General features: G+C 39.3%; 6 protein-coding genes and 1 pseudogene across 7 annotated transcripts; 5 read left to right on the forward strand and 2 right to left on the reverse strand.

The window, feature by feature from the left end:
• The first annotated feature begins 3482 nt into the window (after positions 1–3482).
• On the forward strand, positions 3483–4328 carry LOC120286357 (protein LURP-one-related 11-like). Its single transcript, XM_039310884.1, has 3 exons — positions 3483–3761; positions 3859–4072; positions 4181–4328. The coding sequence occupies exons 1-3, from the start codon at positions 3516–3518 to the stop codon at positions 4312–4314; spliced, it is 594 nt and encodes a 197-aa protein (XP_039166818.1). The 5' UTR covers positions 3483–3515; the 3' UTR covers positions 4315–4328.
• Positions 4329–9320: 4992 nt separating this feature from the next.
• Positions 9321–13612, reverse strand: LOC120292961 (annotated as a pseudogene).
• Positions 13613–32036: 18424 nt separating this feature from the next.
• On the forward strand, positions 32037–32913 carry LOC104441771 (nuclear transcription factor Y subunit C-3). Its single transcript, XM_010054989.3, has one exon. The coding sequence runs from the start codon at positions 32313–32315 to the stop codon at positions 32667–32669; it is 357 nt and encodes a 118-aa protein (XP_010053291.1). The 5' UTR covers positions 32037–32312; the 3' UTR covers positions 32670–32913.
• A 9751-nt stretch (positions 32914–42664) lies between these two features.
• LOC104441773 (uncharacterized protein At3g61260) lies at positions 42665–44674 on the forward strand. Of its 2 annotated transcripts, XM_010054994.3 has the most exons (5): positions 42691–43080; positions 43653–43694; positions 43821–43908; positions 43988–44069; positions 44249–44674. In XM_010054994.3, the coding sequence occupies exons 1-5, from the start codon at positions 42948–42950 to the stop codon at positions 44447–44449; spliced, it is 546 nt and encodes a 181-aa protein (XP_010053296.2). In that variant the 5' UTR covers positions 42691–42947; the 3' UTR covers positions 44450–44674. The 2 variants fall into 2 exon arrangements, with proteins under 2 accessions (XP_010053297.2, XP_010053296.2); XM_010054995.3 differs by lacking the exon at positions 43653–43694 and having other exon boundaries at positions 42665–43080.
• Positions 44675–44824: 150 nt separating this feature from the next.
• Positions 44825–46586, forward strand: LOC104441772 (LIM domain-containing protein WLIM2b). The gene is given in 6 exon segments (XM_039311714.1): positions 44825–45374; positions 45573–45672; positions 45782–45816; positions 45909–45998; positions 46086–46179; positions 46182–46586. Coding segments are annotated over 6 exon segments (657 nt in total). The 5' UTR covers positions 44825–45239; the 3' UTR covers positions 46385–46586.
• Positions 46587–47221: 635 nt separating this feature from the next.
• On the forward strand, positions 47222–53342 carry LOC104441774. The gene is made up of 14 exons (XM_010054996.3): positions 47222–47634; positions 47973–48708; positions 48785–48866; positions 48956–49073; positions 49156–49254; positions 49394–49693; positions 49797–49904; positions 50733–50804; positions 51009–51095; positions 51374–51445; positions 51526–51615; positions 52009–52116; positions 52684–52752; positions 52842–53342. Exons 1-14 carry the CDS (start codon positions 47392–47394, stop codon positions 52914–52916), a joined length of 2259 nt encoding a protein of 752 aa, XP_010053298.1. The 5' UTR covers positions 47222–47391; the 3' UTR covers positions 52917–53342.
• A 13569-nt stretch (positions 53343–66911) lies between these two features.
• LOC104441775 (salutaridine reductase-like) lies at positions 66912–69021 on the reverse strand. The gene is made up of 5 exons (XM_010054997.3): positions 68910–69021; positions 68549–68792; positions 68418–68465; positions 67894–68076; positions 66912–67438 (listed from the first exon to the last, which is right to left on the reverse strand). The coding sequence occupies exons 1-5, from the start codon at positions 68915–68917 to the stop codon at positions 67061–67063; spliced, it is 861 nt and encodes a 286-aa protein (XP_010053299.1). The 5' UTR covers positions 68918–69021; the 3' UTR covers positions 66912–67060.
• Between the last annotated feature and the right edge of the window lie 2137 nt (positions 69022–71158).

The raw sequence follows: 71158 nt of genomic DNA on the forward strand, positions 1-71158 counted from the left end.
CATTGTGATCTTTATAGTTTGGCTTGGAATTAAGTTGGGTTGAGAGTTTTCCTAACCGATAAATTTGCTGCTCGAATAAAGTAAGTGTTAATCGAGAACCCCGAAAATCCCTACTAGCTCCTTGTAAAATGCAACACATGCCTTACAGGCCAAATTATAGTTGCGCCAATGGAAAATCATGAAGAGGAACCCAGATCCGGGCATGTTAGCATACTGATCTAGAGCCACTCAATCTCAGTGAAAAATCTTAGTAAGCCGTACAGATGAGACCCCTTATGAGTACATTAACTCCCGTTATGCTTTACATCTCGCACACGTCACTCTTGCATTCTAACAATCATTCTTATAATCATATGGATAGGCTTGTCCATGAATCATCTGCTGTAAACATGAATTGACGTCGCTGCAGATTAACTATGTATTTGGTTTCTTACCTTGAATTTTTGGTGTTTTAGTCAGGTGGACAAATTCAGTGTTAAACATCTTAAATATGAAAAGATGCGAAACGTGTTTCTTATCTCGACTGCCAGTGATTTATTGTATTTTAAGTTTGATCGAGTCACGACTTGAGCAGCACATATCCAACAGTACATTCTAAAAACAGTGCTGACGTACAGAACAGTGAACCACATGTAGAAAAAGACCAATGAGGTTCAAACGCTGTAGGCCTTTTGATGCCAATAGCGATGAGATCGAACTCAAGCCTCCCCTTATGGTAGTGGTCGGGACTTCATTAATCATTATGTATCGAATCGGAGAGAGAAGAGAGAGAAAGATGGTTATGGAGGGTGGCGTGAGCGGTGGAAAATACATGATCTGTGAGATTAAGGGTCCGTTCGTTTCGCGGAAAATATCATATTTCTGGAAAACATGACTTCTATAGATTAAGGATCCGTTCGTTTAGCGGAAAATATCATGTTTTCGGAAAATATTTTCTAGAAGTCATTTTCCAGGAAAATGACTATTTTTCGTGTTCGACCAAAACCTATTTGAGTGGAAAATATTTTCCACCGTTCGTTAGCTAATTTAATTGTTTATGAAAAATTATAAAAAATTGAATTTAATATTTTTAATTGATCAAAAACTTGGTTTTATTTTTTTATATTTTTAATTATTTGAGCGGTGGAAAATACATGATCTCGTGAGATTAGGATCCGTTCGTTTTGCGGAAAATATCATATTTCCGGAAAACATGACTTCTATAGATTAAGGATCCGTTCGTTTAGCGGAAAATATCATGTTTTGGAAAACATTTTCCTAGAAGTCATTTTCCAAGAAAATGACTATTTTCCGGTGTTCGGCCAAAACCTAAACTTTGAGTGGAAAATATTTTCCACCGTTCGTTAGCTAATTTAATTGTTTAGGAAAAATTATAAAAATTGAATTTTAATATTTTTAATTGATCAAAAACTTGGTTTTATTTTTTTATATTTTTTATTATTTGTATTTAAAAAAATCAAAATTTATTATTTATTATTTTTTCTTTCTTTTTTTCTTTTTCCTTTTTCTTTTTTCCTTTTTCTTTTCCTTCCTCCTCCTCCTTCCTTCGCCACCACATGCCCGACGATGGTCGGGCCGCGGCAGCCGACCAAGACCCTTGGCCGCGTGATCCGGTGAGCTCGAGGCTTGGCCGATCTCGCCCGAGCTCACTAGATCCGGCGGCGAAGCTCAGCTCGCTTAGATCGGAAGCCCGAGCTTCGCCACCGATCCGATGAGCCGTGAGCTCGCTAGAGCCTGGGTGAACCTCGGAGAGCTCGGGTGAGGCCCGAGCTCCGCCCCAGGCCGGTGAGAGCTCCACCTCGCCCGATCTAGCGAGGCTCGAGCTCGACTTCACCAGATCGGGCTAGGCGAAGCCTTGCCGGCCTGGGGCAAGGTTCAAGCTGGCTTGTGGCCATGGCCAGCAACCAGTAGTGAAGAGGAAGCGGGGCACGCCGCGAAGATTGAGCACCGTTGGACAAGGGGACGCTCCGCCACCGCTGATCGTCGGCATCGAAGGAGGAGGAGGATGAGATCGAAACCTAGGGCTTCATGAGGGTGGAGATCTAGCACCGCCGAATGAGGGGATGCTTCGCCGCTTTGATCGTTGATGTCGAAAAAGGAGGAGATGAGATCATAAGGGTTTCGTCAGAAAAAGGGTAGAAATGAGTAAGGAAAGCAGAAGATTGACCGGAAAACATTTTCTTTGACCATTTATTTTTCACCATCGAACACCGGAAATTCGAAAAAATATTTTCCCTGAAGTTGTTTTCCACGAAACGAACGGACCCTAAGGTCAAGCTACTTCCCACTCTTTAACTCAAATTTAGTAAAGTATTCAACTTGTGCGATCAATTTTTTTTCCTAATGCACATCCTTATATTATATTATCTATATATATATATATATATATATATATATATATATATATATATATATATATATATATATATATATATATATATATATATATATATATATAAGGAAAGGAAAGGTTTTGAAAAAATAAATTAATTGAAATACCAAGTTGAAAAATGATAATAACTATTTGTCATGTGTTAAGCCAAAATGATCTACAGACGTTTTGAATATATATAAATTTACTTTTCGAGCTAAAAGCACATGAAGCTCTGGATGTTTAATCCACAATGTTACACTGATAGATAGGTCTCCTCAGATCTCAAACTGACACGAAAGTGCCAAGAATAAAACTCATGTATGAAATTATTAGACAAATGGTTTCCTTTAACAGGTTAATTTTTTAGGAAACGGTCGATTGGGTAAATATAGTATACTTCTTAGTTCTGACTATCTAATGAGTTTGTATCTTGAAGATCAGTTTCAATCCGCTGAACTAAATCACTATAATGAGACTGACAACGGACCATTTTCCGAAGGATAGAAGAATTTTACTACTTGCTTCATTGTCGGTGGCTTAACAAATCAATGGTTCTAAAATAACCGGACAGTCTTGTTCTTAATGCTGAAGAGATAATGCATGGCAGTCATCGACTTAGGAGGCTTATCAGTAAAGTCGATTTGCGTCACATTCGGCCCCTGCTCGCACACTTGAGCGTGGCCAGATTCTCTATCTGGATAAGCCTCCTACTAATTAAACAAGAAAAAGGTCAGATCTGAAAGCAGACAATGCTATAAGACCCAAAGTAAAAAGCACAAAAGTGCTAAAGTAATGTTTTTGTTATGTTTATTATATTGTTCTCCGTCACCAATCTCATCAACAGCCTCTGCATAGTGACAAGTCCAGCTTCATTTTCCGCTGAACTTTTAGACTCCACAGATCCAGAAGGTCAACAATTGGGTAACCATTAGAATACTCTCATGATTGAATAAACAAAAGCGTTGAGCTCCATAATTTATGCATACATACCATAAACGTGAGGCCTCAAGCACGTTCATCACTTTAGTACCGTCTTCTCCAGAGTATTTAAACCCGAAAAGTGCCTCCTCCTCCTATCATTTCTGGAACACTTGAAAGGGTCGTAAGAGTTCTCACAGAAAAACAAAGTTCAGCGGATGAGATGGCCAAGATTCATTCTGTAGTGCCGATTGCTACACCTGATGCTTCTTGTTCTCCATATATGACTCCAGAGAGAGAAGCTTTTACGGTGTGGATGAAGTCACTCATCATGCAAGGAAATGGATGCACCGTCTTCAATCAGAATGGCGAGATCGTTTACCGTATAGATAACTACGAAAAGAAGGGTAACAGAAAAGTTTTTCTCATGGATTTACGTGGAAAAGTTCTCTTCACTATAATTCAAAAGGTATAGGCTATGTTTCTTCTCACTTACAAGTCGATTAGATAACTTCAATTACCATGTGAACTATAGGACTGTGGGCTAATGACGGATGTCAATGCAGAAACTTCGAGTTTTTGGGCGCTGGGAGGGCTACAAATGTGACGAACAAGATGTGAACAATGGAAAACTTTGGTTTCGTGTAAAAAAAGGTTGTTCGATCTTTAAAAGTAGATTGTCCTGCCAGGTTTCTGTGCACTGCGGTGAGGCTCAGACATTCTTTGACATAGAGAGTGTGGCTGGCAAATCAGAGTTCAGAATAGTCGACAGAACAGGAGGTCTGATTGCAGAGGTTAGCTTCTTCAAACGTATGAACATCTTAATCTAAGTCCAGCTGCTTCTTATTCTTTTAGATTTACGCTGTGCCTTTCTTTGGTGATTTTCAGGAAAGAGGAAGCAGTCATCTTCTGGAGTATACCTAGGAGATGATGTTTTGACTTTGGCTGTGGAGCCTGAAGTTGATCATTCCCTTGTCATGGCTCTTGTCGCCGTTTACGGATCAATGCATCGGAGATTGTGATCTAGTTTTGACATAGCAAGATTGGTGAGTCCATCGGACTATGCCTTCCTTTCTTCTTCTTTTTTTCTTTTCTTTTTTTTGGTCCTTTGAGCAGTCTTGTTGCCCAAAATACACGAGCAAGCCAGAGTTTTCTCGTAGAATACTGCACATTTTTTTTTTTTTTGGTAAAGGTACGAATGAATACTGCACATTTTGTTATACACAAGAAGTGGAAAATATGAAGATGAGTCACGCTTCTGATCTCTCAGCAGATACAGTCTCTATTACTTTTAACTTTAGCAAACTCGTAGTAAGATCATCTAATTCATACATCATTGCAGAAAACTCCTGAAGACAAGATATTCTCTTCGTTCGGCAACATTCCCTGCTTAAAAATTGTTTTTTAACTCAAAATGTGCGCATTTTGTGCTGTCTTTTGAAATTTCAAATAGAAACAGGAGAGGCATTCCCTACTTAATTGACCTGTCTGATTTGAACGACAAGAAATTTCAAACTAGTGCTTAACATGACTGTTCTCATTAAGGCGACGACTCTGCAGACTATAAAAACAATAGTTACACCGTAGAGCAGAAAAAAAAAAAAAACAAAAATCATTATTATATTATTATTTTTTATACCGACAAATTCAGCAAAACGTGACCCAACCTGTACAAATTCCACTTGTCTACCTTTATGAATACAAATATTCCGCCTGCAGATATAAATATAAGCACATTACATAATATTATCATGAATATAATTAAGCAACACGAGAGTCATCAAAGATAAGAAATATACAGGGGAAATATTAGCTCGTCAACCATGATCTCCATTCGTTCATTCATTTATTTTTTCTGGGTATTCTCATATAATAGAGAGAAGCAGATCCACGAGTGCTATTCCTTTGTGACAAGTGTAATAATGTTGCAAAGAGATTATCCGAGTAATCTGGCTTTGATATAACAAATGAAACCGAAAAGTCATTTGTTTTAGTTTAGTTGCTTGATTGATTTATATATTTGTTGCTCAATAAGATAGCGGAGCGTGCACGATAATAAATGTTGCTTTAATAAGAGAAACTAAGAAGCTGGCTTTTTATGTCTCTCGGGAATAATTCAATTAGTATAATGAGGAAGAGGGTATTATGTATTCTTATGGGGCATGAGAAGAAAAAAATTGGCATATTTTGTGATTTTTGGATGTGAAAAGCATGTATGTTATCATATTAGGAATGATAAGAGAGATCTGATGGTACTTGAATTGCATGTTATTGCCATTTGATGATTTAGTATCAAAATCATGCTTCTTATTTGTGCGTGGAATTTACGTCAATGATTTGAAACCGATAAGAAGATGAAGATAATGGCATTGGTTTCATTGTGATCTTTATAGTTTGGTTTAGATTTCGATCGAGAGTTTTCCTAATTGATAAGTTTATTATTGGGATCAAGTATTGTCTTAATCGAGAACCTTGAGAGTCCCTACTAGCTACTTGTAAAATGCAATACCTGCCTTCACTTTTTGTTGCCTCCCTCGGATCACACCAACGGAAGACCAGAGAGCCAAATCCGAATCTATTAACATACTCATTCATTTCCCTGTACCACGCCCATGTGTTTCAAGGGGAAAGGCGTCGCGGGGATCTAGGCGGGGTTACCCTGGGAAATCCCGTAAAGGGTTTCCCTTGTGGCCAAGCCCCCCGTGAGGGTTCCATTTTTGTCAAAGGGGAACCCATCCCTCTATCCTGTCTGCTTTCAGGATATCAAAACCTTTTAAGATCATACTTAGGACTAAGATTGCTCAATTTCACTATAGAACTTATTTAGCCGGTAAGACAAGACACTTATGAGTACATTAACTACTCCTCTTTAAGCACTAATTATCATATGTAAACTGGGAAAATTATCGAAAAAATCCTAAACTTATTGTAATTATGTCAGTTTGGTTGTCAACTTTTTTTTTTGTCAACTAAGTCTTAAACATTTTACATTTGTGCCAATTCAATCCATTCAACTAATTTTAGGAGGTCGACATAGACATGTCATCCTATGTGACGTCATTAGCACTAACATGAACAATTTTAAATAATATTATAGTATTTTTTAATTAATTTATTTATTTTCTTTTTTTCTCCTTCCCTTCCCTTTCTTCTTCCTGCAGCCAGTTGTCGGCTCTATTACACTTCACATCTCGCACGTCATTTGTGCACTCCACAAGCATACTTATAATCATATAGATAGGATTCTCCATCAATTATCAACTATAAACATGTGAGTAATATCAACTGCATATTTGGTTTCTACCTTGAATTTTGGTGTTTCTTAATCAGGTGGATATATCTAGTGTTAACATCTAAAAAAGTAGGATGATATGAAACATAACTCTTATCTTATCAGGCGAGTTCTTTAATTGGGGTTGATCAAGTCCCAAACTTGAGCAGCACATATCGGCGTCAAGGAATGATACTAAAAACATTGCTGACCTAGACAACAGTGAACCAAATATAGAAAAAAAAAAACCAACGAGATTCAAACGCTTTTGGCCTTTGCGCTTTGAGATTCCCAAGTGATGAGATCGAACTCAAGCCTCCCATTTGATTAAGTTCTACAAGAGAGAGAAGAATATTTCTGAATATTCACGTAGTCTTGAATATAGTAAATATTCACAGGAAGTTCAAGATGAAAACAAAATGATTTACTTCTGAGGCTTATCGACAAAGTGGATTCGCGTCACATTTGGCCCCGCATGCATACTCAAGCACGAAAAAGATCAGATCTGAAAGCAGACAAATGCATATAAAACTCAAAGCAAAGAGGACAAAAAGTGTTATAGTAATGTTTGCATATTAGTTAGTTGTTCTCTGTCACCAATGTCATCAACCGCCTCTGCCTAATTTAATGACAAGTCCAACCTCATTTTCCTGCTGAACTATTAGACTTCCCAGATCCAGAAGGTCAACAATGGAGTAACCATTATAATACTCTCATATATTGTATAAACAAAGCGTTGAGCTCCATAATTTATGCGTACATACCGTAAAAATGAAGCCTCAACCGCGTTTGTTGCTTGAGAACCGTCTTCTCAAAGAGTATTTAAACCCGAAAAAGTGCCTCTTCCTCCTATCATTTCGGGAACACTCAAAAGGGTGTATAAGTTCTGATAGAAAACAAAGTTCAGCGGATGAGATGACCAAGGTTCATTCTTTAGTGCCAAGTGCCACAGCTGATGCTTCTTGTTCTCCATTTATGACTCCAAAGAGAGAAACCTTCACGGCGTGGATGAAGTCCCTCATCATGCGAGGAAATGGATGCATTGTTTTCAATCAGAATGGCAAGATCGTTTATCGTATAGATAGGAATAATGGCACAACTAATCTTTGAACTTTGGCCATGTGCATTATGGTCCCTAAATTTTTAATATGTCTAATGTGGTTACCAAACTTATCCAAACGTGTAATGTGGTCCTTGAACATTTCATTGATTCGATATGATTTATGAATTTTTTGTACGTGTTCAATTTAGTCCCTGAATATAAAATGTATAATATTGTTCTTTCACTAATTCAAGTTGAGGAATAATATTGAAAAATTCCATATAACTTAGAGATTAAATTTAACATGCATCAAAAGTCTAGGGATATCATCAAATAATCTAAAATTTCAGGGATCACATTGTACATTAAGCCAAAATTCAAAAACCACACTAACAAATTAAGACTTTAGAGACTACATTGCATATAGGGTCAAAATTTATGGATTATTTGTGTCATTTTTCCTTATGGATAACTACAAAAAGAAATGTAGCAGAAAAGTTTTTTCTCATCGATATACGCTGGAAAGCTCTCTCCGCTATAATTCAAAGGGTATAGGCTATGTTTCCTTTCACTTACAAGTCGACTAGATAACTTCACTTACTATATGAACTACAGGACTGAGGCTAATAGCTAATGATAATGCAGAAACTTCGTGTTTTCGGGCATTGGGAGGGCTACAAATGCAGCGAACCGGGTGCAAATGACGGAAAACTTTGGTTTTGCGTCAAAAAGGTTGTTCCATCTTTAAACAGAGATTGTCCTGCCAAGTTCTGTGCACTGCAGTAAGGCTCAGACATTCTTAACACAGAATGTGGCAGGTAAATCAGAGTTCAGAATAGTCGACAGAACAGGAGGTCTGATTGCAGAGGTTAGCCTCTTCATAGTCCAGGTACTTCATATTCTCTTAAACTAATACTGTGCCTCGTTCCATTTTTTTTTTTTTTTTTTTGGGGGGACTAATGAGCAGTCTTTTTCCCTAATAAAACACCAGCAAGGCAGAGTGTTCTTGTAGAATACTGTACATTTCATAACAACACAAGAAGTGGAAAATATGAAAATGAGTCACGCTGGTGATCTCTCAGCATATACACTATCTCTCATACTTTTAACTCAAGCCAACTGGTAATATCATCTAATTTCATACAACATTGCTGATACTCGTGAAGACAAGATATTTTCTTCATTCAGACACTTTAAGCTGTCTTTTTAAAATGCAAATACGAAAATCAGAGGCATTCCCTAATTCCTTGACTTGTCTCCGATCTGAACGACAACAAAATTTCAAAATAATGCTTAACATGACTGTTTTCATTAGGGTGATGACTGCACACCAAAAAATAACAGATGAACTGTAGAGCAGAAACAAACAGGAAAAGCCTCACATAGTTTATGAGTAGATGGGGCATGAAAAGATTCCTACTTCAGTTTTTGCAGCAATCTACTAGCTTAGAATTTAGATATGTCCTCCGTGTTGTGCCATTAGCTTCAACCATAACAATTTATTGTAAAAGATGATAGTCTCAAATTTGCGGTTTAAAAAACCTCTGATACTAATACACATTCAAGACTCCAATTAATATGAACTCTGATTAGTAATTACCACTTTTTTCGCTTCCTGGCAAAGCTTAGAAGGTTTTAATGTAGGGGCTTGTGCAGTTTTTGAGATCAGAACAACAGGAGTGAAGCAGAAATGATACGTGATAGAGTAAAAACAAAAAAAAAAAACATAGATTGATCATTACTTCTCATGAAAAATACAAACAGTACCCCTATAATAAGTTTGCATGGATAGACACGCCCAACAAATTATGTATGAACAAAAGAGTTAACCCTGCAAGAAAAATTAACAAATGAAAACCTATCTAATGATGTATAATGCCAATCAGAGAAGCCAGCACTAAGAATAGGTATCATAGGTTTACTCTTATTGACCCTCATGGCTCATTTCTGGATTCTCAATGTTCATCCCCGTGCTTATACTGTACAATGTGCCTATCCATCTTTCTGTGAAATGAAAAAAAAAAATCAATTCTTCTTGGAGTTTTTAGGTTGCGCAGAGTCATGACGAGCTGTTGCCTTTCGCCTTCGACCTCCGCAAACATGAGACTCATCTCGGAATATTTCTCCTGCAGTTCCTTTAGTTCACTTTCCATTAATTGATTCCTCTCCTTCATTGATTCCAGTTCTTTTGACAGATAACTAACATCGTCCTGCGTAGTATTCGCTGCATTTTTCTTCACTTCTTTGTCCAGCAAGGCTTCATCATTTCTGGGGCACAGAAAAGTAAAGAATGTAACAAATTTATTTGTAATAATCTTCCACTTTTTCGCCTTTTTTCCAACTACTGAATAACATAAAAAGAGTTGGCAGGGATATGGAGTTTGCTGCATGAATTCAGACCTGTTATGCAAGTTTCCATTTTCCGTGGATAAGCATGATCCTTCGGGTGAAACATTTTTTGAAGTGATTCCTCCAGTAGCTTCGGCCACCTGGATTTGTAATGTAAACACTATAAGAGTAGAGTACAGCATGATCTTATCTCATGGAGCTAAACCAATCTATAAAGCAATTCTGTAATCAAGTCCAGTCATATCATGGTTCAAGAAATTCTAAGCGGGACGAGAAAGAAACTATATTTATTTTAGTGTCGTGAGCATTGGCATCTTTTTCTCCTTTTGAATTTGGTGGTATACTTTCATTAGCAAACTTATCTTTGTATGACATGAGGTGTGGAAACCTAATGAAATGTCTCCTTCATCATTTTTCTAGACAAGTGAAAAAATCAAATTCTGAGCCAACATTTATGAACAACAGATGGTTAAGTCATACATATAATGGCTACCTTGTTACATGGGTAAAAGTGGTTGAGTTCGTCCAATCTACTTTCCAACTCTTCAATTTTGCTTTTGAAACTTCTTTCCTTCTCCAGAAAAGAATTCGCCGATTCTTCCAAAACAGCTTCTTTCATCATTATTTGACCCTGTCAGAAGCTACTGTAAGTAAATGATACACTGCATTGCCTCATTCCGAGTAATTATTGTCATCAGAAGTAAACAATCATTCAATCAAACTCTCGATGTTATAAAAGGTGGTCAAAATGTTTGAAGCTCTAGAGAATGACAGTGACTACAGTGAAAAAAACATCAACCAAATGCAAAGGGTACAGAATTTACCTCTAGCAACTTCAGTTTTTCCCTGAGATTTGAGACCTCTTTATTGCTGCTAGCAAGTGGAACTACTTTATTGTTTCTTGTAGCATTCTTTGTTCCCTCAGAAATAGCTGCACGGCCATTGCTTTCCTTGACTCTTTTCTCAATGACCAGCAAGGCATTGTCCTTATTTTCCAGGTCTCCCTTTAGCTGGAATATTTGATTTCTCAGATTCTCCTTCTCTGACTTGTCCTCTATGAGCAAATTTTTTAAATCCTTACACTGAACTCTCAGTGTTTTGAGCTCTGTTTCTAATTTGCAGATCGTAATATCCTTTTCATCCTTCAAATGCCTCAAGCGTTTCAATTCCACAAGTGAATCCTCCAACTCTTTCTTCACCAAAGCTATTGCACTCACCAGTTCATTTCTTTCCACATTTCCTCTCTGAACCGCCAGCTCTGCCTCTGTGATTGATTTCTTCAGCTGTCTCAGCTCTTCCTTCAAATTGTCTTCCTGTCCTGCTTCGTTAGAGAGGAGATTATTCTCTGCATTGAGCCTTGTGATCTCAGCTTTGAGTGTCATTATCTCGTGGAGTAGATTCTCTGTAACTTCCTTCTCGTGCTTCTTACAATCTTTGAGTTTCTTGGACTTTTCATCAATCTCCAAAGCCATGTTGTTGATCTGATTTTTTTTCTCCCCTATTTGATCAGAAAGTTCGGCAAGTTTTATTTCATATGAATTCTTGACTAACTGTAACTCCGCATTGGCTTTCCGGAGCATCTCATCAAGTTGAACTTTCTGCATCCTCAGCTCCCCAGCTTCCGTGAGGGCTCTCATGGCCACTTTCTCATTCGCAGTAAAAGTTGAAGCCATTTGCTCAGATAACCTTCTGAACTCCCCTGGAGCCTCTCTGCAGTATTAACATTCTTCTTCTTTTTCATCGTTTGCAAGGCTCTCTCTGCTTGGATGGCTCTTTGCTCCTGTTCCACCTTGGCATGAGTTATGACCTCCAGATTGGCTTCAAACTCTCTCGCTTGTTTCTCCAGCTCTTCTTCCAAGCTCTTCATGTGAGCGAAGTTCATCAATGGTGGTTACAGATTCAGTCAAGTCTTCAGACTGCTTTTTGAGTTCATTTTCCAAGCTCTGAATCTTGTTTTCTAATTCGTGCGTATTTTGAAAAGGCAAGCCCTCGCACTGCATCTTTAGCTGTTCCTGCAATTGGCTTTGCTCCAACTTGTAGGAAATTTAAGTGATCTTTCTGCTTCAATATCTCGTAATCAAGTGCGATCTGCTCCATCTGCATTTCCAGTTCATCTCTATCTCTCCTGTAGATCTCTATTTCACTATTGAGGTCTATGATCCTCTGCTCCAGCAGATACGTTTCTTTGGCATCTCTGTGCTCTTTAACAATCTCTTCTAATGCTTTTGATCTTCATCTTCATCTGTTTCACATCTCGAAGCACCTTCGCTTGGAAATTCCTTATTTTCATATAATCCTGATTTGCCGGAACGATTGCCCATTTCCTGATTCTTCTGCTCCAGCATTTCATCCAAATCTTTTATGGCAAGAATCAATTCGTCATTCGATTCCTGAGTTTTCTGCAATTGCAACCGGAGGTTTGCATTATGGTTTTTCTCGTGATCCAGTTCTTCTCTAACTTCTTCTAGGAGAGCTCGCAGATCCCCGTCCTCACACTCCAATTTCTTCTTCACTGTTGACCTGTGTAAGGACTTAAATTTCTCACATTCCAATTTTAGTGCATCTCTCTCCTCCTTCAAGCAAACTATTTCTCGAGAGAGATCTTGGCTCCTTTTACTCTCCTTCACAATTTGCTTCCTGAGAGTCTGCAACTCTAACTCCGACATGTCCACCTGCCTAGCCATCACTACTAGCTCGTTTCTGAGTTTCTCTATCTCAGAATCTGAAGCCTTCTCCAACTTCCCCTCCAGATTGGCATCTGACATATCATCAACCACTGCGTGATCCAAACTGGCGGACCAACCCCATTTCTGTTCATGAGGCAGTAACACATTGCTCATGGAGGATTGGAAGCCATTAGATTCGTGTGGAACGATAGCATTGCTAACGCTATGTTCCCGAGGCGTGTTCAGTCCTGAGCTGCTCTCAGAGCTAGAAACAGTTAAGTCCGATCCGCTTGAGGCTCTGAAGCTACCATTCAATTCAGCATTTTGAGTGATGATGGTCTTATTAACTGTCACATCCTACGATTAAGAAAAAGTTGAAGTTAACATCATTCATTTGCCTTGCTCCATGAAAAGGCTCAAACTTAATGTCGTTCTCTCTCTATACTTCATGAAAAATAAAAATTGAATCTGAAAATTGCTCTATATATGTAGGATGAGAAAGGAACATACTTCTGCAGAACTATTCTTGGTGTTCTCATTGCTCTCGTCTTTGTCGCCATTGCTTAAATGGGATCTCAAGCTATTGTCGTGCAATCTAACTTTTGTATCTTCATTTTCTTCCACCTCTCTGCAAAGGCACTTGCAAACGTCATGAATATAGAAATGAAAGTCAAGCTCCACTAACATAGGCCGTCATAATGAAAATCAGCAATGATGCTGGTATTCACCTGTTGTCAACATTTTCCTGCAGCCTCTGAATTGAAACCTATTAAAAATCAGAAGACGTTTTCTCAGTAAGCGAAGTTTTGCCAACAAACAAAAGGAGAAAAGAGAGAGAGAGAGAGAGAGAGAGAGAGAGAGAGAGAGAGGCTAACATGCAATACAGCCCCAATGCTCGAATTCTTTAAAGGGAGGGAAACAGAGGAAGCCTTGGTCGCCTCAGCGTAATCTGCAAAATCTACCGAAGCTTCACCGATGAAACCAGATTTTGCAGCTCCTGCAACAACCCTCCACATATAATTGATTCTAACATACAATTCGCCTAACAAAAGCCCTGACATCGACAGAAATATATCAACTGAAATTCACAGCAATTCATTACCGTGGACACGATAAATTGGTAGATCTTTTCATTTATTTTCCCAGTTTTGGGATCTCGAGCGAATTTAATCGTCTCATAAACTGGACTGGCCCATTGGCATCTCCCCTCTCTGATTGTGGCTTTCTCCAATTTCACCGTCGGTTTCCCCACGTCACCGGGAACCACAGACACCATTAATGCATCCGCATTTAGTTGTGCCACCTGAAATGAAATTCGAAATTCAAACACATTGATCTCAAACAGCATCCATCACCTTCCTATTCACAAATTGCAATCCGTCTGCCGACAGATTCAAGAAAACACCAAAAAAATGATAAAATAAGAGAGACTTCTAATTGTTGAATTGCTGTGGTTTCAGTAGGCCAGACAGTTCCTGCTTTCTCAAAATCCCAAGAATTGACTCCTTCAAGATTCGAAAATAATAAAAACTTCCGCAGTTATCGCACTTAATGGGGAATTACAGATTTACGACCGACCCAACTCAGCTCATACTATAATAACGGAGAAAACGAGACCAACGATCACAATGCCGAAGAAGAAAGCTAAGCTGGTTCTTCAAACTCCTTTCATACAAAGACAGAAAAAAAAACTGAACTCTTTCAAGTACCTGGGTCGCATGAAACTGCAGCTTGAACACGGCCTTTACCCTGTTCTTCTCGCTCCTCCATCTCGCCGGCTTGAACATCCTTCCTTACTCTTACTCCCTCCAGCGCTGCCCCGGACGTTCACCGGAGCTCCGACGAGAGCCACCGGAGACCCACCATTTTGCTCTGTTTCACCGATTTCTCGTTCTCGGCGCTTGAGAATTGACCGTTATCCGAGTGCTAGCTCATTGGGCAGATTGAGATGCAGAGCACAGTGTCCCTGGATTTGCACAGCGAGAGAGAGAGAGAGAGAGAGAGAGAGAGAGGGTGAAGTGTGAATGGATGAATCCAAGGAGCAGATCTGATGTGCTCTGCTCTGGCGTCTGGAAAGAGTGAAGAGAGCTCGTGCTCTGCTGCAATGTGGCTAGCTCCCCTGCTAACAGCAAGCTCCTTTGGAAAGATGACACTTTCTTATTCTGCTTTTTACTCTTTTAATTATTCGGTTTAATTGACTCCTTTTTTTTGTTTTTCCAATAATTGTTAGATCAAGGGAAAAAAAAAGGAATTATGGGAAAATGGCTGGAGGAGAAGCTTCTCTGGGATTTAATGCAATAAAATAATAAAATTAGAAATAATAATATATGAAAAGAAAGAGGAAAAACAACTACTAGTATGGTTGGAGAGAGAAGTGATAAATTATTTAAGTGGGGCAACTAATCTTGGTCAGCACGGACGGTATCTTCATCGTGGTTCACAAGACGATTTTGCCCCTACGGTACACCGATGAATTACGTAGATTGACATGCGTGTATTTTTTTAAATTTCACATCTTGTCCCTATAGCCACCATGCTGTCAGTTCACTGTGATTTTCTTTTGGATCTGGCTTCACTCCATTTAAAGAGACAAGAAATTGCACTTGGAGTGCATTATGCATGTCATGTTTTTATATAGATTGCCCCCACTTCAAAGATTTCTCACTAATTTATGTTGCCCAATTAGGACTTTCGGTTTTTCTTTCTTTTATTTTCTTGTTTTTTTTTGTTTTTTTTATTTTTATTTTGGGTGTTCTGGTAGCTAGACTAGAGTGCAGTAGAGGGATTCGATCGTGTTGAAAAGAAGGAAGAGTTTATTTAATTATTTAAGGAGAGCTTGATGTAATAAGATAATGATTTTTTGTCAATAAATTAGATGTTTCTTCACAGATGACAGAGGGGATCATGAGAGGCCGGGGTTAGGTAAGCTGCTTGATTCGGGTAGTTAAGGTACCAACTTGGTGAATTTCGATATTGCTTCTGAAGGACTAGCTATCAATCTAGATGAAATATTGTGTTCCATTATTTGGCTGCAAATATATATATATATATATATATATATATATATATGCTTTTTAGAGGGTGAGCCCCAATATACAAGAGAATACATGATATTATCAATTTAGTCATTCAGAATTTTCAAAATGTGATATAATAGTAAATTAAGAGAAAAAATAATTGTCTCAATTCAGAAAGCATTCTCTATGTGCTATTATCTACATATAGAGGGAGCAACAGTAGATGATTGCATTTATTGGATTCTCTTTTAATTGGTTTTTTAGAGTGCTGTCTTTTTGGAAAGTGGTCTTTCGTAATCATGCCCCACAACTCCTTTATGTACATATTTCATCATGTACTTCCTTTCTTTGGGTAGAGCAATTGACATAATTTCTTCTCTTCTTCTGGGGTTATTTTTTTGTTTTTATTTTTATTTTATCTTGTCACTCTTGCTGTGCGATTGCAGGTAAATAAATGTTCCTTCCTAGCAACCAGGTTACAAATATGCAATTAGAAGATGAATATTTTTTGACAACTTCAATTGCCCTCGTGGTAGATAAGAAAATATTCAACCCCCTGATAGCAAAAATTCATGAGATGAAAAGGACAATCCACAACAGAATATGCAAACCGAACAATCTTCAAAGAGAATTTTCCAACATATTGATAATTTCAATATAATTAAAACTGCAAAAGAATTGTCATTTCATGTTGGGATGATAACTGAGGATCTAACGTCAATCTTACATAAAATTATGGTCGCTTTGTTCTTTTAATTTTAGGATTTTTAAGTTTCTATATTTGCCTGCCGACAGAAATCTTGTAAGATGATGAAGAAGGAAAGATAAGCGCACAAGAAAAACCACCAATTAGTTTGACCAAAAATTTAGGTTTAATAATTGACGACTTTTCATTAGAATATCATGTCATGAGAATGACATTCTAACAAATGGAATTCCACTCCAGCCTACGATTTTAGCCAATTACGTAGGACAAGATATAATCATCACTAACCCACGGTCTCCATGCACTATTCATCTTGTATTTATTTATTTTTTAGACTATACTTTCTATTTTATTTTGGGTAGGCCATGGAGGGCTGTATCCCAGTGCCTTTAAAGTCCACACAATTTTCAGATAGGGACATTACGAATTCGTCCTCGAAGGTTTTTATTTATTTATTCCCCCTCTCGTCCTCGAAATTCAAAGCCTGGCATTTTCATGATGGACCAACCGACAGCATATACCAATTGAACACATGCTCTTTATTACTGTACAAAAAAGTATCTACATGCACTCTCAGTATAAATGGCGAAGACATCATATTCAATGGCGTACTAGATAAGGAAGCTCCATTGGTACATATGTGCGGGTGTGAGAGACTGATATGACTATAAGAATTAGGACGCGCTAATGACTTGATTGATAATGAAGTTATCTTGACATATCATTTGCAAGGGAATTCAAGGATAATAACATTTGGATCTTGTTAAAAATTATCTTCGAGACACTTGTCAAGCATAATTAATGAGGGCTCATTCAATTTTCAAAATATTAATTATACACATGATGAAGAAAATCAGTGCATTGAAAATTGCGATACTTCCTTATTTAGCTGTTTATTTTCTAACATTATTTTTTATGTAATTTGAATCTCTGTCACCAATATATGATATTTTATGTGACATATATGTCACCGGTGTATTAATGACTTAATTTGTTGATTTAAATTGGAACGCATTTGGCTGGCATTCTCTCACGTATGCACCTTAATAATGACTGTTTGGCTTAGAACAGATTTCTAAGTTTATAATCACAGTAAAAATAAATAAATAAATAAATAACCAAGATAAGCAAGGAGAACCTTTGATATGAACGACCGTTGTGAAATTTTGTTATCTTTTGAGTGAACTTATTGTAAACGAATGTTCCTGTGCAATCCCCAATGGAGTCGGACAAAAGCAATAAAACAAAAACCAACCATTTCTCAAATAATTTAGTTTCGCCCCCACCCATCTTTATTTTTATCATCTAATCATATTTAAGATTTTAGGTAATACACACCAGACAAGACAAGAAAATCATTAAAAATCTCTTGGTGCAACAAACTCCTGCGTCTTCACGTACTGGGCCTCTACGTTTTTGTCTTTTGCAACAAATCTGCAGAGTTTTAATCGTCAAGCATATGCTCTTGGATATAAAATACAAGCGTGCATGCCGCAGGCCTGTATCTGCTCTTGCTTCACCTGCCGTTTGGTACGAAACCGTAAGGTATGGGAGAAGAATCAGGGCTTTAGGGTGAGCTGCAGGAAAGAACTGTGGTCTTGCTCAATGGTGGATGCAGAAACTTCAATTAAAGAGACGAGATTGAAGAAAATAATCGCGATACCCTAGGTCGAGATAGAGAGATTTTGTCTGAAATTTTGTAGGTCATATTAGATGTTTAGTTGGAAAAAATCACATCGAGCAGCAAGCGTAACGAATGACGCACGGCGAGTCGGTGGCCACGGCCTGCTAACCCCTCGATCCGTCCATGATCTTTGACGTTTCTAAGGAAAGAATCAAAGGGGTCAAACCATGAGCTGCGTGTTGATGTGGAATTGTAATTTAAGCGGCCGAGGAAGACTTACGGATAAAATAATTTGGCAAAGTAATTTTTTTTTCCTTTTTAATTATACGGTGAAATTTAAGAATTGCCAAGTTAAAAATCCATGATGATGCTTTGCTTTTGCCATATTTTTATTCCTTACACAAGCACCTACGTCGGTAATCAAACGTAATGGGACATGTTTAGTTGAAACAGATAAAAATCTAATTGAGACTGACCACATGAATTGTATTGTGATCATCCATCCTCTTATCTTACTAAATATTTTCTAACTTGGGTCCTACCGTATTTTTCTTTTCAAATTCTCCCTTATCATACACGTCCATAGTCACCATGTATATTCATAAAATACCAGATACAACATGCTCCTCCATCTAGATCTAACACCAAAGATCTGCTAAAAATCATTTATAATCAGCAAATTCTAGCTTGGAAAATGGGATTCCTTCTCTCCACGCGAGAATAAACAAACTCAGGGACGGTGTTTTGATCTTCTCCTTCCTTCCTCCTTCCTTCTTTCTCCCTCCCTTCTTGCGAAGCTGTATTACTTGGCTTTAAAGAGGATCATGGGTTGGGCGTGAGAGAGAGAGAGCGCAAGGACGAGTCGTGAAGAGTCCACGTGAGCCGAGGCGTGCGCGTGGGGCAGCCAGTCGGGTCACCAACCACGTCCACTTTGTGTCCAAGAAGCATTAAACTCGGTGTGCACAGAGTGGAAAAAGCACTGTGCTCTTCGGTAACAGGAGAGTCCCTGTCGATGAGGGCGTGTCGCTTTATCTGTTCGTTTATTTTCATGAGGAGGCCATTGGGTTGTCGCTTTACTTTTATTTTTTTTCAGTTCGCAAGCTTTATTCAACTGCCAACCTAACCGAACTTTCCGACGAGGGTCCATTCTCGATCTGCTTTATAGGGTGGAGAGGGCGCAGGTCTTGTCCTTTTGAACAGCTTCCTCCACAAAATAAGTGGCAATGCATAGCCGATCTGTGTGACTTCATGGTGTACTGTTGCATTCATCGTAGCTTAGGAATTTTGTGCAGTCCGAAATTTCCTTTTCTGACGGCCTCTCGAGATGCCTCCTCCTCTTTCTTTCGCTCGTCTTCGACCTCACTTATTAAATCCCTTTGATGTGTGCCACATATCTGTTTTTAAAGTAATAATATTAAAAAAACCTCTGTCTCTGTCTCTGTCTCTCTCTCTCTCCCCCGCGCTGGCGTGGTCACCATTGCTTAACACCACCACCCTCTAGCAAAGCCAGCACTAGCCACGGAGACAACTATCCCCCACCATCTTCGCTATTGTTTCTCTCTTGCTCCCTTGGATTCTCACTCATCTCTCTTTTCTCGCGATCTTACTATTACCTTGTGTTTCATTCTCTATCCCAAAAAGATGTCCAATCGGGTTCATTTTGAGCTTTAGAAAATGCTAATGATCCTTAGTTGACCTGATTGAAAAACCCTAAAAAGGGCGAGTAGATATGGACAAGTGATGTGCATTCAACAACGTGTGTTAGAGGCTAGCAAAATCGTGCACCGCCGGTCAAGGGATAATTACCAAAGAAGTTATAAATTTATCATACTTGTGCTAATTCGGTCTCATACATTTTAATTTGTCAATTTAATTATAAACTTTTTTTTATATATTTTGTCAATTGAGTCTATCTATTTATTTTTTTATTGGAAATTGATAACAATTGTGTTATGTGATACTGCTGATGTTGACATAAACATTTTTAATAATATCTTAGTAATTTATGGTCTTATTTTATAATTTTTATTTCTTTTCTTTAAAAAGAGCAACGGTTATAAATATAATTGAAAGCTGAGTCTCAATTAGTTTCACTTTTTGAAGCGGAATTTGTTAGGAATGGTTAAGGCAAATCACATGTCACATATACATTCAGCTCACAAGATTTCCATATATGAATATTATTTTATTCTTAAATCTCTTTCTTATTTCAGTTGACTGGTTTGTCGAAGTTTAAAAAAAGTTTTACCTCGAATATATATAAGATTCTAAGATTTCAAATGATGACATAATCGTTTCATCTAAAGAGGCTTTAAAATATTAAAGACGCTCACTCAATATCAAGAAGGGATCACGCAAGCCTATAACCTACTTCCGAAACTACGATCCACTCGATATGATGCATTCTAATCAGATCCCTATAGAGGCAATGATGATCCCTCTTACTACCCCACAGTGCCTCGTTCCATCTTTGCCATGAGACCTACCTTGTTTGGAACATTACACATGCTTCCTTGGACCCATAAAAGCATGCGTTTCTGACAGAACAAAGATCGATATCACATCGATGTGTGTTGGGGAAGTGTGCAAATCGGCAATTTGGTAATTACCAGAGATCGCTGTGTCTGCGTTGAAGGTCCAGAAGCCTGCCAAAATGGTGGGGAAATGATGAGGTGGCTTCACGTGTACACTCATCATTGCGCATAGAATTCCTCATAAAGAGAGAAAAAAAGTTATTCCGTATATCTTTCGCTAAGGTGAGCAGCACGGGCAACCGTTTTCCCCAAATCATTAAGACATTAGGATCACAAGTCAATTAGGAATTGATCGATAACTCTTTTCCGAGGGCCTACAATATTTCCTGATTAGACGTGCAATGATATACTTAGCTCATAATGCATGTGACTGCAGTATACTCACGGACTGCAACTTCCAACACCTTGAATATTTGGGCCGGTGCCTGAGCCAGACCTAGTTGCTTGGTGAAACTAGGGTCTGCTGTTTTCTTTGTTACTTGCTATTCAAGAGTTAAGTGGGCGGTTGACGGCTCGATTTGAATGTGGAAAATCATTTATTCTTTTGTTTTTACAGTGCAGCAAATTTTATGTTTGTATCATAACATCTTGGAATTCACGCCCATAAAGTATTTAGTACTTTGATCACAACACCCTATCGATGAAGTGTATTAATGCAATCGAACCCTACATACCTAATTGCCATGTAAAGACATAGTCTCTATCACCAATACTTCAACATTTATAACAGGACACACACATACCAGCCTTACCAGGTCATATGGTTGGGTCTCTTCATGGTGAGTGCATAAAGAGAACATGACTTCAGAACAGTACATATTTTTTCTTTTCTATTTTTTGGGTTAATCCAATGGTTGGCAACTTTGGTTTACCTGGAGAATAAAATAAGAGGAAAAATTTCTCACCATAAAGATTGGTATGATGTGATTAATTAGGGGTGACAAGATTGGAGGTAAGAAGATGGTCATCATCATTAGAAACCTTTCCTACTCTCTCATGAGATGGACCCTAATCAACTTTCTTTGTCCATCGTTTTGATTATCCCCTCTCAACTAATTTCACAAAATTAGGAAGAGCTCACTAGTCCATTTGATACCTCAAAGATGGTTTCCCCATCATATTTCTTAAAAGACATAAACCTTTCTAAGGTCTTGTTAATAATGACGCAATCATACAAGCGAAAATAAAAGGGGATATTACAAAGGATAAGAACATGTTGAGAAATCATATTCTATTTCATCAAGTACTAATGATGTTTTCGAAAACACTTGTTAAATATATGCCTAGAAATCTTTGATTATCCTTGACCCAGATCTAATAGAGTCATAAAAGGCCAAAGGCCTCTCAATACATCTCAAAGTCACACTTGTCAAATCGGCCTAAAGTAACATCTTCACGCACCACCATAGGCTTTAGTCACGTGAGCAATGGTTCTTATTCCCCCAGGCTACTCTCTCTCTCTCTTCATCTTTCTACAAAACATGATATCACCTCGTGTATAAAGTCGTAAAAAGCATCATTAAATTAAGCCATTAGCTAAATAATTATATTTATATAAAGGGAAAGAAAAGGGAGAAAGATGGCATCTACAATGATGAGGCTGCAAGAACGTCCCCACACACACACAACATGAGAGACAACAGAGTGCACATGTGATGCGAAAGTGGGTCGACCCCATTGCATCGCCAATTGTAGATAACAGCTTTTTAGGGAGACAACCAAAGGAAATTACATCACTTCTCAAGATTTGTCTTTCGCCTCTTATTTCCTAAAGTGAGAGCAATGTGGAAGAATCTGCTTCTAGCTGCCTATGGGAAAAGATGGGAGAGGAGTCACGTGCTAGGACAGCCAAAAATGAACAGGACTCGCGTGATCAAAGTTATGGTAGCACATTGCTGGGGTCTTTAAGTCTCTAAGAAAAGGATTGTTTCTTTGCTCCAATAAGAGGCAAATTAACCATTGTTTCTTAAATCGATTTTAGTTATTGTTCTTGTGTCAACTTTCAAGTGTTCTATGTGTATCTAAGCAGAGTCTGAATTGCAAATTATGTACGATAATGTTACTCTTTACCTCTTAAAATGTGTACCTAAGAAAGTGAAGCTTAGGGGATTATGAGTCTTGCCTGTGAATGGCTCAGTTCAAATATGGTGTAATGTTGTGGCTCCAATTTGGACGTGAGCAAGTTGTGAACTTACTAAGGACGCGTTTGATAATGATTTTGTTTCCGAAAACAATTTTTTATCAAAAATGATTTTTCTTATTTTATTCTCGAGAACAATTTCTAAGCAAAAGAACGTATTTAATAACTATACAAAATTTATATTTTCGAGATAAAAAATGCGGTTGGTAGGATTCTTAATTTTTTTTTTTTATTTCTTTTAATACTTTTATTATATTTTTCTCCTTTTTTTTTTTCTTTTTCCTTTTCCTTTTTCCTTCTTCTTCCTTCTTCTAAGGGAGGTTTGGCGAGCTTGTCTGAGGCTCGCCTAGCCACTACGAGGTTTGCTAGGTCACCGACGAGGCTTGACCTCGCTTAGGCTGCGCAAGGCTTAGGCTACACAAGGTCGGCCTTGCCCTAGCCTAACGAGGTTGAGCCTTGCACCAGTTAGCGAGGCTCGGCCTCGCCTTTGCTGGGCGAGCTCATCTGTGAGGATTGGGCTTGTTGAGCCACTGTTGGGCGACACAGACCTAGCGGTAGCTTGACCCGCTCGCCCAAATTTGGTGAAGGCGAGCTCACCAGCCCACAGCGAGGCTCGGGCCAACAAGTCTCACCATGGCTCGACGTCATCGAGGGTTGGCAACGCTTCAGTGAGGTTGCCGGCCATGGCCTAGGCTTGCGACCAGCCAAAATGCATAAGAAGAAAAGGAAAGAGAAGAAGAGAAGAGAGAAGAAAAAAGAAAAAAATTAGACTTGATTCTATGAATTTTTCCTAGGAATGAAAAACAACTTTTTCTTACTTCTTGATTCTGTTCCGAATCTATTCTTGAGAACAAAAAAATAGATTTTTGTTCCCGGAAACAAAAACTTTATCAAACTAGTTTTTGATCTTTTTTTTATTTTCCCGAACAAAAGAATAGAATCAATTATTCCATGGATGATTACCAAATAGGGCCTAAGAGTAATGAGTTTGGGAAGAGGAGTGTCAAAACTTGAATAATTGATTTGTGCTCCGATACCGAACCACCTTTTTCGCTAATCGTTTCCTTGGTAAGAGAAATTCCTTGGAATTTGTTTTCCTGTTCATTAATCAGTCCTTGGGGTTCATGACATGAAGTGAAGCTGGTGGTTTTAGGATCCAGTTAATCGACTCGAGTTTTGGGCCCATTGAGTTTTCAAGTCCGAAATGCGAATCACTTCAGCTGAGCGAGCCTCAATGGGGCATGAAATATTAATCTTCTTTGGGCCTCAGTTCGGGTCGATGCAACCTGAGAAAGTCATCAAGACGAGGATTCATAAGGATTTCAGGCAGTCTCTGTACTGAAAAGTACAAGAATCAAGCTTCTAGCTCCTATAACTTGCTTAAGAGAATTTCGGTGCATTTTCCTTTGTAGCAATATTTTATTGCATATTACTCGTTCGTCATGACAAATGTCATGCTTATCGTACCGACCACATTATTACATTTTTATCTGGATATAATTGAATTGGTTTTTATTAAGTCCACTGACGGTCTAAGAAATAACTTGCCCCCGCTGTAGGAATACTGACGTGTGGAAGAATTCGGTTATAAATTAACTCCAAATACACAAGTGGCAGATAGTAATATTCCTAATATGCCTTTCGTGACCATAGTTGACTATTGCCTAGGAGCGCCTCCAACATCAATGATCCACAATCCGCACCAACCGTCATTGACTACCACCTACGGCCTCTTACCTCCACTCCCGGCGATGCCAATTGAACCAAACTCTTATTACATTGGCTTCACATTTTTTCCAAAAATTGAAGCCAAAGATAGATTGCTCTTAGAAGAGTGGTTTTACTAACGCTTGCGTACCTGTATTGTCCACCAAAATAAGGGAAAAGTAATTTTCATGAAAACTCCCGATATTTAGTGAAATTCCTAGTATACTTCTTGCTTTTAAAAGCAAAGTAATTATCATGAAGATTCCCTATATTTAGTGAAATTCGAATTATACTTCTTACATTTAAATCTTTTCTGGACCCTTTTGTCAGAGATTTGTGGTCGGTTTGGTCGAATTATGCCTCAGAGGGAGGACCCTTTCATGTCAATGTTCAGATCTTCTTCTTCTTTTCCAATTTAATTCAGGGGTTGACCCCTTTTCACCGTAAAAAGGAATCCACCCTCCGGGGGTCGACCCATTATTGAAGTATAAAGATGCCCATGCATTTTGGCCTCAAGACAAAAATATTGCTGGAGGGAATAGAAGTTTCCAGGTATCACTGTGAGAGGAAAAGGGCTCAGGCAATTCCAAAGTATGCCGCTTTTGTCGCCTTTGGGAAAAGGAGTAAGGTTTTTGTGACATGGATACTTTGTTGCGTTTGCTCCGTCGCCTCTACTTATGATAAAATAGTCGTGTCGTATTCAAAGGTGACAATACTAATTATTTGTCGCCATGAACCAGTCAAAGGTAATGAAAATGTTGCGTGTTTATCTGTTCCATGGCAAAAAAATACGTAACCTTGCGTCAACATTCACACAAAGGGCGACAAATGTAGCTTTGGTACATTTTTCATCATGTTAGGTTTATTTTTCAAGCTATGCACGGAGAAAAACATTTTTATTTTCTTCACCTTCCACGTCATTCATTTATTTTTTTTACTTGGAATTGAGTATAGTTATTTTCTTTTTTATTATATCAATATATGACGATTGTGTTATGAAATTCATATCACAACATGAGTTATTAATAAGCTCGACAAAAAAATTTCATTACCTTAAATATAATAATGTCCCAAGAACATAATTAAAAGGCGAATCTAATCGAACATTACAAGTATGTAAATCCAGCAATAGTCCTCTTGACGTATGACAACATAATGACAAGGTAAAAAATCAAACATATCAAGTAATTAAATCCTTCTTGGTGCTAATCCCACTTCGATCTAGACCCTGACTACGATAGAAGATATAAATTAATCCTACGGCTTTTGATCATGCTTAAATAATAAACCAAGCACACATAATTACAAGGTTCGACCGATTTACAACCGTGACCCAACATCTAGGTTGTGGTGGTGTCGGCCCCATGTGAGGTCGCATATGGCAGCTTGCAAGGGTCGACTGGTTCATGACCATGATCCAGATATCGGTTGCGGTTGCAAGGGCCCCGTATTAGGTCACAGACGGAAGCTTGCAAGGGTCGGCTAGTTCACAACCACGACTTTAAATTAGGGTTATGGCCGTGACGGCCCAAAATCAGGTCGTGGTCACGGCCAAAGCCGAGACTGCAACCATATTTGAGGGCTTCCATTGATTGACGACCTAAACATGGGGGTCGCAGCGATAGCCATCAACAATTTTAAAAAAAAAAACAAAGGATATGAAAACTCACAAAGGGCCGTGGCGATGACGGGCCGCATGACGAAACCATGATCTTGCCACGTTCTATCCAACCTAAGGTAATGAAATTTCGTGCTTGTTGCCATAAGCGCAAAAGTATCTAAATTTTGATTGATCAACAGCAACGAAGTACGAATTTTGTCTCTAAATTTGACTCAAGACGATGAAACTTTGAATTTATCGCCTTAGGGTATGACATAAGGCGAGAAACTTAAAAATTGCCGCCTTTGGTCAAGCCTAAGGGGATAAACTTAATAATTTGTTGCCTTTGGTCGATACTAAGGAAACAAAAAACTCTACTTTCGTCGCCTTTTTATGATCTTTATCATCTAAAAGTGTTTTTCTCTGGTGGAAAATGAATTATTCACTTTCATTTTTTAATAATTCAGGAGCATGAGTGCAGAGTCTCAACTATCCGAAATTATTCATCTTTGCAAATGTAAATTTCAATATTCAACGGGCTAAATTGTCATGAGTGAACAAGCCCTTCATCTGAGAAGATTTACTACACCAAAAGGGAGGATTTCATCCCACTCTTACCAAACACATTTTACATGAACCACGACAGACCCATAAATAAGAACAATCAAAGAGGCCAAGCACAAAGAACAACAAACCTGATTTGAGCTAGGTGCTGCCTTAGGAAAATCGTAGAAAATTCGAATTATAAAAGGCGAAGGCATGCGTATAGCTGTTAACCAATCGTGATTAAGGATTGTTTATGTCGTATATTCTAATAATAATTTATTTGGTGAAAGCTACCTTAAGCCACAAAGAAATACCTCCTTCTCTTATGGAATTCCTTTAGTCAATACTGAAATTGTAAACTTTGAAAACTTAGGCCAGATCTCAACGAATCCCATACGCATAAAGCTTTTGATATTACCTTTTAGATGACCGCGTTTTAAGTTGACACTTTTCGCCTTGACGCATTAGGGATACATAAATCAATGATCAACATGAAATAATGGAGAGCTTTGTCTTTCCCGTTTGACTATCTCCTAGATAATCATTCTTGTGCTTTCCAAGTGAAAGCACCATGCGCGGAAGCATATCCTCGTCTTTAGCGACTATTCTTCGTGCATAAGTTAGAGGAGGACTTTTCAAGTGGATGCAGAAGTCTTAGGTGAAGTCACGCATGAGCAAATCATGCTGGTTCACCGTGTGGAAGATGGGTACGGGTTTGATGGAAAAATATGAAATCTATTGTGAAGTTCTTCTTTCGATATCAATCCGAACGCCATCGCAGATAGTGAGTTTCTCTTATTATTCGTGGAATTATTTATCGATTAGGGCTCTTTTCCACCTGTATTATGGAGAATATTTTTTATATATAATAAAATTCGGTTGTATCTCTAGTGATGCATGATTTCCGGCTAAGCATTAGATAGAATTTTCTTCCTTTAGTTAAGAATCGAAGGCAAATCAAGTTAATCGACGTACCAATATTGTAACGCCCTGAGTTTCTATTGTATATATATTGTCCACTTTGGACACTAAGTTCTCATGGTTTTATTTTTCTCAAAATAGCTCATATTTTACCCTAAGAAAACGCATGTATACAGTTAGAGAGCCCATTGTCCTATAAGGTAGCCTAGAACTCCCTCTCTAGGCGATGTGGGATAAAGAGATGTGCCCTCTCCCTCTCTAGGTGATGTGGGACAAAGAGATGCGCACTCTCCTTGCGCACGTCCGGGGATTGAGGCGCAGACACACCGCCATCCCTCCTCCTTATGCACTGCCGCCTGGGAGGGGAGTGTCCTCGTTGTGGCCCCACACGTGGAGCACTATCGCTTGGGAGCATAGTGTCCTCACTATGGCTCCACATGCGATCGGAGTCGACTCTGACACCACTTGTAACGCTCTGGGTCCTTGGATTTCCATTATACATATATTGTCCGCTCTGGACACTAAGTCTTCATGGTCACGTGTTATACAGTTAAAGGGCCCATTGTCCTATAAGGTAGTTTAGAACTCCCTCTCTAGGCGATATGGGACAAGAGATGCGCCATCTCCTTGTGCACGTCCGGGGTTTGAGGCGCAGACACACCGCCATCCCTCCTACCTGTGCACTACCGCTTGGGAGGGCAGTGTCCTTGCTGTGGCCCCACATGCAGCGCATCGTAGCACGGGAGCACAATGTTTTCACTATGGCCCCACATGCGGTCGGGAGTCGGCTCTGACACCACTTGTAACACTTTGGGTCTCCACTATACATATATTATTTGCTTTGGACACTATATCCTTATGGTTTTGTTCTTCTTGGGAGCACCTCCTCACTGTGGCCTCACATGCGATCGGGACTCAACTATGATACCACTTGTAGTGCCTTGGATCTTCATTATACATATATTGTCCGCTCCGGACACTAAGTCTTCACGATTTTGTTCTTTTTGAAGGCCTCACATGCGGTCGAGAGTCGGCTTTGATATCACTTGTAATGCCTAGAAGTGAGCATGGTTTGAGTTGGGTCAGTCCACCTCCTAACTCTATGACCAATCCGCACAATACTAGTTCTCAATTGTTAGGACCGAGGACCGACCCTATTTAATTTGGGACCGATGGCCGCACCGACTCAATGGGTTCGGTCCGGTTCCAAAGTCAACTCGAGACCAACCGATAATTTTTATTTCTTTTTTAATACTCCTTGAAAAAGCGATTGAGGACCGGACCGACCTAATGGATTTGAACTGGTTCCAAGGTCAACTCGGGACCAACCAATAATTTTTTTATCATTTTTTATACTCCATGAAATAGCAACTGAGGTTTGGATCGACCCAATAGGTTCGATGATAAGCGAGGTCAGCTAAAAAAGGCAAGCGGTGATGGTCAAGTGGGGTGAACATCAAGTATCGAGCGGGGAGCAAGCTAAGTGAGCATTGAGCGGCGAGCGGCACGAGTGATCTAAAGCGAGCGAGGCAAGTGTTGAATGACGAGCGGAGAAGTTGTTTTTCTTGATTTTGGCAAATTGAAGACTAAGAAGAAGACAAATAAGACAAAAGAGAATAAGTACTAGAAGAGGATGATGTAAGGAACTATTTATGCCATTTTGGACGCCGTGAGTACTCCTTACAAAAACATTTTCCTCATTCGTAAATTATAATTGTTGACGTCGTAAAAAATATTAAAAATCTAAGTTATTAAATAACAATGTAAAATTACTTGAACTATTTATTAAATAGTTATTTAATGTTGTTGACGTTATTTATTTTAAATTTTTCTCTATAAAAAAAAATTATAAATAATATATTATTATAATATATATTTATATATATAGTTAGGGTTGGTCCGGGTTAGACCGACCCTAAACTTGCAAGACCAAGGACTAGCTCGCACAGTACTGGTTTAGGAATATTAGGACCAAAGGCCGACCCAGTCTTTCTGGGAACTATACCAAAACCGGTAGGGTTAGGCCGATCCAAGATCAACCCTGGACTAATGCTCACCTCTAGTAACACCCTAGGTCTCCACTATGCATATATACATATATTGTCCGCTCTGGACACTAAGTCCTTGCATTTTATTCTTCTCAAGACAACTTATATTACACCAAGAAAACGCGTGCATATAGTTAAATGGTAGTTCCTCTCTAGGCAATGTGGGACAAGAGACGTACCCTCTCCCTACGCATGTTCGGGGACTAAGGCGCAAACGCACCGCTATCCCTCCTCTCTGTGCATCGCCACTTGGGAGCATAGTGTCCTCATTGTGGCCTCACATGCGGGGCATCGCCGCCTGGGAGCACAATGTCTTCACTATGGCTCCACATGCGGTCGGGAGATAGCTTTGATATCACTTGTAATGCCTTGGGTCTTCACTATATATATAGTTCGTTTTGGACACTAAATCCAGGGTAGCTCATACTACCCCAACAAAATGTGTGTATACAATTAGAGAGCCTATTGTCTTATAAGGTAACCTAAAACTCTCTTCCTAGGTGATGTGGGACAAAAGACATGCCCCCTCCCTACGCATGTTTGGGGTTGAGGTGCGGATGCACCACCATCCCTCCTTGTGCACTGCTGCCTGGGCCGTTACAAGTATCGTCAACAAGAAGTACTGGTTGTCGTTAATGGTACAATTTACAAACAATGGACAGATTTACGTGAGAAAGTGTCGTTGCTACAGGGAGCTCTTGGCATGTTATTAACCTATGAATAGCCGGTAGAATATAATAGGAGATCGTTTGTAATTTGATACTGAACAGTAACGCTTAGGTATTTGTAATTTGATACTGAACAGTGACGCTTAGGTATTTGTAATTTGATACTGAACAGTAATGCTTAGGTACCTTCGAGTATTAGTGTTGTCTTCAAAAGTTTCCATCTCAGTCGAAATTCAAAAGTGAATCAATGGAAACTAAGAACCTCAAATTGGCAAATCGAAAAATGCGAGTTTTGAGAAACATCTTCCCTAATTGATTATTTTATTATGATGTACGGTGTTCTCTATGAAAAATGCCATGGTAAAAAGCATTCTTTTGGCCTTTTGCTCTTTTGTCTAGAGCCAACAAAATAATGCCATGTGTTGTCTTGGTTTTAATAGATTAAGCATTAATCAAGACTAGAGATTGTTACTTGTATGATTATTCTTTTTTTGGTTACAAAGCAAGACGAGCACGCTTCGAGTAGGTTGATTACTTGCTCGCGAAATATTACGCTCACCTTTTAGACGATAAAGGAAGTGAACCGAGTTCAAGCAAATGGTTGGTTTTTAGATGGATTGTGCTTTAGTAGGCTTAGTAAACGAAATTATATTGGGAACCTAATTCCTAGGAAATCATCTTCGTGATGTTTAAAGAAAAAGTTGACTGATAAGTTTCAAGTGATATTGTTAGGGAAAAGGAAAGCACTTTGATTTTCTTTCTTAAGAAGCATGAAAATATCTCATTATCCTCGTGTATAATCTCTTGGAGTCAAGTCTTGATGAGGTAATTCCTTATATTTTTACCTCTAATTTGACTATTACTCTCTCTGTATTTGACTTTATGATCGTATCTACACGGTCCATGTGAAGCAGGCTCAATTTGGATAATTCACGTTTTGGAAGTTCACCGTTGTACATGGAGCATCTATTTAATTGGCACTAGTGTGTAAACGGAGCGAGGTTATACTTGGGGGAAGTGATGGACTTGGGAGTTCATGATCATAGCTCAAGGGATGCTTATTATATATGGTAATGAAGGGTCGGAAGTTTTTATCTTTCTTTGTTGTCGACGAGTGAAACAATAAATAAATTGATTTAAGAATTTTATTTGCTGAAGAATATAACCGTAAGGAAATTCAGGATTTGTTCAAAATAGCTTACGTGCATCAGCCTCTCTCTTCGGAAAAACAATAAAAATGAAATCAAATTGGACAGAACTAACAGAGGAATTCAAAGAAGTTTTTCCTTTGAAGGCAAATAGAGGGTTCTCTCCTAAAAAAAAAGGGAAGAGGGGCTTTTACTATGATTGGCTGCCTTTTTCTCGTTCCAAAATAAATTTCTCAAAGTAATACTTTCATGTAATGAGGATAGTTGCTGGGATAAATAATATGTTGTACTCCATGTTTTTGTTGAAACTTTCCTCTTTTGGCCACTTTAACATTGTTAGAAATTTACCTCTCTTGTTGAAAAGAGCCCAACGTTTTATACACATACCTATACATACATACATACATATATATATGTATGTATGTATGTATGTATGTGTATATATATATACGTGTAAAATTTATTTCCATCTAGACAAACATGTAGATAAAATCAGTGCCAAAACACCCTTTGCACGATCATAGTCGATTAAGTAAATGGAGAGAAATGGCTTGCGCTTGTAGAAAAATAGAAACGAGCTAATGATCGGACTCTGACAAGCGAGCTACTTTCATTTGATGTTCAAGGGTACCTAAGTAAAATAATTTTTATCCAAAAAAGGGAAAAGATAAGAGATGGAAAATGACCCATCATCAGAAAATTTCCAAACACGTATGTGAAACCTGTTCAAATCAGATTTTCAGCCGGCCTTGGCTGGCTAGCCGGCCATAGTGATATCTCCAGTTTTTCTCACGCATGACCACTTCTCCTTATAAAAGCCTCCATTGGTCTCTCCATTTTCACTCACCAATCGCTTCTCTTCGTCTTCCTTCGCATCATTCCTTCAAAAGTGACTTCAAAGCAGTCATCTCTCCGTTCTCTTTGAACCTATAAACGATTATTCGCGGTTGGTCTCTCAATCCTAAAAACCTTCCGCGCCATACAACATCACGCGTGCATTTCGCGATCAATCCGAGCGACGAGAGCAGTCGTCATGAGGCAACCCGGCGTGTATTCAGGGATGCTGTCTGGAATCTCTGGCAAAACCGGGCCTCACTCTCTGCCCCTCGCGAGGATCAAGAAGATCATGAAGAAGTCCGGTGATGACGTCAAGATGATCTCCGGCGAAGCACCAATCGTGTTCTCCAAGGCCTGCGAGCTGTTCATCGAGGAACTCACCAAGCGGTCTTGGATGATGACCATGCAAGGCAAGAAGAGGACGCTGCAGAAGGACGACGTGGCTTCGGCAGTCGCGGCGACCGACATCTTCGATTTCCTTGTCAACTTGGTTTCGGAGCCTCCGAACACCGACGAGGACGCTGCGGGAGGAACTAACATTATCGAGCATTAATCTCAGAGTAAGTTTAGCTTCCCACCATTGACATGGTAATGGAGATTCTTAAATAGCTCGGACGTATATGGGAAACTGTGTTTTATTGGATATATAATTATGTATCAAGTAGAACAAGCCGAAACAGCTTTATTTAACCTATAAGAGGCTTCTTGCTTGGAGAGAGAGATTCCTGTCTGAATCTTTTGTTCTATTCATGCGCTCATTATGGTCTACTTACATAAATTATATCATTCTAAGCTTGCTCTTAAATTAGCATCGGATAAAGTCAGACTAACTCGTTTTTCCTCATTTTTTAATGTTTAACTTTTATCATCCTCACTCCACGAAATAAATTATGCGTTTGTTGGCATGTTAGTTTTCGACCACTTTATATCTCACGTCACAAAATTTGTGGGGCTTATCATAATCCTATCAAAATTTGTAGCCTCGAGTGGTATTCTCTAGTCATGAAAAATGTCGTATGCAGTTCTCCCTTTCGCCTAACTTATTATATATGGTTAGAAATTGAATACGTAGCACCAAAGTCTCTTTCTTTTCTTTCTAGTCTCAAACTTCTACTGCCTTTGAATCCTTTATCTTTTAGTGATTATCTGCCACCGGTCGAAGAATACTTTAAGGAAAAAACTCAATGGGGAACGTGCCTTTATCCCCCCTAATGTCATTACATACATATCGATCTTCCTCGTCTTTCGTATGATAAAAACATGTATTGTATACGTATATGGATATTCCAGTAATTTCACCTTCTTTAAATCATGACACACTGCCAAAGCGTAAGTAGGATTACCGTGTCATGATCATAGGAGCACATGTGGTCAATCGAATAAACAACACGGCACATACAGTAGTCCCTTGGAGGTAAGATGCTTTGAATAAATGGGCAAAAGGCCAAAAGTTAGGGATCTCGGTCGGCTGCTTCTAGCCCTTTCCTTATTCCATTCACCATAGTCTTGAATTGCTGCCCACAACACCAAGAACGAAAGGGAACAGATCCTATGATTTGTATTAGAGTTTGAATTGCTGCCCCCAACACCAAGTGTCACGTCCCGAACCTCAAGCGCGCGCACATCCTTCGGTGGTTGATAGAATTTTGCGACGTTCCCAAGACTCGTCGCCAACCCTTTTCATTTTATTTTATATGCGGAAGCGAATTAACTAATCCCTTGACAACAACAAACATGTGATAGAAAGGTAAGATAACTAGTTTCAAATCAAATACATTTTCATAAACACCTCAAGCTTATACAGAAGGTCTATCTCATAAAGGACTACTGAACCACATATGCTCTTGACCCTTCCACTTCAAGCTCCAGGTTCTTCACACTGGGGACCTGAAAATGGTTATTCAATAACCAGTGAGATATAAATCTCAGCAAGTCCTTCCCCTAGTCTCTCGATTAGTACACCAACTCAACTCGGGTTATCTCTTCAGAATTATCCCACAAACAAACCAAAGATTAACAATTATCAATTAATAGTCAGTTCGCATGCAACCTTACCTGGTATGCGATACCCTGCACATCATAACTCAACACAATACACGCAATGCACATGGCTATTAGATGATACAATTCATCAATCACATACGAATCGCGTTACAAGTGATCTCACCTGGTCATTGCCACGCCCTGCACGTTATCGATTCATGCATGCGTGCCATAAACAGTGTGTTCAACTCATGCATGACTAGAACCAAAGATGCAATGATTCTCATGCGTTTTTGCACATTAGTGCACCACACAACACACATCAATCAATCACACTGGTTCCAATTATAAGATAAAATCAATGTGACATGTCCAATTTCATGCCACACAATTTTACCCCATAATAAGACCTAACCATCTTAACACTCATGCGTTCCAATTAACTTCAACCCACCAGCCACGACCGACTCAATAGTCAGCGGTCTCTGATGTAGCCACACCATCGAGCACGATAACGTCTACATCTAGACGGCATTCCATATGGAAGTATCGGCCCAACCTCCACTACGACCGGCATCCATTGAGTTGGGGCATTTCCGAAGAAGTATCATCCGGCCTCAAAGGCTCGTGACGGTATCTCATATCATTCATGCATTCATTCAATTTTGGCCTAGGATACCGTGTATTACATTCACATGCCTCAATTAAAATAATGATCCTGGCATATATCCTTCGTATTAAAAACATCCGGGAAAATAGTCGTGTGTGGGTATAAGGTCAATTCGAACCAGGAAAATTGATATCATTCATTTTTAAAATCCAACTGCTTTATATTGTATATAAAACCATTTTTGGTGTTAAAATCCGACACCTGAGATTTTCTAATCAAATACCAACAATTTCCAATCATCACACAATTACATAAAGCATCACTCAATTCATACGGATGTCCATAATTTTACACATCCATTCACTTCATAAAATCAACACATATGAAATTAGACAACTTTTCATTCTCTGTGAACAGTGCACGTGAACAGTGTTTTTGTGAACAATATTGCGTGAACAGTGCATCATAAACAATGAAATTCCAGAACTAAATAACTAATAAATTAAATTCACAAGTCATTAAAAACACTAATTAAAGCAAGTAAAGTATCAAGAACCGTCACCAAACTAAAATCGGTCATAATTTGTAGAAATCGGGCTACTCACGCATCTCCAATTTTAAATCCAGAAACCTAACTAAATGAGTAGAAAATTCCCAAAATTTAGTATGTTGTAAATGACACATAAAAGAACATTTTTTATTTTATTTTATGAAACATCTAAATCCAGATCCTTCAGATTTGCCTCAATAAATTGCTCAATCCAGCACAAAAAAGGGGTCAGTTTCCAAAAAGTCTAATTTTCAAAATTAGTTTGGTTTGAGGTCCAAAACATGTCCGTTTAATCTGAAATTTTAGTATGTTAAAGTAGAAGATTTGAAAAACAACTTTCATGAAGAAACTATTTTAAAATTCGAACCTTAAGAGTTAATAAAAACCCATAGAATTCTAAAAGGTTACTAGTTTCAGCGAAAACTGAGGTTCTGTTTGAAAATGACGGAGCCAACATCTTATTCTTTTGAACCCCTAAAAATCTTGAGAAAAATATATGTTGTAGCTGGGGATGTTTAAAACATTTATCCAAAAGACATCAACCTCAAATGCACAACTTATTTTGATCTACAAAAATGGTAAACGGCAAGGGTCCAGAGATTCGAATTGCAGGAAATCAATTGATTTGGACTAATCCACCTCCAATGTACTAATCTTACTAATTAGATTAACACTAATCCATTTTAAGACTAATATAACCATTCTATATTATCATTAATCCATTCTTAAGCTAATCTAAACAACCCTTAAACATAAATCAATCTCTTAAGCAAGTTTATGCACTAATCAAATGATTAGGAGCTAGACTCACTCGACGATAATTCCGATGACATGAGCACGACGGCGGTGGCAAGGGCTACTCACAGTTACTTCCAAAATGTTACGGAGGCGCTTGGCAAAAATAGGTCTCGACAGAGGTGGTTTTCGATTTGGCAAAAACGGCGGGTGGACGGCTCGTGAACAGGTGGTGCGGCTCTTCGGTGGTGGATGACGGCTTGCGGACAGTGATGGCCCACAGCCATGGTGCAAGATGATGGTTGGTTTGGGACAAAAACAGCAGCACACGGTGCTGTTTTGGAAGCAAAATAGAAAAGAAACTAAAGAGAAAAAGAGAAGGAGAAGAGGGACGTGGGAGTGGGGGTTGTCGAGAGGAGGAAGGGGGAAAAGAGGAGAGAGACAATAAAGAAATGAGAGAAAGTTGATGGAAAATTGCGGCAGAAGGGTTGGCATAAGTGAGGGGGTGGAAAAGTGGGAGAGAGAGGGAGAAAAGAGAGGGGGAGGAAATTACATGCGAAGGAGGGGGAAGAAAACGTGAGGGAGAGAGAGATAAGTGGGGAGTGGGGCGGACGTTGGGGGAAGTAGAGGAATGAGGAGAGAGAGAGAGAGAGAGAGAGAGAGAGAGAGAGAGAAGCCAAGTCCAATTCCCCTTTCTTTACCTCATTTTCCTTCATAATATCTTTTTACTTTTCTCTCTTTTTGTCCCCCAACAATAAATGTCACTTCTAGAAGGGGTGAAATGGTAATTTCTCAAATATAGTATACCGTACTATACGTGTATATGGGCCAAGATTTTATACGGGCTTGAATAGAATTAGTTTGGGCTCAAATGGTGGAGAAATGGGCTAGAAAATGCAATTGGGCTCAGAGGCTTGAAGTTGGGCTCACTTGGGCTTGCCTTAGGCCCACCATGGCTGTCCTACCTTGGGCTTGAGGCCCACGCTTGCCTAGCCCGGCCCACGTCTCCATGGGCTCATTTCCTCGGTCTGAAAATCCCTTTTCCAAATACTCGGCTTAACTGGCGTTGTCGACTGATGAGGTAACTTCATCCAAAGTCCATCCTAGACGTTCCCAATAATTCAAAGTCCAATATTTAGTCCTCATGCCATGTCAATTTCGTCCAATGCCATTTTGGGTACTACTCAGATTGATAGGCGGTTTTGAGGATTCACACGTAACTGACTTGTGTCAAACCACGTTCAAGACATCTCAATGTATGGACGTCCTTAGCTACATGAATTTGCGGATGATAGATTCTTATTTCAAAGTACATGATTACTGATGATTGACCTAAAGTCATTTGTGGGTTCAATAACAGTAAACGAAATCACCCATTGTTCCATTATGTTCTGTCCACGAATCGACTTCTAGTCGTCCTTAAAATCGGCCTGCCTATCTACAAGATCGTCCTCACTCAAGTCTCACGGTCAAGTCGTTTTCCTAAGTTAAGTTCTTTAGTTGTACGAGTTCTGTCCTCATTAGCCTTTCCCCTCACGGTCAGTATCTCAGGAGTGATCAATTCCGAGTGAGATCAACCAATAATACATTGACGAAATTCACATCCATTCATCCCTTAGAGGACTCGAATTTCAGGATGTCACACCAAGAACGAAAGGGAATAGATCCTATGATTCATATTAGACAGGGACTTTAGAATTCCATTCTAGGATAAACTTTTTTTCCTTGAGGATGGAAATGAAAGCGAAGCTAAAAGATTCACCATGACAATTCATGCATCCTAATGTCACCTACGAAAAGCAACGGGGAAAAAAAAAACCAAAAGACTATAATAAGAGAAAGGGCTTTGCTAGCCTAACAGTCATTGGGGGTGAAAATAACAGTCTATTGTAAGCCATAAATTCTTGAAAAAATGGGTGTCATAACAATTTATAATTATTTGTGATTTGATTTTTTTGGGGTCTAGAGTAGATTGTTATTCTCATAGTAATTAAAGACCTTCTCACGCATTTTTAAAAAAACCTATTATGCAACCTACAAAAACTAGTATCCTAAATTAATTAATTTTTCTTGGGATTTTTCTGTTGTAAAATTTAAAATCAAAAATCCTATTCTAAATTGACATCGTGCAATTCTTAAAAACTAATATCCTAAATGCATTTTTGGATTTTTTGTTATTATTTTTTTTAAACGAAATAGCTAAATATGCTAACCTAGCCCCTAATCTAACTTGCATTATGGTTTTTTCGCTAATAAAATCAATAAATTGATCTTTGCCCTTAAAGACCAAAATATCAATTTTATTCGCGCGATTAATTATTTCATCTAAAGCCTTATAGATGAAATAAAAAAATCATTATGCGGTTGCGAATTAGGTGATACGTCGGGATTTTCAAACATGCATCAAGAACTAATTCAAATAAAGAAACGACATAAAAATAAAAGTGAATAAAAAACTACCTAATTTATTTCTTCCAATCGGGACTCCCAGCAAACGGCGGTTCGGGAATCACGACAGGGGGGTTCGGCGCGGCTTGAGGATGGGCCGTTGTGGCGGCGGACAGCCAAGGGTGGTGAGTCGCCCTTCGGAGCTCCGGCGAAGGGTCCGGCGGTGGGCGGAGGAGAACACGGCAGCAAGGGCAGCGTTCAGCGAGCTGCTGTGGTGGCGTCGTTCGAAAGGGGACGGCGGCTGGCGGTGCTAGGCGGGCTCGAGTGGTTGCTGCAACGACGTGCAGCGGTGTCGGGCAAAGGGAAGCGCGGCAGCGGCGCGGAGCAGGACACTGGGGCGGAAGAACTCTCAACCGAAAAGAAGATTTGCTAACTCGAAAACACGTTAAATAACACACGGGAAAAATGTCAAAGAAGTCCTAAATATTTTGCATTTGTGCCAATTTAGTCATAAATCTTTTCACTTTGTGTCAATTTAGTCATTTTCGCCTAATTTTGGCCAGATTTTGCTGACTAGGCACCGATCGGCTGATATGGCACAATTGGTGGAACTAACATGGGTAATTTTTAATAACATTTTAATATTTTTTGAATTTTTATTTTATTTTATTATATTTTTCCTTTTCCTTTTCCTTTTCTTTTTATTTTTCTTTCTCCTCCTCCTTCTTCCAACAAGTCACTAGACCTTAGCGATCGGCCAGATGTGATGATTGGTGAGGTCAAGGTCGACCTTGCCGGCCTCTAGCAAGCCTCGCTAGTCATTGCCAAGGCTCGAGCCCTCGTTAGAGGCCATGAGGGCTACCTCATGCTGGTCAGCAAGGCTCGCCCTTGCTGGATCTGGCGAGGCCAGCTCGAGGTCGCCCTCGCGACTTCTAGCGAGGGCTTGAGCCTCACCAATGGCCGATAAGATTGACCTCAACCTCGTCAACTGTGGCCTCTTGCCGATTGACGAGGTCTGGCGATCGGCTGGAGGAAGGGGGAGGAGAAAGAAAAAAAGAAAATAAAAGAAAATAAAAAATTCTAAAATATTAAAATATTATTAAAAGTTGTCTACGTCAGCGCTGATCATGCCACGTCAGTCGACCGATGCCCAATCAGCAAAATCTAGCCAAAATTAGCTGAAGATGACTGAATTGACATAAAGTGAAAATGTTTATGACTAAATTGACACCAATAAAAGGTTTAGGACTAAATTAACATAAATGCAAAAGGTTTATGACTTATTTGACACTTTTCCGAATAAACATTGACACAACAATCCACGCTAGAAAAGTGCATGCAATGTGGAGATACACAAAACCAAAGGACTATAGTCAACAGATTTTTGAAAGTTCAAAAATTAGATTGGACAACAAAAAAGTTTCAAGGACCACATTAAACATAGGAAAAAAGTTTGGAGATTACTCGTCACTGTTCCAAAGAAAAAATAAAATATATATTCAAGTCACCACGTTGAATGGATTTCCATTCTTGGAAAAACTTATTGTTATATTTTCAGTAACACTATCGATGAGAAATTATTCAATGAACCTACATAGCACATATACCATCAGATCTACTGGATCTCTCGTGCACCCATAAGGATCCATCATTTTCGATGGTCCATACACTAATTTCTCGTGCATCGCAATAGTTAATTAGTATCACACCTAGGGAGATGGATACAGTAAATAATCCACGCCAATTAAAATGTTAGGTATTTGTTTAGTAATACAAGAATCAAGCTCTCATTGTCGAATTAAGAAGCGGACGAATTTCAGATCTAATCATTAATAATGCCAAAACTGCCAATACCAAATGGGAAACATGATCAGTGCCTCAGTGGTACGTTAGCGGGTTGTCACTACTCTGAGAAGGCTCTCACTCACCCCTCTATTTTCTACATTACTGTACTAGTATTACAATGGTATATACACCGTACATAGTACATACGTAGTTTGTACCAAAAAAACCAAGCAATACACCGTCTTTAGCTTCAGGTTGGAACACCTTCATTAAGCAGAGAAGCAGCTGAAAACAATGCTCTCGCCAGCAACAGCCGAGGCTAAGAACTGGTCACTATCGAACCTAGGAACCCTGGTTGGCCTCGCCGTCATCTGACCTCTCGTCTGGTCAGCTCCGCCGGATGCTCCGGCTCCTGTGTCCGGCTTCTTTCCGGTGGCCGACGCCCTCCTCTCCATCCTCCGCCTCACCACGTACTCCTCGGGAATGAACACGTCCATTATGGTCACTTGCTTCTGTCGACTCGGCAGTAGATGTTGATGGGGGTATGAGTACTTAGTTTTTGCGACGAGGGTTGGAGTCGAGTGAAATGCAAGTGAAGAGGAGAGTGGTATCTATAGGGGCCGCGGGGGGGAGGGAGGGAGAGAGTTACAATGGGCGAGGAGGACCCATGTTTTGGGGGCTAAACAATTAGCGACAGGGATATCAAGGTGGTGCCTGCAAATGGTTTTTCTTTCTTCCTGCCTCGGAGTGCGTTTTTTCCCTCGCTTTTGTGTCGCGAAAGAAAGCTTTGAGGAGGTTTGACGGAAAGAGAGAGAGGACATGTGTAAAGGTAAAGGTTGGTATAAACTAGTCTATTGCTGGACAAGTGTAGGGATGGACAGGAGAAGTTCCTGGTTTTTTCAGTCTGCCTGTCTCCTATTTGAATAAGTCAGATCCGATATTCTTTATTGCCAGCTCACCCCGAGAAGAGAAGGATCCGTTTTTTTCTTCAGCTAGAAATGGTTTTACCATTTGTGTAAATGTGATTTTCAACCAGCCTAATTGATTAATTTTCTTAGAAAAAGTAAGCCGTTCAAATTTGTATTAAGACATAACTAGTGATTATTACATCATTATTGGCATTTCGAAACTAGTGACACGCGCAATTTAATTTACAGGAACATGATAATAGGAAAAACATATATTATATAGTTCTAAGAACTAAGATATATGAAATTTATGAGTAATTTCATATATCTCTCAAATACTACACCAAAAACCAAATGACTGGGGAAATCGACGGTCCTTGCCAATCCCGACCTCGTTCCGTCATGACATCGGGCAGTAGATTTCATGGTTAAGAGGTTGGGGGTAGCAAAAGCCATTATAACTTGAGTAAATGCCTCACCACGATCCAATATCTTCTAGTTCTTACCTTCTGAATGACTGAGATTTGACAAAGTCATGTGAGACGGGCGGACGAGAAAGTGAAAAAACGTGTATGGCTTTAGAGTGGGAGATACTGCCCCCAACACCATTTCCCCCCTCTAAAGAGCGTTGGTGGATAACTCAGTACATAGAATCTCGAAAAACGAAGTTTGTCCTTTACCTTTGTCGGCAGGAAAATTAAGTTGCATTACTCGAGAAGAAGATTAACAAATTCCTAATCGATTAGTGGGTTATTTGTCAGCGCATATGGGGGGGAAATCTACAAGTCTTGGTGGCATGTGATGTCTTGGCTTGGCACGGCCCGGCGATAAGACTAAGTCACATTTTGTGTTGGTAAAGTACGAGGCATTTCACTGTTTGGTCGGTTCGCATGTCATTGATCAGACAGCAGAAGATAAGTTTTCGATTGATGGCTAATTTGCACTTTCGAACTTCTTACAATATGACGCATGACAGGAAATGCTTTTCAGATCGCTTGGTTCTTCCTGTTTTTTTTAGTGATTTCGTGTTTATTAGGGAAACTACTCTTGAAAAAGTTATGCGGAATTAAAAAAAGATTGCCCGAAGAAGATATTTGGGCGGTGAGATATTATCTTCCGAAGAGCTCCATGTGTCCACTTATTTATGCATCTTTTGTTGCGTGAGCAGACGGGTGGGCAATCACCACAAAGTGACCGGAAAATGACTGATATGCATCGGTCGGAACCAAGGAATGAAACTAAAAGTCAAGACCGCAATTGAAGTATCAAAGTTAAATAATTATCAGTGAAAATTACGCTCTTCATTCGATCGATTCGTGTTACGGATTCTATATGAAACACTTATATCAATGTCATTCAGTCGGTGTTGCTAACAAAAAAGTCATGATCCATCAGCAAGGAAACCTTACAAAAGTGCCTGTCTAATTAATCAAGATTAGGGTTTGCTTAGCAAACAATTAAGCTAATGCTTAAGTGACGCATCTCCTTCCTCAGATCCACATCCTAGCTATAAGAATTTGATGAAACTTCATTTCATTCTACACTGAAGCGTTATGTGTGGAGCCTGTCGTCAGGAGAAGCTTCCCTTTCATGCATGCACCAACTTAAGATTTATATGAACTCCTCTCTCTCTCTCGTCACATCAATGTTTGGTGAAACCCTGGAGTTAGCAAATAAATCAATTCAATTCCCAGACTCTTGATCTTTTCATTTTTAAATGACCCAAATTCAACAAATTCCAACCAACATGCCTCATTGTTCCCCAGATTAAAGATACTGTTTGCATTTAATTACATCCAGGCCTTGCTCAAATTTTTAGTCTATTATATCTTCTTTTCGCGTGTACCGGTGGCTAAGTTGAAGGATTACGTGATGGAAGAGGAGGTGGAGAAGAAAGCTGGTCGATCTGAAGTACCAAAAGCTCCTCCAGAACCAGAGAACGGAGCTGAGGAGAAGATCGTTATATCTGCTCCCAGCAAGAGGGTCGCTTTTGCGGCTGATAGGGGTGATCTGCTCTCTATTCTCTGCAAAAATTCTAACTATTTTGCGTACATTCATCTGCATCTTTTTTTTTTTCCTTTGTGGGTCCATTTTGGATTGAAAACAAAAGAAATCGAGGTCGAGTTTGGCATAATTGGCACCGTCAAAACTTTAGAAATTTTTAACTCGTGAGAAAAAGATTTTAGTGTCAAATATCTATCAGATATAGCATCTCATTAGTAATAATTGGACCACGTCTCTAGAGGCCAGGAACCATTAGTTTTAGATTTTCATCATTTTAGGTTCAGGCTTATCATGATCTGCACATTTATCCAACTAACTATGCTTGTCAGTTGTCAGATAATCAATTTAACATGGCATTAGAATAGAATATCCCATATTCAAAATCAACGTTGATGATACATTTTTGGGCCAGCGTGCAAAAACGCCTCTATTTTACTAACTTAACCTGATAATTACAATGGAAAGACCATTGATCTGTTGATTAAATGGACTGGTAGGGGTTCCCTGCAATTTTGTAAATCCTATCATCTGGTTCTCGGTGTTTTCCTCACCCAATTGAGTTTCTTGTGGCAGAGATTATAAATACTGTTGAGAATGGCTCAGGAACAGAGAGAGGTATGACCAAGCAGACTAGTGGTGATCTGTAGTTGTCATTATTATCTGATCAAGCATTGTCTTTTGGGCTAAGTCATTGTAGGATCATCAGACTAGGATTTTGACTTTGTTACTATGGTTCTTTAGATGCTGTGCTTGCCCAAGTGGAAGCAGAGAAGAGGCTGGCTTTGATCAGAGCTTGGGAAGAGAGTGAAAAATCCCAAGCTGAGAGCAAGTAAGAGACTCTTTAACTTGTGATTGTCCCCTCCACATGCATTTGAGTCCCGGTTGATTTGAATGAGATCTTGAAACAGGGCATACAAGAAGCTAGCCATCACTGGGTCCTGGGAAAACACCCAGATAGCTTCTGTTGAGGCTCAGATAAAGCAAATCGAGGTAAGCAGAATTCCAACTGTGTTTGAAAATGTACTCAAGACATCTCGGTTCTCTCTAGACCACTGTCTGAGTTGTATGAGTGGATGGAACTTGAAGTCCGATTCTCACTGTTTCATAATTTGATTTGTTGAGGAGGGTCTAGATTAATGCTGATGTGATTTGTTCTTCGCAAATGATAGGAGGAGATAGAAAAGAAGAAGGCCGAGCAGGCGGAGAAAATGAAGATCAAACTAGTTGAAATTCACAAGGAAGCGGAAGTAAAGAAGGCAACAATTGAAGCGAAACGACGCGAAGACATCATCAAGGTACGAGAGGCGGCTGCGAAGTTCCGCACCACGGGTTATATACCGAGGAAGCTCCTCAGATGCTTCAGCAGCTGAGTTTCCTCGACCAAAACTGATTCAAGAAAAATGTATTTTTGAAAGTGCAAGCATGCTCACGTTCTCCTTTCGGGATCCGAGGCTTTTGAGGACTTTCTGCTTGTACAGTTAAAAATGTGTGAACAATTTTGCTTGAACAGGTTTGAAGATTTGTAATACAGGCTTGTGAAATCTTGTATCATATGATACATAAGAGCTCGAGACTTGAGAGTTATCAAGCATCAACCAGGATAGGCTCATAGGAACGACATTTTTTTCCTTAAATGACGACACTTTGCATGGCTTGTGGTGTTGCTGCTGTGGAATATGCTCCATTTCTTGCTGGGGCATGTTTCTTTTCTGGGCTCGAATCGAATTTCACATGGTTGGACGACAAAAGAAGCAATTGAATTTAAAAAAAGAAAAAAAAGTGAAAAAGCAAAACGAAATGAACCGCAAGGAAAAGAAATGGCCCTCGACAGCACAGAAATGGAAGGAAGTGAATAGGCCATCTCCTCTAAATTTATGCAGGTCAGACCAGGTCAGCATATTTGATTTAGATCATCATGGGCAACGGCAGCTTCCAAAATAGAAGGACCCTCAAACAAGTGTCCGTATTTCACGGTTAGAAATTCATGACTCCTCCCAAAACCATTAACCTATCTTCCAAGCTGTATGACGCCGGAGGTGAAAACGATTTGAGTTCTTTTGTCTGAAAAGCCTCCGAAATTTGAAGGCGGTGTTCTCGTGCTTGATAGAGTAACGCCGCATTATTTCGACGGAAACTCTCGGCACAGGTTAGGATCGAGCAATGGGGTTCAGCGGGACGCAGGATAAATGCAAGGCTTGCGATAAGACCGTGCATCTCATTGAGTTGGTATCCGCCGATGGAGTCCCTTACCACAAGACCTGCTTCAAATGCAGTCACTGCAATGGCAAATTAGTGGTATAAATCCCCATCTTTTTAGATGTTCTTCTTGCTGTTTGCATGCGAAATCAATCCCATCCCATTGTAACCATTGCGGAAATCCTGCGTGTGGAAATTATAGGTGCTTCGTGTTGTTTATTTGTCTTATCACAATGGTTAGAGGACCGTGATCCAGCGGGAAATGTATTGATTTATTGTGCACGATTCATTTCTCAGATAAGCAGTTTCTCTTCAATGGATGGGGCCTTGTACTGCAAGCCTCATTTCGAGCAGCTCTTCAAGGAGACAGGAAGCTACAGCAAGAAATTCCATCAATGTGAGATCTCTTCGTTCCGAAAAACTCAAAACATCAATCGTCGCTGCGTTTCTTCACTTATCTAACAATCTCTTTTGCTGGGTATGTCTGTTATATGGACGGCAACCAGTGGGAAAGTCCTCTAATCAGCAACAGAATCTGCTGGTAATCAACTCTCGAATCTCTCTAAAATCCCATCAATCTAATCATGCATCGTCTTATTGGGTATTCATGTGCTGTTGTCCTGTCACCTTCAGTCTAGGACTCCTAGCAAGCTTTCGCATAGGTTCTCCGGCACCCAAGACAAATGCGCATTGTGCCTGAAGACCGCTTATCCGATCGAAAAGGTTAGCATCGATTGCACCACATTCGCTTTGATAATCGATTCATTAAGATAACATCCGAGGTCACATGTCGCCGGAGTGTTTCTGCAGCTGACGGTGGAGGGAGAGTCATACCACAAGTCCTGCTTCAGGTGCTCTCATGGAGGCTGCTTCTTGACCCCATCCACCTATGCTGCTCTGGATGGCATCTGTACTGCAAGCCCCACTTTTCTCAGCTCTTCAAGGAGAAGGGCAGCTACAACCACCTCAACAAGATCGCCTCCATGAAGAGGGACGCGGCATTGCCGCTCGCCCAGCCGAAGGAGCAAGCCGGCGCGCCCAATCAAGGGCCGCCGAAGGCGCCAGAGTCGGGACCCGAGGACAAGCCTAAGTCGGAACAGAAACAGTAGCCTTCGCCTTGAAAATGATGAAGTCATAGCGATGGATGAATTCAGAGCTTTTTATGATGCATTTGAATTTGAGCTTAACCTTGTTTTCATGTTCTTGTAATCCAATTTGAGATCTTTCTACAACCCTTCTCTGACCTCTCCTATGTCTGCATTTTTTGCTGTTCATGAAAATGCCTGATGGCCCTTGATAGATGTGCAAAAACATAGATTTGAGAAAATGGTGGACAATTCGTATATGATCGTGAGTCAACCAGATGGAAAATAGCCAACTCAAATTTAAGGGCTCCCATGATAATCATTTAATTTATTTTCTAATTTTCTGTTTTCAAAAGGAGGTTTGGATAAAAATCCATTTGATAACGTAATTTATTTTTCTATCTCTAATACAAATTTTTGGTTCATAAATATACTTGTAATAGAAATAAAAAGTAATAAAATAAAAAAAATAAAAATTTTCTCATCATTCACCCTCGCTAGTAATTGAGTCACTCAGCTGTCATATAGAAAGAAGAAATTTTGTCGTTATGAAATAAAATTTTATTTCAAGAACATAGATTTTATGTTATTATTAAATGGGCATTTTTTTAAGAAACTTGTCTAATAATTAAAAATAAAATATTTTTTTTTATTAGATATTGATTTCTGAAATAAAATGATTATCGTGAATACGAAAATTTGTGAATTGATGCTGCTCCTCCAAAAAAATTCAATCCATGCAAAGCAATGTCATTGCCTCCAAGCTGAATAACCCTGAAAAAGAAAATGGAAAAAATAAAAATACAGGGCACGTGACGTGGCATTGTTCCATTCCGGAGAAGATAAACCCGTCTTCCTCCTAAACCCATTCTATCCCCAGAATCTCCAGAATCTTCATCTCTGAAACGGCTCCCATCTTCACGTCCTTCCACTTCTCTCTCCTGTCCTAATCGGAACGCCCGTTTTCTCGCTTCGAATCGCTGCGGCGGCGGCGGCGATGAGTTTGGCTTGACCTTCGATTCGCCGCAGCAATGGAGGCCTCTGCTCTGACCACCGTCGCCAGCATCGCCACCCCGGCGCGCAACGGCGGCAAGTCATTCGTTGCTGGCTCCGGTCCGTTTCCACACCGGAGGAAGAGCTTCCGGTTGCGGAGGAGATTCGAGAGGCTCACGGTTCTCGCCTCCAATGAGGAGCCGAAGCTCAATCAGTGGGACGAGATGGAGCTTAAGTTCGGCCGCATGCTTGGCGAAGATCCGAAATTGACTATGGCCAAGGTCACTCCTCTCTCGTGTCGTGCATGTAGGAATTTAATTAAATTTTGAGACTTCCGATTTTTCGGATGATAGCATATGAGGGAGAGGTGGCCTGAATTGAACTGTTTTGTATTGTTTTGACGTGCTAGCAAGGAAAATGGAAACGTTTTAATTACATGGCTGATGATAGGATTGAAAAGACTGTGTTATGGAAATTGGTACTGTCTGAACTAATTGAAAGAATTAGCTTACTATCCTTAAGACTGCATAGGGCGGTTATGCAATTAAGTTATTAAACTAATGATTGGCAATAGATGTGTGGTGAGTTCACTGGAGAGAACTGGCTTTTGGTTTTTCAGATAATGGGGAGGAAAGCAAATCCAGATGCTTCTTATGTTGAAATTGAGAAATCATTCTACAAGAAAAAGGGTGATATCAAGGAGGTGCCATTTGAAGGGACGGACAAGGGAAAGTCGTCTGGCTCTTTAGATGGTTTGAATTTGGTTCGGCCTGTCCCCAAAAAAGGCGTGAAATTCCAGAGCGATAAGCCAACGGCATCAGAACTGAGGAGGCCGACACCATTGGTTGAGAAGTCTAAAGATAGTCCGAAGAGTAGCGTTCCTGATGTCATATTGAGGAAGCCGACTGTGTTTAATGAGGATGATGTTGAAGATAAGCCATCGAAGTTGAGAATTAAGCGGAACTTGTCACTACGAATGAGCAACCAGCAGGCGATGAAGGAGAGATTCAGTGACATGACATTGTTGAGAAAGCCTGAACCAACTAATGTCAATAGTGATCTTTCCAGAGAAGTAGTACCTACAAATGACTCCGGATCTCTGTATGGTGAAAATAGTGAACTGCAGATGCGAAATGAGGAGATAAACATTGATCTAAACGATTTTACACAAATAAAGAAGCCCGAGGCTGTGACTGATAGGCATGGACAAGTTGACTACGCTCTTTCCACAGAGGAGAAAGATTTGCAATCTGTATCTGGGGAGGCAAGTGCAAGTAGAGGAGAATTTGAAGCATCTACAACAAGTGCTGATGTAGCTCTCTCTAGAATTGAACCAAAGGATAATTTTGTCTTAGGTGAAGATCTAGATTCTTTTTTTTTGACTTTTCTATGCTGCAATAAGTGAATTAATATGATAATTGTTCTTTCAAGGATCACAGCTGCATGAGCAGAACCATGCTGATTCTGATGTCAATTTTGGTCCGACAGCCGCACTACAGGGGAAACCAAAGAGGTGTCTTAAATTGGTTCCAAATACTTCACTTGAGTGAGTTTACTGCTTTGAAATCAGAATTGTTTTGAATGATGACATTTTGAGTGTAGAATGGTTGAACATGTTGGAGGAATCTCAAACAGTGACAGAGTGGAGACACCAACCCCAACGTTTGACAGCCACACTGATGATTTTAAACTTGGGAGTGTCTCTACCCCTGAAGTTGAGGTAATATGTCATAAATAATTGACACTTTCTTTTGGCTAGTGAGAGTTCCCTGCAAAAAATTAGCTATTCTGTTTGGCTGTAGGACCGTGAAGATGCTGATTGGACCCGAGCTGAACATTTGGTTAGGACGGGAGAAAGAGAAGAAGTGGAGTTACTAAGCTCTAGCACTAGAGGTTTTGTTGTAAGTACATTAGCAGACACCTTTGTGCTCCTTGTGCTGATTTGCTGCTTTGCTGAGTCAAATTGCTGACCAGCATGTAGCGACTATTTCATATTATTTGTTTGTGTTGATCATCCTGAAATTGGTTTAATAACTGCAGGTGTCTTTTGGTTCATTGATAGGATTTTTGCCATGCCGCAGTCTTGCCACCAGGTGGAAGTTCTTAGCATTTGAATCATGGCTAAGTCAGAAAGGATTAGACCCATCAAAGTACAGGCAAAACCTTGGTGTTATAGGAAGTTATGATGTTATGGACAAAAGTAGTTCTACTGGCAGACATCTAGATCCAGAAGACGTTCCACCAATAAGCAAAGGAATCTCACCAGATATGAAATTGGAAGATCTTCTTAGGATTTATGACCAAGAGAAACTCAAGTTCTTGTCTTCATTTGTTGGACAGGTATGAAGGAGTCTGATTTAGTATCAATGCTTTGGGAATTTCCACTGTTGCTGTTGTTACTTTATATGTCGAATAACTGTTCTCCTATAACCTTAAAATGCAGAAAATCAAGGTTAATGTGGTAGCGGCTGACAGAAAGTTTAGAAAGCTACTCTTTTCTGTGAAGCCCAGAGAAAAGGAGGCAATCATCGAGAAGAAAAGAAGTCTCATGGTAAGGCAAAGATATGAAAAATCAAATTCGTTATCTGTTGGCCATATATCTTCCCTGAATTGAATATGAGATTTAACATGTTTCATGTGATATGCTGCACAAATAAATGTTATACCTGTCATATATGCTTCAAAGGTCTTTCTTGGTTGTCACATAAGTTTGGTTTTCTAACCATTTTGCTTTGAACAATGGTTAAAATAATTGATTTCTGGCATACAAGAATTATCTAGATGGACAATGTGGACATTTTTTATTTTTTTAATAATATCTGGGATAAGACCCTTGAGTGTTACCAAAGGATGGCCAATTTTTTTAATGTGTGGTTCGTGTGATTTGGTGTTTGGTATTTCAGTGTGGTGGCCGGTGCTAATTGTGTTGTGTGGACAGTGCTAATGTCCCAAATATGCCATCCATGAGTTCAGAATATTCATGCGGGTAGTCTAGTAAAGATTGTTGGTTTCAGTCTTCAGTTCCAGAGTGACCGTTGCTACTGGTTGTGTATATGTTGAAAGGGGATTGCTCCTCTTTCATTTACTCCAGTAGTTTGCTATCCTTGGTTATAATTGATTATCAAAGTATATCTTGATGAGATGTCCCAAATATGACAATCATGAGTTTAGAATTATATTGCGGTTAGTCTAGTAAAGATTGTTGGTTTCAGTCTTCAGTTCCTGAGTGACCAATGCAACTGGTGGTGTATAATTGCTCCAGCAGTTTGCTATCCTTGGTTATAATTGAGTGATCAAAGTAAATCTTGAAGAAATGTTGGTTCAGTCCTTGACGTGGGAGAATTGGTTAATAAGGCCTTGGTACTGTTTTCTGTTGCAGGCCAAACTTCGCGTTGGGGATGTTGTCAAATGTTGTATTAAGAAGATCACATACTTTGGTATTTTCGTGGAGGTAGGTTAATCTGATTATTCTACCTTGAAAGAGAGCTCTCTCAACTTTCTATGTTTGGTGATATTTGTACTGAATCCAAGTGACTTTACTGTACAAAATCAGATCTCTTTGCCATTGGGAGTATTGGGTGCTCTTTTCATACTATATGAGGCTGCCATAGCAAAATAGGCGTTCGAACGTAACTCCTTGAATTTGTCTATGTAGGTTGAAGGCGTGCCTGCACTAATTCACCAGACAGAAGTGTCATGGGATGCTACATTGGATCCTATGTCCCATTTTAAAATTGGTCAGGTACTTTACAATTTATTTAGGGATGAAACCTTTTTTTCTTCATGGTCATATTCTGCAGAAATCTAGACTGTGACTCTAATATATGCATTGTCTTGAAAAACTCGTATATTTGATATGTAGAGTGTTTGAGTTTGCCAATTTTCCATTGCTTGCTGCCTGAGCTGTTCTGTGTATATGGTTATGCATATTCTTTTATTCATCTAATATTTTTGACAAGTACTCTTTCATTGTGGGTCCTTTTGGCTTTCTGATTCTCAAGAAGATTAATTTGAAATCAGGTTGTGGAGGCCAAAGTTCATCAACTGGATTTCACACTTGAACGTATTTTCTTGTCACTGAAGGAAATTATGGTAATTTAGTTCAAGATTTAGGTGTAAAATGCGAAATTTTTTGAATTGGTTCATCATGACAATTGTGTTTCCTATGGCAGCCTGATCCGCTGATTGAGGCCTTGGAGTCAGTGGTAGGTGATGGCAAATCCTTCGATGGCAACCTGGAAGCTACGCAAGCAGAATCCGAGGTTTCTGCAATCATCCTTTAATTGGAATCTATTTTTGCATATTGAACTATGTGGCTCTCATGAGCACTGGTTGGTGTGGCTTACGAATGTTTATAGAGTAGTGATTCTAAACAACTCAGAAATAGGAAAATGACAGCAAAGTAGTTCTTCTATCTGTGAACTGTGTTAAATTAGGTGGTTTACTTGATTCCTTCTTAAAATGTTGCAGAAAGCAATGTGTCACATGATACTTAACCTAGTTGATTGCCTTTTCCAATTTTGCATCACTCTGGATAGATGGTGTTTGTTTTGTTCTTGTGTACATGCAATTAGACAAATTAAAAATTGTGTCTACATGATAATACTGGAACATATGGACTTGAACTATTCATTGCTTGCTTTATATTTAAACAGTGGGTTGAAGTGGAGTCGCTTATCAAGGAGCTGCAACGGATTGAAGGAGTGCAGACTGTGTCAAAAGGTCGTTTTTTCTTGAGCCCGGGCTTGGCTCCAACATTCCAGGTGTGTCTACATGAATGTTTAGTTCCTATTTGATGCAAGGTTTTAGTTCCTATTCCGGAAATACCATGGCTCTCCATCTTCATGGAGATACTCAAACTCATAGCATAATGGTCATTGTTTGTTGCGCGGCAATTATGGTATATGATGATGCACAACAAATTCATGAGTCCATATGATTTTCATGTTTTTTGTATTCGAGCAAACCCTAAGACTCTAGCTTTCGTAGGACTAACTAGATTTTAGATGCTTGAAATTTTCCTTGCATTTGCTTTAGAATATATCTGGGATCTTTTTTCTGATTTCCAATGACAGACAGTTCTTTTTTAATGTTCTATTTGCATATGTGAAAGGAGGTTTATACTATAGTCGCTTTTGATGAAAGCACACGTTAATGCGTTGTACACTCTTTTTTTTTGGCCAACTGCATATTAAACACTTCTTATTGTTTGCATGCTGGCTGTTCTCATGCCTTTCTTTCGATGAAACTCCTACTTTAAGACAATAAAAGAATGTCATTCGTGGTTATGACTCATGCATGGTATCTTTACGATATTTCCCATGATGCAGGTTTATATGGCGTCCATGTTTGAAAATCAATACAAATTACTGGCTCGATCTGGAAACAAAGTACAGGAGGTATGAGTTGAATTATGTTCCCCCGTTCTTTGACTAATGTCAGCTCTTTGGGTGAAGCGTCACTCACATGAACTCTAAATATTATGTAGGTAATAGTTGAGGCATTGTTAGACAAAGAAGAAATGAAATCCATGATATTGACGTGCACCAACCGAGTTGAGTAGCTTGCTCATCCTTTCTCATAAGGACATTGCAATCACTCTGATGGTAAATATCATCCATCTGGTAAGTGTATCCACCAAAATACTAGCAGAAACGGGCATATGAACTTGGAAATGCACTTTCAGTCGGATGCAGCTTTTCAAGACGAGTTTTTGCCGTCTGTCTGGTTGTGAGGTATTGGGGATTAGATACGTTTTTCAAATCCGTTTGATGGCGTATAGAATCTTTCAAATTCTTCAAATTTCAAAGAATCCATATCAGGTTCACACTGGAAGATCAAATTTGTAATGTATTCCCTTTGAGAGCGATGTCTAATTGAAAAGATCGGCAAAATGGTCTTCATTTGGATCCATAGAAGGAGGCGGGTTCATTTGTCGTTCCCATACATCTACACAGAATTAAGGGCTTGATGCTTCCCATTCAAATTTCACCCTCCTCATCAGCTCCAGCTTTACTTATTCTGCGAAATAGTCATCCTCGTATCTAATCCAGCGATCCCCGAGCTGCACTTGCCTCTGGAGACTGTAAGGGCAATAGTTCGCCACCTTCTCGTGAGCCATTCCAGATGCACGTGTGGCAGTCTTATTCCGCATTCCCTGAGAAACATGTTACACGCGCCGTGGCCGTCGTAGTTGCCGTAGGCAAGTTTAGAACGCTATAGACATGTTGATGCTCACTTGCAGCTGATGGCATGACCTAGGAAATGGTATTTTACATGGAAAGCTCGGGTTGATAAGACACTGATAGCTTATGTATTTTTCTGTTTTCATCTCGATTGTGGCTTGGAACTCCAGATCAGTAATTAAATTGGTGTGCGGATGTACAATTCCACTTCAAAAACAAATTGTCATTGTGGTCAAAATGACTAACCCAAATTGAACAATTTTTATCTTGTGTGGTGCCAAATCATTTCATAACTTGTACCAACGTAGCTCGACAATTATTCTCCTTCTCGCTCTCCTCCCACTCTGACATATTCACTCTTTCCAATCTCAATTAAATAAAGAAAATTATCCAAAAAGTCTTAAACTTATTGCATTTTTATTAATTCAATAATAAATCATTTAATTTTATCAATTTAGTTTTAATTTTTTTCATTTCTTGCTAATTGAGTTTATCCAATCAATTTTGGTTGGAATTACGACGTGACATAGCTAGTGTTGACGTGGACAAAATTTATTAATTCTTAAATATTTTTTTCAAAATTTTAAATTATTTTATATTTTTTTGCGTTTTTCTTCCTCTGGCCGATTGCCTAGCATTCGATAACTGGCTAGAGGCTAGAACAGGCGAGAGTCACCTCGTTGAGATCTTGCAAGGGGTGACCTTGCCATCCTTGGTTGAGATTTGCCCTTGCCAAATCTAATGAGGTCAAGCCTCTTAGAAATGGGCAAGGGTCACCCACATTGAAGGCTAGGGAGGGTGACCTCGTCGGCTGTGAGTGTGGGGATTGCCCTTGGTAGATTCGATAAAGGTGAGCCTCGCCTAAGGTCAGGGAAGTTGTCCTCATCGGCTGTGAGTGTGGGGATTGCCCTTGGTAGATTCGATAAAGGTGAGCCTCGCCTAAGGTCAGGGAAGTTGTCCTCGCCTGAGGCCAGTGAGGTCAACTCTCGCGACCCTTGTTGGCCTTTGGTGAGGGTGAGCCTCACCTAAGGTCGCCAGTAGAGGTGTCAATGGTTCCGTTCGGTTCCCTTTTTTTTTTTTTTTAAAACCAAACCGAACCGAACCGATAGAAAAATGGTTCGGTTCGGTTCGGTTTTTCGTTTTCAGCTTTTGGTTTTTAGTTTTTGGTTTTCATCTTGTGTAGAAACCACAAGCCCATCATTGAACTCCTGCTAAGAAGACGGGACCAAACCAAATGAGTAAGGAAGCTCTCCGCCACAAAGAACAGCAAGACCCTTCTTGGGAATTTCATCGAGCACCTGGTGTGCAGCATGCGGTGATCAATTTCCTTCCCTTGGGTGACGTTTCGGGGTCACAACCAAGTTCTAATTTCAACCAGAATCAACCCATCTTTCACTTTTTTCCCATCCCAATGCGAAAAGAAATGACAACAACGATCGCGCATGCGTGTCGAGCGTGAGAAAACGCAATACCTGAGTTGGACGAACATAGAGCAACTCCAGTTGATTTGGACAAACGTCAATGCCGTCGAGCCAGAATGCCTCCGGGAAACACCGAGAAATTTGCTTTGGACCGTGGTTCTTTGTCTGGTCTTAGCCAAACAGCGTGTAAAGTGACGAAGGAGAGACTTTGGCCGCCCCCCAGTCCAGAGAAGAGCGCGCGCAGGACATGCTCGCTACAAATTCTTCTCAGTGCCGTCGCCGTCGCAGAAGGAAGAGGGACGAAGGAGAGACTTGCAGAAGAAAGGGGCTCTGTCCCTCAATCTGTTGCCGTCGCCGTTGCCGTTGCACCTCCAAGCCGACCAAGAGGAGACACGAGACGAGAGGAGAGGGCCAGAGTTGGGAGGGAATAAAACCTAGAGTCGCGAGAGAATAAACCGAAGATTTGATTTTATCAGTTCATGGTTCGGTTCGATTCAGTTAACCAATAAAAACTGAACCGATAAAAGAGATTTCGATTTTTAATAAGAACCGAACCGAAAATTGAACCGAATCGAAAAAATCGATTTTTTCGGTTCGATTCAGTTCCTAATACCCCTACTTGCCAATCATAGCATTTGGCCAGTCATAAGAGCCTCGACAATTGGCCAAAGAAAGAAGAGGGCAATAATAATAATAATAATAATAATAATAATAATAATAATAATAATAAGAAAATAATAATAATAATAATAACAAATTAGAGAAAACATTAAAAAATTAATAAATTTTGCCAACATCAATATCGATTATGCTATATAGGATGGACGGCATTCACATCAATAAATTTCGGCCAAAATTGACTGAATAGACTTAATTGGCAAAATGTGAAAATATTTAAAATTGAATTAGTAAAATTAAAATGTTTAGAATTGAATTGGTAAAAGTGCAGTAAGTTTGAAACTTTTTCGATAATTTTTCCCAGTGAAATAACTATAATGCAGTTTAGAAGCTCCTACCAATAAACAGAACGAAAAGAAAATAAAATAAAATAAAGCTTTAGGTTTAAACGGGCATAGCCTCTCACTACTCGTTCAAATCCTGATCAAAAGGTCAATACCACTGTCCGATTAAAGAGCACGCCGAAAGGTCCTTCTTTCGGCATTAAAGCCACTATCACAGGACCTCTCGCGCCTTCCTCGACAGGCAAAAACCCCGTTTTGTGCTTTGGGTCGGTCTTGACGAAACTGGGGGTCACGGCATTGATGGCGATACCGGGGTATTTCGTCGCCAAAACTCATGTAAGCATTTGAGAGCTGCCTTGGAGACGATGGAATCGGATGCAACGATTGGCCAGCTTCCAGTTTCCACCATACCCTCCTTCATGTCCTACAGAAGTCTCACTACTAAACCGTCGACCTTCTCTTCTGTGAGGCTATCAACGTCATTGAGCTCCTCATTTGAAATTCTCACCAGGAACGAACTAATTTCAAGAAGGATAAGATGAACAAATCTTTCATGATAGAATACCAGGACATAAGTTGTAAATTAAATACATTTTTTTATATATGCATTATAAATTATCATTTTTCTGACTATTTCAGTCAAATTAATTGGAGTCAAATATACAAATAAATAAATAATGAAAAGAACTTAGAATGAATTTACATTAAAATCATTAGTCCACTGTTTGTCAATATCATTCATTATTTCAATTTAATAGTTTCAAAAAACTTAGAGGATAATAAACTAACAATTCAAATTATGGACTCAAGTGTCAAAGTACGTTGGAAGAGAAAGAGAAAAAACAAACGTGGGAGGGTGAATTGCATTTCATGAGAAGTGAGAGGCAGAAGAGAAGACTAAATATTGAGTGTTGGCAGAGTTGACTAGGTATTAGATTTTTTGACACGTGTTGATTGAGTGCCGAAGAGTGTCACACACGTATTAAAGTATTTGACATGACACAAAGACTCCCGAAGAGTGTCGGTGCTTCCTAGACTCAAGCCAGGATGATGCTCGGCGAGCCTCATCTTCCTTCTTCTTCCATGTTTGTGTCACAGTCCGTGAATCATCTCGTACTCGTGACACTTGTGAGTGGTGCTTGGAGTTATCAAGTGAAGAGTGAGGAGGCAGAAGGGATGAACACAATTGGTCCATGAGGGTGGCGTCAGGACAATTGGTGCTAGAAGTTCTAGGATAGAAAGATTATATTACTTAGGAGCTCTAAAGGCGGGGTTGGCCTCCCGTGCACAAACTGGTTGGGAGCTGATGCTGCTCTCCTGACGAGGTCATAGCAGACCGAAACTAATTGTTGAGCCTAAAGAGATCTGCTATCTCACTCGATGGACTAGATGCCTGAGCAAAGCTGAGCGTGGTAGGATCTCGCACGAAAAAGCATTCACTGTATTGTTCGTGGAACAGCTACAGAAGAAAGGCTGGCCTGGCGAATTCCGCTCGTCAGGCACCACATGGGCCCTTCCACGGCCAAGGAAACTGTCGGCCTGTGACAAATAGTATCAGAGTAAGAATCCCTCCAGTAAGTGAGTGAATCGGAGAATCGAACTTCTCGCTTTAGTGTAGGCCGAACTGATAAGTACTAGTGGTATCAGTCCTAGTGGGTGGAAAGTGAATGGCCGAGGCAAAAAATGTTTAAACGAAGCTGGGCTCTCTACTCCTAGGATGGCAGGGTGCTAGGACGAGTCGGTTCCCTGCAAAGCTAATAGGGAGTTGGAGAAGAACCGAACCCTTGCTGAATAGGGATAACGTTCCTGGATCGATCAATGAATTCGAAGAAGAGGTCTACTGCCACGTTTTCAACAAGGAAAGAACCTCCATTTGGTCTACTGGGGTCAAAGAAGTTGAGTAGGCAAAAATGGTGCTGCCAAAAGGTGAGGTTGGCAAAAAATGCCACATTTGCCAAAGAAAGTGCAAGTGACCGAGAATGGCCGAGCGGTGGAGATCAAAAGAGGTTACCGATGGAGCAAAACCTATTTTGTTGGGCGAGTGTGGCTATTCGATGTGAAATCCCAAAAAGTGGCACATCAATAGTTAAATGACGCAATGAAGCGACATAACAGATCGCAACAAGGGCATTGCGAATTTGAGTGTGGGAGAATGTCACGATCTGTGAATCCTCCCGTACTCGTGACACTTGTGAGTGGTGCTTGGGGTTATCGAGTAAAGAGTGAGGAGGCAAAGGAGACAAACACAACTAGTCCATGGGAATATCGTTAGGACGGTTGGTGCTAGGAGTTATAGGATATAAAGATTATATCACTTAGGAGTTCTGAAGGCGGGGTTGACATCCCGTGCACAAACTAATTGTGAGCTGATGCTGCTCTCCTAACGAGGCCATGGCAGGCCAAAACTAGTTGTTGAGCCTAAAGAGATCCGCTGTTTCACTTGATGGACTAAACACTCGAATGAAGTTGGGCGTGGTAAGATCTCGCACGAAGAAGAATTCATCGTATTGTTCGTGGAACATCTACAAAAGAAATGCTAGCTTGGCGAATTCCGCTCATTAGGTGCTGTACGGCCAAGGAAACTGTCAGCCTGTGATACTTGCATGCATTGTTTTCCATACAAAGAAACCAACAATGACAACAATGAAGTTCAAGGTGTTTCTCACAGAGAATGGTGTGGCTCTCCTCAAGAAGTAGTTCTTGCCCACGGCCCAAGCATAGCCCAGCAAGGCTGAACCTTGCCTTGGCCGATGGTCAGTGATTGGGCACCAGTAAAATTGAAAGGAAAAGAAAATGGAAATAATTAAAAATAAATAAATTCAAAAAATTATAAAAAAATTTCATGTCAATAGTAGTTGTGTCACATAGGATGGCTAGTATTTAGTGAGTGATTTTAGCCCGTAAATTGGTGAGATGGGCTAAATTGGTACCCGTGTAAAAATGATTAGGGTTAAATTGATTCGATTGAAAAGTTTATAAATGAATTAATACTAATGCAATGGGTTTAGAACATTTTTTTGTATTTTTTCTCGATTTTGAGATTGAAGAGGAAAGGAATGGAGAAATCTCAAACGGAGAGGCGTCAATTGATTGACAGTTTTGTGAATTCTAATGTAACTCATTCACCTCTCTCTAGTGTATTGATATAATGTATCTTACGTCTGTACGTAACTTAGATAGGTCATGTTAATATGCATTCATCCTGTGTACTATTGAATATGATTACAAGATCGAATGACATCACGTAAACACGGATCTACGCACGATGGGATGTTAGTGCTATGTGGGATAACATGTTTCGCTATGGAGCCACCTCTTGAACTTCGTTAGGACAGTGCTAGGTGAGAACCATCTTTGAAACTCTATGGGGCCATCATCGAATAGTATCAATACGATACATCGTTATTTGCAGACTTCTTCCCAAGTAGAGACGGTGAATTACTTGCTTAGTGGGTGTTGTGCTTACTCGACATTGAGGCTGATTCGTCAACAATGTTGGTAGCTGAGTCGATTTCAAGTTGTTGCACAAAGTATAAAGTCAAACCATGATAACATGAATTGATATATCGTATCTTATGTTTGTACGTATTCATGTTAATATGTATTCATCCTCTGTATTTTCAAATATGATAGCATGCTTACATGACATCTCTTGAACATAGACCGGTATCCGTGCATGATGGGATGTAAGTGTTATATGAGATAACATACTTCATTATAAAAGTCACCTCTTGAGATTTGTCAGGTCAAAGTGCTAGGTGGGAGCCATCTTTGGAACTTGTGGGGGCAACATCTAGAATCTTTAATTGTCGACATCTAAATTTTAGCTAAATACTTAAAGTTAAATTGAATAGAAAATTAAGGATTGATTCGATTCTAATAAAAAAGGATTTTCACATATCATAGGGATTAATATTATTTGCATCTACTAAGCCTTATTTTTATTTTATTTGCCCTTATTTTACCTTATTTCAGATAAATAAATAAAAAAAATATTTCTTCTTTTTTTTCCTTTCACCTGGGCCGAGCTCATTCCCCTTTAATTATTCCCCAGCCCAACCCCAGGCCCCTTTTCCCCTTCCTTGTTCCTCCTTCCTCTGCAACTCGTGCGCAAGGGGACACCTACCGTAGCAAAGCAAAGCAAGGTAGGTCGACGGAGAGGACGTCCTGCACGCAACTTCAATACGTTGAGGAGCTCGAGGCGGTATCTAAGAAAGGAATCGGGATGAGAGGGGGAAAGGTCAAGAGAGAGCAGCGAGCGACTGAGAACACAACCAAGATCCGCCGTTGGCCATTACTTTCGAAACACGATCGACGATCTGCTGCCACTTCTTGTTCACGTTGAAAAAGCAATAGGTCCCGTTCGATCTTGTCGTAGGCTTTTCCAACTTGGGGCCGGTCTCCCGAGGATCCTGGCTCGTAGACAAGTGAGGCGGACAGACAGAGTCTAATCTACCGACCTCGTACATCGTTTGACTCCATCGAGCCAGGTAGAGAACACCACCAACGGTCCTATTTCGCTAGTTTTAGTTCTCACAAAAAAAATCTCTCACCAAACACTGCGTTTTGGTTTTATTATAGGAGATTCAAGTTCTGTGTTAAGTTTGGATAGAGAATATCAAAGGCAAGGATAATTTTATTTTCAACTTGTATATACAACCCTGATAATTAATACTTGAATGACTAAAAAATTAATAGCTCTTGAGTACAAATTACATCATAAACTAATCAATGATGCAATCTAGACACAAATAGCTAGATAGCCTATACTTTAAACTCAAATTGCGTCGGAATTTAATTTACAACATAGCTTATTTTAGGCGCAAAGTTGGAATTTAAACAACAGCAATACTCTTGGATGGGAAACATAATGCCAGAATTTAATCAACGACGCTAAACTTGTGGAACAACACCAAAATGTAATCAACGATGTTGAACCAGATAAAGATGCACGTCGGAATTTAATCTACGGTGAGAATCTTGAAAACTACAGCTAAATGCGATGAAGTAAAAATAGTTGTTGTGTTGTGTGGGGGACTCTTCATTAGATTGATTGAGGTATTTATAGAGTGGATAGGTAGTTGTCAATCAGTTACTTCTCCTCGAGAGCTACTCTTAGCATTTTTTCACATTTTCTATTTTCTCTAAACACTTATCCATAAGCAACTACTTCCTAATTTGTTGATGATGCTCGCTTGGCTTGCCAATCAAGTAAATAACGGCTCCCTATCTTTATGCGCATTTCACATAGAAATTGTTCTTGCTTGAGCTCTGATGCTAATTTCACTTAAACTTCAAATCTGATATATCATTCCCATAACCTGACATGTGGCAATTAACTTCTCAGCCATTGACTCTAGAATTTGTATCTAGAACGCTGTCGACACTCAGCTTAAGTAGCCTTCACAAACGTTGGTTGTCCTTAATTTTCATGAGCAAAATGAGACATTCTGCTCGTCTTTTCCCTTCGTGGCTAGCATGTGACATCAAGGGTAATTTTGGATGTCAACAGGTCCCATTTCCCCTCTTTTCGTGCTCTGTTTCGAGCTCACCAAACTAGGCTGCTGTTGCCCGTTTCATGTGAGTTTCTGGTCTTTTATGTGCGTACTGCAGTCTTAGGGCCTAGTGTGTTGATTGCTGTGGATCCCGGCTCAAGCTCGAGTTGGTGGTCTCCATTTCTTGCTCCTCGGTTTGAGTATATTAACTGTTCGATAAAATGCCCAAGTTAGTCGCACGTTGGTGTTCTTTGCTTATGGTCGAAACTTGCCGTGTGTTGTTCATGCCATACTGAAGTTGGTCCACGCTTGTGCGTTATTGGTCGGTTTTGGTCTGAGTTCGAGTCTCAGCGAATATATAATATCCTCCCGGTTGATGTCTCGTGTGTGTTCGATGAAATGCCCAAGCGAAAAAGCGTACGGTTGCTCTTAGTTTTCTGTCCATCATGGGTGCTCGTAACTTGTTAAATGCATTTCGACAGATCCCCGCCACTACCCTTCGCTTTGTATGTTCTTTGCTTCAACGTGTCTCTTACGCATAGTGTGTCCACAAGTGACTGGTTCTTCGCTGGTGAGAAGGAAAGATGGTGGTGATTGCGGCCATTGGGTGGCCGCGGGATAGTTAGACCCGGCTAAGGCCTCATTTGGTTCATCATTCGCCCATTGGGAAAAAATTTAAGTGTTTGGTTCAGCATTTGGAGGTATTTTTGACCAAATGCTAGCATTTGAAATGCTAAAAACCCAAAACATGTGGGGACCTGCTTTGTGCTTTTAGCATTTTGGAAATGTAAGTCAACCTCTACTGTTCATCCGTTGACTTTTTTCCTTTTGTTTTTGTTTTTTTTTTTTTTTTAAACCGATCATCTTCCCCACAACCCCAACCGCCGTTGATTGGCGACGGAGTTTCATCGGATTTTATTTTTATTTTTTTAAATAATAAAAACCCTTTCCAAATCTTGGATTCACTTTTTTTTGGTCATTTTTATCTTTTGACAATCAATAGCCCAACATTTTTATTAATACACTAGAATGATCATTAATTAACGAAGATGATTAATACTACAATAATTAAAAAAAATTATTCAAAGTTGAAAACAAACCTAAAAGAACCCTAGGCCAAAAGTTGAACTTTGCATCTAATTTATAATCAAATTCTTTTAATATAATTTTTAAATAAATTTACTAATATATATTTTACATTACTCTCAATATGAAAATGTAAAAGGTTATATAGTCATTGTTTCTTTTTACAATTTTAAAAATACTAAAACTAAAAACTTAATTTTTTGAGCTTTGTTTCTAATCTATAATCAAATTCTTTTAATATAATTTTTAAATAAATTTACTAATATATATCTTTTACATTACTCTCAACATGAAAATGTAAAAGATTATAGAGTCATTGTTTCTTTTTTGCAATTTTAAAAATACTAAAACTAAAAGACTTAATTTTTTGAGCTTTGCTTCTAATCTATAATCAAATTCTTTTAATATAATTTTTTAAAAATACTAATATATATCTTTTACATTACTTTCAACATGAAAATGTAAAAGGTTATATAGTAATTGTTTCTTTTTGCAATTTTAAAAATACTAAAACTTAAAAACTTAATTTTTTGAGCTTTGCTTCTAATCTATAATCAAATTCTTTTAATATAATTTTTAAATAAATTTACTAATATATATTTTACATTACTCTCAATATGAAAATGTAAAAGGTTATATAGTCATTGTTTCTTTTACAATTTTTAAAATACTAAAACTAAAAACTTAATTTTTTGAGCTTTGCTTCTAATCTATAATCAAATTATTTTAATATAATTTTTAAATAAATTTACTAATATATATATTTTACATTACTCCCAACATGAAAATGTAAAAGATTATATAGTCATTGTTTCTTTTTTGCAATTTTAAAAATACTATAACTAAAAGACTTAATTTTTTGAGCTTTGCATCTAATCTATAATCAAATTATTTTAATATAATTTTTAAATAAATTTACTAATATATATCTTTTACATTACTTTCAACATGAAAATGTAAAATATTATATAGTCATTGTTTATTTTTTGCAATTTTAAAAATACTAAAACTAAAAATTTAATTTGGTCATACTAAAGGGTTTTTCAAATATATGTTTACCAAATAGTCTTGCATTTCCCTAAAGCACTTTTTAGTTATAGTTTACCAAACAGTCTAGTATTTCGGAAAACCCCTTTACCTCAAACTCAAAGGTATTTGCATTCTTCCAAGGACATTTCCCCAAAGCTGAACCAAACGAGCCCTAAGAGGGATTGGGATAGCAAAATGCAGGCTAGGCGTTTGTTGGACTTGAAAGTGGGTTCGCTCTTTTTTAACGGGTTTGGAATGAGCTGTTGGCAACAAACCAGATTCATGGTGGGCCTAGGACAAGAGAGGAGAACTGTGCTGGGGTTGGCTTTGCTTTGGGCCTTCTCTTTTTTTCTTTTCTTCTTGGTTAAGTTGGACTTTTGGGACAGGACTGGGCTTTACTCATCAAGCTCAGTCTGGCCGCGGTTTTAATGAAACGGGTCGGTTCCAACCTGGAGATTCGACTCGGGTCCTTGTTATAAAATAATAGAATGCTATTATTTTGATATTAAAAAATATTTCTTTTAAAGAATAAATAGTAAACTCCAAAACAAATTCATTTTTTCAAAAAAATCAGAAAATCATAAAAATAGTTGTGGCTTTTCCTTAAAATATGTGATATCCTTAAAACAAAAAGGAAATTGTGTTTAAATTCTTGGAAGCAAATACTCATATTGTTGTTTGTACATTTCCTATATCATTGCTATTTCCTCAGCCTGGTTAGGACTTGTGATTGGTATAAAAATGTTGCATAATTGTTTTACTTGATATTTAAACATGATTAAGTATCGAAATGATATTAGTTAATTAACTAGTGTAATCGAGCCTCCAAGCGTATCTCTGGTTGCGCAAGGATAACTTATTTCTCCCAATATTTTATTTGGATTTCTAATAGATCAATCACAAATCGATTAGTGACGATTCATAATTAAAAATGACTTACAAGTTAAAAATTCAGATCACAAATCAAGAATTGGTGGTTTTGGGAAAGTCCATGCTAAGCCAAGATTTAGTAAGCCATTAGCCCCTAAGTCCCCACGGGAGGGCTTTGTCAAGATCGCAACACTAGTGCAACCATTAGGGTATATTGGAGGAGTTAGGCAAAGGGTATGCTTCATCGAATGATATCTACAGGACGCATTATTCTTTGTAAACTATTGATCCTTAGAAGAAATGGTAAATTACTTGCTTTACTCGACGATTTGCTTACTCAGCGTTGAGATTGATTCACCAACAATGTTGGTAGCTGAGTCGATTTCAAGGCGCTGCACAAAGAATATAGTCAAAGTGGAACGCATTCGAGATATGAAGATAAATTTTGTAGAGTAGAATACTAATCATTCAAAATTCATTGGATTGAATTTTTTTAGTAATCGAATTGAAAAAGGGAAAATTATCAATTACCCTTGTACTAATTCAATCATAAATTCGATAATTTGCCAATATAATCAATTTGGTCAATTTTGATCTAAAATCATTAACGTTGATATCAGCCGTAATACGTGACACAACTGGCATTAACATGAACAATTTTTTTCAACTTTTAATATATTTCCAAATTTTTATTTCTTTTTCTTTTCCTTCTTTTTTCTTCCACTATGGCCCGCTAGAACCCGCTGGCCACCGAGGAGGATTGCGGCCCTTAGTTCCAGTCGACCGCCATATATCGCCACTTCCTCTCGAAGCATTCCAGAGGCACATGTGGCAATCCACTTCCATGAGAAAACACGTCACGCATGCCGTGGCTTTCGCAATCGGCGTCGGCATGGCCAAGGCAAGTTTGAGAATACCGTAGGCTAGTTGATGCTCACTCACAGCTGATGGCGTGACATAGGAAATGGTATGTACACGGAAAGCTCGGGTTGATATGAATTATCGTGTTCGGATGGATAGCTTATACATTTTTTTCTGTTTTCATCCCGATTGTGGCTTGAGACCCAAGACCAGTAATTAAAATGGTTTGCGGACGTACAATTTCATTTCAAGAACAAATTATCATTCCATACATGGTCAAAATGACTGTAAAAGATTAGACCCAGATCGAACAATTTTATCTTGTATAGTGCTAAATCATTCGAAAACTCGTACCAACATAACTGACATTTATTCGCCTTCTCGCCCTCCCCCCACTCTTTAACATATTCACTCTCTCCAATATCAGTGAAACAACTAAAATGTGGTTTGGAAGCTCCTACTGTGATGGCCCAGGCGGCAGTGCACGGGGAGGAGGGATGGCAGTGCATCCGTGCCTTGGTTCTTGGACGTGTGCAGGGAGTGGGGTGCGTCTCTTGTCCTACATTGCCTAGGGAGGGAGTTCTAAGCTGCCTTATAAGGCAATGGGCCCTCTAATTATATACATGCATTTTATTGGAGTAGTATGAGCTGCCATGAGAAGAACAAAACCATGAGAACTTAGTATCCAAAGCGGACAATATGTGTACAATGGAGACCCAGGGCATTACAAGTGGTATCAAAACTAACTCCTGACCACGTGTGGGGCCACAACGAGGACGCTGTGCTCCTATGGAGTGGAGAGTGTGACGGCCTAGGTGGCGATACTTGGGGAGGAGAGATGGTGGTGTGTCTGTGCATCGGTCCTCGAACGAGCGTAGGGAGGGGGGGTGCATCTCTTGTCTCACATTGCCTAGGCAGTGCATGGGGAAGAGGGAAGGACCAAACGTGCGCAGGGAGGGGGGTGTGTCTCTTGTCCCACATCGCCTAGGAAGGGAGTTCTGAACGGCCTTATAAGGCAATGAGCCATCTAATTGTATATACGTGTTTTTTTTTTCTTTTTGGTAGTATGGGCTGCCCTGAGAAGAACAAAACCGTGAAAACTTAGCATCCAAAGTAGATAATATGTGTACCATAGAGACCTAAGGTATTATAAGTGGTATTAGAGCCGACTCCCGATCGCGTGTAGGGCCATAGCGAGGACATTGTGCTTCTAAGGAGTGGAGAGTGTAATGGCCCACGTGGCCGTGCGTGGGGAGGAGGGATGGTGGTGAGCTGACTCCCAATCGCGTGGATGGCAGTGCGTCTGTGCCTCAATCCCCAAATGTGCGCAGGGAGGATGCACCAGTCCCCGGACGTGCGCAGAGAGGGGGGCACATCTCTTATCCCTCTTTGGCAGTGCACAGGGATGTGCACAGGGACGGGGGCACATCTTTTATCCTTCTCTGGCAGTGCGCGAGAAGAAGGGATGGTGGTGCGTCCACGCCTTAGTCCCCAGACATGCACAGCGAGGGGGACGCACCTCTTATCTCACATCACCTAAAGAGGGAGTTCTGAGCTGCCTTATAAGGTAATGAGTCCTCTAATTGTATATACGCGTTTTTTTTTTTTTTTTTTTTGGGTAGTATGAGCTCATTTGAGAGGAACAAAACTGTGAAAACTTAGTGTCCAAAGTGGATAATGTATGTACAGTAGAAACCCAGGGCATTACACCTACAATAAACAAAACGAAAATACACTAGAACCTAGCTTTAGGGTTTAAACGGACATAGCCTCTCTGCACTAATAGTTCAAATCTTGATCAAAAGGTTGATAGCACCGTCCGATTAAAGAACATGCTGGAAGGTCCTTCTTTTGGCATTAAAGCCACCATAACAGGACCTCTTGCACCTTCCTCGACTGGAAAAAACCCCGTGTAGTGGTTTAGGTCGGTTTTAACAAAACCGGGATTCACAGCATTGATCGCGATACCGGGGCAATTCTTCGCCAAAATTCTTGTGTACGCATTGAGAGCTGCCTTGGAGACGATGTAAGCTGATAAAATGATAGGCCAGCCTCCAGTTTCCACCGTACCTTTCTTCATATCCTTCAAGAATCTCACTACCAAACCGTCCACTTTCTCTTCCGTGAGGCTATCGACGTCATTGAACTCCTCTTTGATATTCTCGCCAGGAATATACTAATTTCAAGCAAAATAAGATGAACAAATCTTTGATGAGAGAATATGCAGGTAGCAATAAGGTTGCATGACAAAGACAATAGTGTCAATCACCTTTGTCGTTCCATTAAATAGCTAGAAGATATAATAAGTTGATTGTGTGTGGTTTTCTCAGTTGACAATATGAAAAGCTTCATTTGTGAATTGCACTAATTAGCACATGAGATATTTTGTGAGACCACTGCTAACTTTCCTAAAAATTTAAGCTATTAAATGAATACGTGGTTTATTGTTTATATATTCTAACATTCCCCTTCACACGTATACTGAACTTTGTCTTTAGCCTTAATCATGGAAATATTCGACTAGGGAGGCAAATAGGAGTCTGGAAGATGCAAACTCAAACCTCTTAATTCCGATACAATGTGAGATTTTACGAGATCTCTAGAATTTTTAGATGAAAACGTAGTACATACCTGAAGTTGGCCAAGGGATGAGGAGACATTGACTACTTTTGCCGAATTCGATTGCTGAAGAAGAGGTAGAAGAGCAGCAGTTACTTGTTTGATTCCATAGTAGTTTGTCCTTAGACAATGTTCTGCTGATTCATACGTCTCCTCAACGAACTCTTTCATCGATTTGGCCTCCGGACCTTTAATCTGCGATAAGGTTACATAAAAAAGACGATAGTGATTACCTGTTAAAACCTCTTACTTTCCGTGATTAAAAGGGAAAAATGAAAAATAATGGATGCCCCAAACGTCTATGCTAGAAGAAATATATTCATGTCAGAAAAGAATTGGTTAGCATCCAAACTAACATTTTTGAGTTTGCATGTTAGTGAGTTCCGATCAAAAGCTAGGCTATTATCAAATGGTGGGCAAATGTGTATTGAGGCCAGTAATCAGGAAAGTGAAAAAAGTGGCGTGAGATACACATAAACGTTGTATATGTTCTATATATTACATCACAAAAATAACATGAAAAATGTATATCATACCAAGTCCTTTTTCAAATATGTAGCTCCGGTTATGCCTGCATTATTCACCTGCAAGGCCACTGTTCTTTTATGGCTCTTTTCTCAATCTATTTGTAACATAATATAACAAGTGACATATGAATAGATCATACCAAAATATCAAGTTTTCCGAACCGAGCCTCGACAAAATCCGCCAAAGAACGGACACTGGTCTCGTCGACCACGTTGAGCGGATGAAAGACCACGTTGGAGATCCCGATACTCGCGAGCTTCTTGATAGCCTCATTCCCTCTATTCACATCTCTTGCGGTCAATACAATGAAGACTCCATTTGAAGCGAGTTGCTTGCATATCTCGAATCCGATCCCTTTATTCGCACCCGTCACCACTGCAACCCTATGAAAGTGAACACGAAAATGGAAACCAGACACAAGGGTTAGCTTTTTTTCCGTGAAATATATCATATCGAACTGGTTCCGATAATTTCTCGTGAGTAGTGGAAGCGAGTAGTACCTGTCCATTTGATGAAGAGCTTGAAATGTTAAAATCTGCCCTTTCTTTTCCTCTTACAAAGATTCTCAAGGTGTTGGCTCTGCTCTTCTGCTGTGGCTTGTTGAATGCATATTTAAGTATACATAGGGGGTAAAAACATCACGTTTCTCTACCTAGCCAGAAAAAAGAACAAAAAGCCAACAGATAATACGTCAGCCTGTTCGTCGTGGGTTAATGTTTGTTCATTGATTACGCAATTTGACGTATGCCGTGACGTATCCTCATCTGACTTTCTTTGAATGAGCAAATAGCAAAGAAATATTGGCCTTTTCTTACCTTTTACCAAAAATAATAATAATAATAATATTGGCCTTGGAAGTGTAAATCATAGAACAAGTCAACCTTCTCTCATTAGTACCTCTTGAATATTACAAATTATCTGGTCAATAACATATGTGAACGAGGTATTTGTTCAAAAAAAAAAAAAAAAAAAACATATGTGAACGAGGTATGACCTATGTAGCACGGACACTCTCCGGAAGCCTTTGTGTCGAGTCCGATACTTCGACACGTGTCCGACATGCTCCAACATGTCTCAACACGCTCCGACCCATGGTCAACGAGTGTCAAAAAATCCGACACGTGGTCAACTCTCTCCGACACGAGAGTCCAAAATTCTGACACGCGATTCCAACACGCACGAGGTCAATTTTAAAAATTTCTACTACTTATGGAGTCAAAATATAAATATACACAAAAGAAGTAATAAAAGAAGTAATAAAAATGCTATAAATATACACACACGGGGTCATTTTTTTTTCAGTTTTGTTTTTTTAGAATTGTTTTAGTTTTTTAAAAAGTTTTTAACTATGAAAGAAGTAATAAAAAATGCTATATATGATAAATAAATAAATTTAAAAATATCATTTCAGCATTTTTCTTTAAACAATGTTTTTTTCTCTAAGTTTTATGTATTATTGTAACAAATTAAAATAATAAATGATATTATTTAATATTTTTCGTGTAAATTAATTGTAGTCTATTTTTATTATATATAAAAATATATTTAATATATAACGTGTCGGAACGTGTCGAAATTCTCTATTTTTAAGAAATGACGTGTCGGTGTGGTGTGTCGTGTGTCGTATCGTGTATTGCGTGTCCATGTCGGTGCTACATAGGGTATGACTTATCTTGTCAAACATAGCTTTCCACATCAAGTAGTTGGCTAGTGGCTATTTATTTCCTGTCCTTGAGCCGGTGCCCTACTTTGTCCCATCATCGACACCCATCTCCAATTGATCTTAAATATATTATACAAATATCATTTCAATCCTAAATTTTTTAATTTTATCAATGTAGTCCTAAACCTTCAGGTAAAAAATCAATATAGTACTTTTGCTCAATTTTACTGAAAATTATTGACGTGACAGTGTGTGACATAAGACGATTGGCAATGACCAATCGTCATGCCAGCAATTTTCAAAAACTAGATATAGTTACCGTGTCACAATTAACGGACAAAGACTAATTTGGTGATTGTAGTTTGTTCCGTAGATTTTTTTCCTTGGATGATAAGAGGTCATGAATAAATAGGAAAAGATTGACATAACTGCCATGCTTGCATGCTAAGATCCTGGCTTAAGGAAAAGAGAAGATAGAGGATGAGAGGATGAATTTAGAGAAGACCCAGAGGGATTCTGAGAACGAAAAATCTCAAACACAGATGCGTCCATCAATCGACAGTTTGTGAATTTTAACAGTACTCGTTCACCCCTCTCTAGTGTATCGACATACTGTATCTTATGTTTGTACGTAAATTAGATAGGTCATGCTAATAGGTATTCATCCCATGAATTATCGAATATGATAACATGACCCAATGACATCACGTAAACATGGACTGATATCTGTGCATAATGGGATGTAAGTGTTATGTGAAATAACATGCTTCGCTATAGGAATCACCTCTTGAATCTTCTTAGGACAAAGAGGTAGGTGAAAGCCATCTTTGGAACTCGGGAGAGCCACCTCTTGAATTTTATTGGTTCTGTCAAAGGAAAGAAATCCCTATAATGTTGATCATGGAACTGCTATGATTCCTCCACGATTTGGTCATCAAGTCAAATCATTTTCTTCCAAGAATACACCTACAATTCCTCCACGACTTGCTCCTCAACCCAGATCGTTCTCTAAAGATTGTATCCCATAAAATCACGTCTCTTCTAAACCTAGTGCTTAGCCTATATATATATATATATATATATTCA

The sequence above is a fragment of the Eucalyptus grandis genome, chromosome 4, assembly GCF_016545825.1.
Source record: "Eucalyptus grandis isolate ANBG69807.140 chromosome 4, ASM1654582v1, whole genome shotgun sequence".
In the NCBI taxonomy this organism is placed as follows: domain Eukaryota; kingdom Viridiplantae; phylum Streptophyta; class Magnoliopsida; order Myrtales; family Myrtaceae; genus Eucalyptus; species Eucalyptus grandis.

Excerpts from the sequence above, each read along its gene's own strand:
- LOC104441773 (XM_010054994.3), top strand. The coding sequence starts at position 42,948 with ATGGAAGAGGAGGTGGAGAAGAAAGCTGGTCGATCTGAAGTACCAAAA. Across the intron at positions 43,695-43,820 it reads TGGCTCAGGAACAGAGAGAG|ATGCTGTGCTTGCCCAAGTG; the intron begins GTATGACCAAGC and ends ATGGTTCTTTAG. Across the intron at positions 43,909-43,987 it reads AAATCCCAAGCTGAGAGCAA|GGCATACAAGAAGCTAGCCA; the intron begins GTAAGAGACTCT and ends ATCTTGAAACAG.
- LOC120286357 (XM_039310884.1), top strand. The coding sequence starts at position 3,516 with ATGGCCAAGATTCATTCTGTAGTGCCGATTGCTACACCTGATGCTTCT. Across the intron at positions 3,762-3,858 it reads TCTTCACTATAATTCAAAAG|AAACTTCGAGTTTTTGGGCG; the intron begins GTATAGGCTATG and ends ATGTCAATGCAG. Across the intron at positions 4,073-4,180 it reads AATAGTCGACAGAACAGGAG|GAAAGAGGAAGCAGTCATCT; the intron begins GTCTGATTGCAG and ends GGTGATTTTCAG.
- LOC104441774 (XM_010054996.3), top strand. The coding sequence starts at position 47,392 with ATGGAGGCCTCTGCTCTGACCACCGTCGCCAGCATCGCCACCCCGGCG. Across the intron at positions 48,709-48,784 it reads AAAGGATAATTTTGTCTTAG|GATCACAGCTGCATGAGCAG; the intron begins GTGAAGATCTAG and ends TGTTCTTTCAAG. Across the intron at positions 52,117-52,683 it reads GCTTGGCTCCAACATTCCAG|GTTTATATGGCGTCCATGTT; the intron begins GTGTGTCTACAT and ends CCCATGATGCAG.
- LOC104441771 (XM_010054989.3), top strand. The coding sequence starts at position 32,313 with ATGAGGCAACCCGGCGTGTATTCAGGGATGCTGTCTGGAATCTCTGGC.
- LOC104441775 (XM_010054997.3), bottom strand. Across the intron at positions 68,466-68,548 it reads TCGGAAAACTTGATATTTTG|GTGAATAATGCAGGCATAAC; the intron begins GTATGATCTATT and ends GTGGCCTTGCAG. Across the intron at positions 67,439-67,893 it reads CATCCCTTGGCCAACTTCAG|TATATTCCTGGCGAGAATAT; the intron begins GTATGTACTACG and ends GCTTGAAATTAG.